The 72,089-nt window shown below is 39.9% G+C and overlaps 1 protein-coding gene and 1 pseudogene across 1 annotated transcript in view; one reads left to right on the top strand and one right to left on the bottom strand.

The window, feature by feature from the left end:
- Positions 1 to 25,417: 25,417 nt before the first annotated feature.
- Positions 25,418 to 52,327, top strand: LOC104221248 (squamosa promoter-binding-like protein 1; annotated as a pseudogene).
- Positions 52,328 to 72,035: 19,708 nt separating this feature from the next.
- Positions 72,036 to 72,089, bottom strand: part of LOC138878263 (uncharacterized) — a 5,517-nt gene continuing 5,463 nt past the window's right edge. The window contains exon 7 of the mRNA XM_070157931.1: positions 72,036 to 72,089. This exon is cut by the window's right edge and continues 132 nt beyond it. Within this exon, the coding sequence (XP_070014032.1) occupies positions 72,036 to 72,089 (54 nt within the window).

The raw sequence follows: 72,089 nt of genomic DNA, 5'->3' as shown, positions 1-72,089 counted from the left end.
TTTTCTTAAGATCTGAAATGTATTAGTCAAATGCGATATATGATCTCCTGATTGTTGAGATTTGACAAGAATATCATCTATGTAGACTTCCATAGTTTTTCCTAAATGTTCTTGGAACATTTTGGTCACCAATCTTTGATATGTGGCACCAGCGTTTTTGAAACCAAAGGGCATTACTTTATAACAGTAAGTCCCCCTGTCTGTTATAAATGAAGTTTTTTCTTCATCTAGGGGATCCATTTTGATCTGATGTACCCTGAATACGCATCTAAAAAGCTTAACAATTCATGTCCTGCAGTAGCATCAATCAATTGATCTATATGTGGTAATGGAAAAGAATCTTTAGGACATGCTTTGTTAAGGTCGGTGTAATCTACACAAACTCGCCATTTGCCATTCTTTTTCGGTACTACCACAGTATTGGCTAACCAATTAGGATACTTTACCTCGCGGATAGACCCAATTTTTAATAGTTTTTGAACCTTATCTTGAATCACCTGATTTTTGAAACTCCCTTGCTTTCTCTTCTTTTACTTGACTGGCGGATACGGTGGATCTTCATTTAACTTGTGAGTCATTACTTCCGGTGGTATTCCTGTCATATTAGAATGGGACCAGGCGAAACAATCCACGTTAGTTTTTAAAAATTCATTTAACTTACCTTTCGTGTAGTGGCTTAAGTTGGCCCTAATGTAGACTTTCCTTTCAGGCCATTGTGCAAATAACTCTACAACCTCCAGTTCTTCAATTGTTATTTTGATATTTTCATTTTCTTCTGGTTCTTGAATGGAATCGGGCCTTGAGTCCACATCTGTCCGTCCTTGTTCAGTTGAGGCTTGTGCCGTGATATCCTCAACTGGATTCTGTAATTTCTACTTTCTTCGTTTTTCGTACTTGAATCTGCTATAGAATTGATGCTCCTGGAAGTGTATTGATCCCCATGGATTTGACGTATTCCCCATGGTGATGGGAATTTAATAACTTGATGTAAGGTAGATGGAACAACATCCATCTCGTGGATCCACGGTCTCCCGAAAATCATATTGTAAGCCATTTCCATCTCTACCACTTGAAATTTCGTATCTTTGACCACTCCTTCTGCGAATGTTGTAAGTGTTACCTCCCATTTTGTCATAACGCTTGAATTGTCGAAGCCAGACAAAGTATGTGCCTTAGGTACTAGCTTATCTTCAACTTGCATCTCTCTTAGTACTCTTAGCAAAATAATGTTCACAGAACTACATGAATCAATCAAAACTCGTTTCATATTAGTATCATGTACAAGTAGAGAGATTACTAGTGCATCGTTGTGTGGAGTTAACACGCTGTCCGCATCTGCATCATCAAATATAATACTTTCTTCCTCCAGAACATGTCAGACCCGTTTCTCGTGGGTAATTGTAAGTTTAGAAACTTTATTGGCCGCCGTATATGTTACGCCATTGATTTCCTCGCCCCCGCTTATAACATTAATGGTCCTTTTAGGAGAAGGAGGTTTAGGGGGCTCCTGCCTATTCTTCATGTATGCTTGCTTACCTTTTTCACTAAGTAATTCAGTAACATACCCTTATTTCAATAGATGGCCGACTTCTCCTTGTAACAATCTACAATCTGCTGTTTTATGACCATGATCATTGTGAAATTCGTACCAGTGGTCAGGATTACGTCTATTTGGATTTGATCTCATTTCTTTTGGCCACCGCATCTTATCACCTATGCTTCTTAATACGGCTACTAACTCTGAAATGCTGACATTAAAATTGTAACCGCCAAATCTTGGCTTCAAGTTTCTATCATCATCTCACGTCTCTCGCGTGTTTCGATCGTTTCCAAACCTCGATGATGAGCCTGACTCTCTATTCCTTGATCTATGATCATACCTTGAATTGTCCTGCTTTTATCGTGAGTCTTTCCCTGCTGGGCCCATATATGGTTCGTATCTATTTTTACTAGACCTTTTTCGGTTTCTGCACGTCTTGAACTCACCCTCTCCTCTTTTTGAGACCGGGAGATAGTATCTTCTTCTATTCTTAGCTTCGTACTGTATCAGTTGTAAACATCATTCCAGGTTGTTGCTGGAAATTCTCGCAGACTTTCCTTGAGTCATCTCGTGGCTTTTGAGCTTTTCTCATTCAAATTACTGGCGAAAGCCATAGCTGCCCAGTTATCAGGTACGTGTGGTAGCGTCATTCTTTCACGCTGGAACCTATACACGAACTCTCTAAGCAACTCTGAATTTCCTTGCTTGATTTTGAAAATATCTTCCATTCTTTTTTCGACTTTTTGAGCTCCCGAATGCGCTTTGATAAATGAATCTGCAAGCTCAGCAAAAGAATTTATATAATTTTTGGGTAAGAGAGAATACCATGTCAATGCTCCCTTGGTGAGTGTTTCACCAAATTTCTTGACCAATACTAATTCGATTTCTTGTTTGGTTAAATCGTTGCCTTTCACTCCAGTTGTGAATGCATTCACGTGGTCTCGTGGATCATTTGTGCCATCATACTTTGGAATATCGGGCATCTTGAACTTCTTTGGTATTGACACCGGAGAAGCACTAGGCTTCCATGGTTGTTGTGAGTATTTATTCATGTCTATTCCTTTGATTACAGGTGGTACTCCAGGTATTTGTTCTATGCGATCGCTTTGTTCCTTGAGCTGGTTTTGCAGGGTTAGAACTAAACTTTGTAAATAAGAATTAACTATGTTACCTGGTTCGCCATCACGAGACTCGCTTGGAGTTCCACCAGTGCCTGAATGAACGAGCCCAGAACGTGGGTTTTTTCAAAGTATTCCGATTCGGAGTTGGCGTTGGTAGCGCAACTAGCAACTGGCTGGTAAAAGCCCGGAAAGCATTACTAACTTGTTGAGCAATTAGATTCTTCAGAGCATCATCGAGTGCTTGCTCGTTCGCAACTCCAGTATTTTGATTTGCCTCAAATACGTTTTGGTTCGCAATCTCGTTTTTTGTTTCAAAGCCATCTAGAGTTCCTTCTCGTGACTGACGTTGTGAATCACGTGGTGAGGGAAGTGGGGTCTTGTCACCCGCATCATTCTCCTGATGTTGAGGATATTGTTGGTTGTTGTTGTTGTTATTCGACATGATAAGTTTTTTGATGAAAGAATTGATTAAGAAAGTAAACGATTATTAGATTCCCGATAACATAACCAATTTATTTAACCAAAAATAGGGATTTCGGTCAAAGCTTATGTTAGAAGAACTCGGGTTACTGATAATCAAATAGAAGTAAGAATAATTGAGAAGTAATAGCTGAACGCAAAGTAAAGCAATGTATTCCAATAGTATTTCGTGTCCTTACAAATGATCAATCTTCTCCTTTTATAGCTATTTCTAAGTAATACGCTTTGTTTTTACCATAATAGTGCCATTATTGATAATTAATGGCATTTATTGTAACGATACAATTAGTAATCATATTTGATTTAATACAGATTCCTTAACATTTTTCGTATTTAATGCCCAGTAGTACGTATCTATACCTTATTTACTATCAGATTCATTCCCTTCCATCATAAAGAGGTTCGAGCGTCTATCTCTCTTGCTTTTTCCTGAATATCTACCCATGCCTGTTAAAGCTCGTTCCTCTTTGATTATTCTTCGTCACCTATCCTCGTTTGACTGGTCCACGTATCATGACGTGTCATCTTATAATAAATTCCATATATAAGCTTAATTTTTTCCAATACAGTTATATACGCGTATATATGTATGTATATAGAATATGGGAAAAGATTACGGTGTTATATACGCACCACCACCTGATCAGCTGGTATATGTTGATGATTTTGCCCAGAGTGGCCGAGATGATTGGGATTCCCTCAGAGGCCTGATGATATTATGAAATATGTACCTATGCACGACATGACATTCATACGTTTACGCATAATACAATGTGTATGTTTTTATTTTCTGTATAATTCATTGGGGCCGTTTTCTCGTGCCTATACCCCTTTACCTCTAAGTCTCTCATTTGCACTTCTCTTTGACTTGATGTCAGATCAATGATGTGGATGCCTTACAATGCTGGCCTTTTACCAGATCATTGCTTCATATATAATCATTTAAGTGACTTGTTTTACATTCCTAGAAATGTGCACTTGCTAGCAATTTAGTTCACTAGCCAATCTAGGTAGCAGTTCTCCACATTCCAAGTGCTTTTTGCACCTAGCAAAGTCTTGTAATTTAAGTTAATGTACTCCTACTTGTCAAACTAATTAATTAATATGATGATTCATTTATGAGAAAGAAGCTAGATTTGCTACATAAATATGAAATAGAAATCTTTGGAACAAAGATTGCGCTCATACCATGCCCATAGAATTCAAATATTCAGGTAAAGCTTCTATATAGATTGAAAAATCTAATACTGCTACCTTGAAACAGAACTCTGATTTGCCCTTGTGTTTTCCATTTAGCATGTTATTTTCTTTGAAAACACATCTTGATTCTAATAAATGGTGAAAGAAATAAAGGGACATAGCCATTAATGTTTACTAAAATGTTGGACTATATACAATGTTATTATTTGGACAGGTATATATAATCAGTTTGACGAGCCCTTATAGTAGATGAGATTGGTATTCAGCGAATGATCGGTAAGATTTCACCCCATTCAGAATGCAGCCGAGTCTATGAGTCATCGTGTCATAGTTTTGCTACAGACTTATGGGTAGGCCGGTACCCTGCCCCATTTTAATCTTAGAGGCTTTGTAGACAAAGGTTCATTTTGTACAGTATGTCAGAGGCCTTGCCGACCCATATGTATTTATGTTTTAAGAATGATAGTTTATTAATATATTTTTCCACTTACAATTGTATATTACATGTTGTGGCCATGTTGGCCCATAATAGTTACAAAAGGGAAAAAATGAGGTACAGAGTGGTTCGCCTGGGCCAGTGCGTAACCGAGTGCCAGCTAGGCCTCCCAAGGTTGGGGCGTGACACTTCACTCACTTCGGACAAAATTGGTCATCATTTTCTTTACCCGACAACTCTTTCATCCTTCCCGGGTAAAGAGAGACAGTTGTTGATACCCAATTTTTCCCTCATATTTTTATAAAGGTTATATATCTTTTTAAAATATCCTTCCTACATCATCATCAATTTACAAGAGTCATAAAAGTATTTCCTATAATTTTCCACAATTTTCAAGGTTTTAAAATCGATTTTATTGCATTTAAATTACTTGATATGTATTAATTATCCCTCTAAATTATTTTGTGATGACCTAATCATCCAAATTTATTATTTGTATCCATATATATGTTTTATAATATTTTACCTCATTTTCATATAATTATATTTGTATTTGTATTTTTAGCTATTTACGTAATTTTACAGTAATAGCCTTAATTTTTTTTGACAAATCCACTAGGCAATGTGCCTAGGGCTAATTTTTATAGTTATCTAAAACAAGAATACAATATCATGCAGTGAAATAACAGGTGCGAAATAAGCTTTTGAAAATACATATTCCCTATTATCACTTTTGAGTATTGTACTCAATAGTGATATTAAATGATGTATTCTAAATAAGCTTAATAAAAATACATTAAGGACGAGGCAGAAAAACCCTTCAAAATTGAAGCCCATGGAAGTTCTTCGCGTTTTGTACAAATCTCCATTTCCTTTTTGTATTACAGACCATGAACTTTGTATACGGTCAAAATCGGGCTTGCCCTTTTTGTGCGTTTGATCGAAGTTGGAGCATGATTAGTCGAGGATCGGCTTCGATTTATATCAAACTATGGTGCAGAGTTAGGTTGTCAAGATCGTGACCCTGAGACCGATTAAGATCGAGACCGACCAAGATCAAGACCGACCAAGATCGAGACCGAATGAGATGGAGATTGAGGGTAGCTGTGACGACCCAATCAGTTGTCTCATGAGTTACCGCTCTGTTACCCCCATTTCTGCTTTTTTATGCTTCGTTATCCGTGTTTTATGGTATCGGGTTGGCCGGATCGAGTCCGGAATGAGTTTGGTGAAGTTTGAGACACTTAGTCTTTTTTAAGGGAGTTTAAGTTGGAAAAGTCAACTGGATGTTGACTTACGTGTTATAGGGCTCGGATGTGAGTTCTGATGGTTCGGTTAGCTTCGGGAGGTGATTTATGACTTAGTAGTATGATCGGAATGGGTTTTGGAGGTACGAAATAGAATTAGGCTTGAATTGGCGAAGTTGATATTTTGGCGATTTCCGGTTGACAGGTGAGATTTTGATATAGGGGTCGGAATGGAATTCCGAGAGTTGCAATATCTCCGCCGTTTCATTTGGGATGTGTGTGTAAATTTTCAGGTCATTCGGACGTGGTTTGGTTGGGTTTTTGATCAAAAGCGTATTTCGGAAGATTTTAGAAACTTAGGCTTGAATCCAAGGTGTTTTAATTGATTTGATGTTGTTTGAGATGATTTGATGATTGGAACAAGTTTGAATAAGGTATTGGGTTATGTTTGTACTTTTGGTTGAGGTCTCGGGGTGATTTCGGATGGTTAACGGAGAAGTTGGAAAATTATTGCAACTACTGAAGCTTTGCTGCTTCTGGTATTTCCGCACATGCGGATTGCAGACGGCAGGTGCAGTGCCGCACGTGCGAGAGAGGAACCACAGAAGAGGATTTTGAGAATTTTCCAGGGACCGCAGATGCGGTGGGGGACCGCACCTGCGGAGTCGTAGGTGTGGAAGACTGAGTGCAGAAGCGGCTTGGGCTTTTAAGTGAAGGACCGCAGAAGCGGCGATTTGACCGCATATGCGGTACCGCAAAAGCGGTGGGATGGTCGCAGATACGAAAATCCCAGGACAGAAGGTATATATTGCTTTCTTCGCGAATTTTTGCAAAAAAACTCCATTTTTGAAGACGGGAAAGAGGCTAAGGCATAGGATCTCAAGAGGAATCAAAGGATATCGGTTGGGTAAGTTTGCTAAGCTTAATTACTTGGGTTAAGATCATTTTTCCACTGTTTAATCATGGTTTTAGTGGAGATGAAGGGCTAAAAATGGAGGATTAGGGCTTGAGTTTAAGAGACCTTTAAATGAGGATTTGAGGGGTCATTTGGACTCCGATTTTTGTGTTCTTGATATGTATAGACTCGTGGGGAGATAAGGATTTCGTTGATGTAATTTTTATCGAGTTTCGAGACATGGGCCCGGGGGTCGGGTTTAGCCAATTTCGAGACTTTTGGTATTTTTTGATAGTTTTCGCTTGGGCTTCCTTCCCTTAGCATATTTTGACGTCGTGATTCTGATTTTGAATAGATTCGACGTAAGTGGAGACCGATTCGAGGGGCAAATGCATCGCGGAGTAGTATTTTCATCGGTTTGAGGTACGTAACCATTATAAATCTGGAACTGAGGGTACAAAACCCCGGTATTTGACTTGTTTTGGTAAATGCAGTGACGCACATGCTAGGTGACAAGCGTGTGGGTATGCATCTGTAGGGATTGTGACTTGGTCCGTCCCGTAGCGACTATTAAGCCACATATTTGATTTGGAAATATTATGTTATTCCGTATTTTTGGATATTATTATTGTATTATGGGTTGTATGCCATGTTTGGGGACTTGTGCCGACATGTAGCAACCCTTAGGGGCATTTTGACTATTTTCCTCACTCTAATTGCTAGAAACAAGTCCTCAGTCATGTTTTACCTACTTAAATATTTAAAACTGGTTTTATCTTTCCACTTCTAATTGTGAGGACTGCTTGGGCTGAGTTCCCTAATTTCTATTGATGTGCCCGAGAGGCTGTGAGGTTAATGACTGAGAGAGGTTGAGAACCTAATAGTGAGGAAATGATATGTATATATTATGGATCGGGCTACACGCCACAACGATACTTATATGGATCGAGTTGCACGCCGCAACGATATATATATTGGATCGGGCTACATGCCGCAGCGATATATATATATTGGATCGGGCTGCGCGCTGCAACAATATGACAATTGGGTTGTAGGATCCCCTCCGGAGTCTGTACAACTCCATTGAGCGTAGTCGACTATAAATTAGGGGTCGGGCTGCACGCTGCAGCGGTTACTATAATTTCTATTATTATGAGATACTAATGAGCCGAGTGCTGAGAGTGAGTACTGTGTGACGAGAGTCAAGTCACGAGTGACTGAGAGGCTGCCCGAGGGGCCATATTCTGAGTGATTCCTTGCCCGAGAGGCCTTGTTATGATGTTTTCACTAATTTCACTCTTCTTTTAAATAAGCCTCTGTTTGATATACCAACTAAGTATTTGATTCCAAATGTTTAAACTACAAATATGATTTTATAACGAAAACTGATTTTAAACTGTAATGATGACCTGATATTTTGTTGATTATCCAATTATGTATTTTTGAACTACTCGTCACTCCTTTTAGTCCTTATTTACTCTAGTTACTTACTGAGTTGGCGTACTCACATTACTCCCTGCACCTTGCATGCAGATCCAGGTGCCCGAGCGGCCGAGTGAGGGCTTTCAGCTATTTCAGTATTTGACGGAGACTTCGAGGTAGCTGCATGGCATCTGCAGCCATGTTCTCTCCCTCCTATCTTATTATTTTTCTGCATTTCCTAGACTATTGATGTATTAGGTATTCAGATTTGTATTAGAGGCTATAGACTCGTAACACCAGATTGTTGGGGCTGTGTAGTTTATTATTATTTAGACTTCCGCATATTTTCTGTCGTTTTAAACGTTTATTATGAAATCAATATTTAAAACCTGTGTTGAAAATGGTTTATTACTAAATGAAATGGGTTGTGGTTAGTTGATTGGTTGGCTTTCATAGTAATGTAATAGGCGCCATCACGACCGGTACTTGGGGTCGTGACAGTAGCGTACTAGATCGAGTAATGAAAAGGCGAAATATACGCAATCGGGCAAGGATCACGGTGAAGATCCCGACATGTATCAAGAAAAGGCCGATTAATTAGCCAATTATTAGATTATTACTGTATTTAGACATGTACTAAGAGTACGATCATTTGTAAAAGGGGCATCAGGCACATACATAAAGCAATATACTCTATTTTTCTCTCAATACTCTATTACTTTGTTCATATTTTCCAGTGAGATACTTGCTTGGTTTGTTGCTTGGTTACCGTGCTCTTATATCAACTAGACATTCACTTGATTCGAGGGCAACCTAGCTCAAGGATTAAAGCCATACATTTTATTTGGTTTGCTTTAGTTATACTTACAACTAATTTCATTATCAATTTACGTTTTCTCTCAATTTGTGCTAAGTACCTCACGTATCCTTAAAACCACAGTATAAATTCAATTGTTATCCGTTTTTAGGGTAAACAGTTTGGCGCCCACCGTGGGGCTTGGATAATAGTGATTGCCTGGTAAAACTTTTAGTAACACACACTATTTTACGCTTGTTCTTTGAAGTGTCTTTGATTAAAGGATTGAAAGATGTCAAACTCCCAATCAACACCCCAGCACATTAACAATGATATCGGCCACTTAGGCAAAAATGAGAATGTTGCACTAGGAAAGGTTGCACCCCCTGCTAGCCTCAAAGGAGTTCCAACGACAGACCCAATCGACGTCAGTTCACATATAGCCATCAATGAAAATGTGGTCTTTGATCCCGAAAGCAGCATTCGATGGGATACCCGATCAGCTACTCAAAATACGCGTGGAGGTGAAGATGGAAGGGTTAGCCTGCATGTAATCTTCAAAATGTTGCAGGCCCAGCAGGCAGCAATAGCTCAGCTCCAAAATCAGAACCACACGCCGAGCAGGGTCGAACTCGTGCTGTCCCAAGAAATTGTACACAGAATCAAATCGACTTCGAGAAATCGAATGAGAAGGAATCAGAGACAAATCCAGCTATCCTAAAAATGCTCAAAGAGTTGATGAAGTGGATCGAGATAGGAGAAAAGAAGATCGAGGAAAATGATAAGAAGGTGGAAACCTATAACGGGTCAACCAAATCCCGGGGGCACCTCCAATATTGAAAGGACTAGATTCTAAAAGTTTTTTGCAAAAACCCTTCGCCCCAAGTGCGGCTCCGAAGCCAATCCCCAAGAAGTTCCGTATGCCCGAGATTCCTAAGTATAACGGGACAACTGATCCAAATGAACATGTCACCTTGTATATATGCATCATCAAAGGAAATGACTTGGAAGATGACAAAATTGAATTTATATTGCTGAAGAAATTCGGGGAGGCTCTATCAAAGGGTGCCATGATATGGTATCATAATTTACCACCCAACTCTATTGATTCGTTTGTTATGCTTGCAGATTCCTTTGTAAAGGCGCACGCTGGAGCCATTAAGGTTGCAACAATAAAGTTGGTCCTATTCAAGGTAAGGCAGAAAGATAACGAGATGTTCAGGGAATTCGTATCTCGGTTCCAAACGGAAAGAATGGATTTGCCACTGGTCACCGACCATTGGGTTGTTCAGGCCTTCACTCAAGGTCTCAATGATCAATTTTATAGCTTTATAGTAATTGAAGCAGAATTTGATCGAATACTCAGTTGTCACTTGGGCTGATGTACACAATCGGTATCAGTCGAACATTAGGGTCGAAGATAATAGACTAGGGGCTACTTCCGAGTTCGTTTATCCTATCAGTCCCAAAGATAAAATCAAGAGGGATATTGACCGAGAACTAAGGTCAAATAGGGATCAATATCAATAGTATAACGGAGGCTGTAGAGGTAGCGGATCTGGGCGAAACTTTGCACGGAATGAGAGGAGAAATGGTCGAGGTCAAAGTTAACGGGGACTTGGTACTGAGAAGGTCATACTAAACATCTGAAATACAAATGAAGATTCCTTTGTAAAGGCGCACGCCGGAGCCATTAAAGTTGCAACAAGAAAGTCGGACATATTCAAGGTAAGGCAGAAAGATAAAGCGATGTTCAGGGAATTCGTCTCTCGGTTCCAAATAGAGAAAATAGATTTGCCATCGGTCACTGACGATTGGGCTGTTCAGGCCTTCACTCAAGGTCTCAACGATCGGAGTTCCATAGCTTTACAGCAGTTAAAGCAGAATTTTATCAAATACCTAGCTGTCACTTGGGCTGACGTACACAATTGGTATCAGTCAAACATCAGGGTCGATGATAAACGACTAGGGGCTCCATCCGGGTCCGTTTATGCTATCAGACCCACGGATAAAATCAAGAGGGATATTGACCGAGAACCAAGGTCAAATAGGGATCGATATCAACCTTATAACGGAGGCCGTAGAGGCAGCGGATTTGGGCAAAACTTTGCACGGAATGAGAGGAGAAATGATCGAGGTCAAAGTTCACGGGGACTTGGTACTGAGGAAAGTCACATTAAACAACCGAAATCCAAATGAAGGTACGACCCCATTTAAATTCTTTCTATTTTTTGACTAACATGAAGGTTATCAACAAGGAGCGGCACAAAACTTTAGGTCTTAAAGCATGCATTGCACTCTTTTTCCCTTGAGCCGTTTTTGTCCCAATTGGGTTTTTTTGCAAGGTTTTTAATGAGGCAACAACGGATCGTGCTAACTTAGCACCGAAGGCCGACCACGAATCGGTGTCAAAGACAACATTTAATAGTATCCCAAGCTCCCTACGATCAACCTCGAATACTGAAGGGCATTGCCTCTGGATGTCAACTTTGTTTCGAGGAAATTACTTCATAATGATAGGGCGTCGATAGGGCCAAACGGTCGAACGAGTCGTGCCCACATAGGTTGTTCGAGCCCTGGCTCAAAACATGTACGCATGTGTAATCATTTCTCACAAAAATAAAGAGAAGTATTTTCTCCTCGCAATTATCTCATGTCTTGGAAAAAGTTTTTCTACTTTACAATTCCATACTTTCAATCTATTATGGAAATGAGCTTAAGGGCCGATTGTAATCGGAATTTGGGTAATCACTCCAACACTCGGGGACTACCGTCCAAAAAATAAACTTGAACAGATCGAACTATTGAGCGTCAAGGGCATAAGACCTATTAGGCAACCCTCGAATTTTAAAGGCCACAACCATACCCACTCGGGGACTATTATCTTATGCAAGCCTGGATAACTCGGGAGAGTGAGCTTATTGGGATACACCCAAACTAAAAGGCTACGGCGAATTTAAAATGGCTCGGAGAGGTCTGAAACCCGTAACAAAATGGCCTCGAAAAAGACACAAAAGAAAACAAAAATACAAAGGCATAAGGGCTACTTTTTCTTTGAGTTTGAGCAAGTCCTCACTCGACTACAAAGCCCAAGGCTACTTTAATCTGAGTTCGAACAAATCCTCACTCGGGGACTATCTATCGAGCCCAAGGGCCACCGTATCTCGAGTTCGAGCAAGTTCTCACTCGATCATAAGGCCTAAGGGCTACTTTTACTTCGAGTTAGAGCACGTCCTCACTCGACTACAAATCCCAAGGGTTACTTTAACTCGAGTTCGAACAAATCCTCACTCGGGGACTATCTATCGAGCCCAAGGGCCACCATATCTCGAGTTCAAGCAAGTACTCACTCAACTACAATGCCCAAGGGCTACCTAACCCAATTCGAACAAATTCTCACTCGGGTACTATCTATCGAATCCAAGGGCCAACGTATCTTGAGTTTAAGCAAGTCCTCACTCGACTACAAAGCCTAAGGGCTACCTTAACCCGAGTTCGAACAAATTCTTACTCGGGGACTATCTATCGAGCCCAAGGGCCACCGTATATCGAGTTCTAGCAAGTCCTCACTCGACCATCAAGACCAAGGGCTACTTTATCTCGATTTCGAGCAAATCCTCACTCAACTGTTAAGCCTAAGGGCAACTCTAATTAAAGTTCGAACATTCACTTCGGGATTACAAATCGGAAACGGTCAAGGGCAGTACTTACTATCGGTCCTTACCCTCTCAAATCATGAACCTTCGAATACAACTTCATAACTTTATGCTAAGGCATTTTGACCCTTATATAAATTAACAAAACGACAACAAATTCAAAAGCCAAGGAAAGGAAAAAGTCTTATATATTTATCGAACTCTTTTTCCAAGGGCAACACGACCCGATGGAAGTTCTTTACAAAAGGCCTAAGCAGCCTCTACAGAAATACAAAAACTATTTAAATACCTAAGTGGCCTGGTCATCTCCATCTCTAAGAGTGGCATATATTCCCTCGGGATCTTTCGTATTTTTGGATTCGCTCAAGCTTTTGAATTCGTCATCACCGTCGAGATAAGCTACATTCTTGGCCTCTGCTTCAAGCTTCTTAGCATTCTCAATCTCGGTTGAAAGATCGAAGCCCCGAGCGTGGATCTCTTCGAGAGTCTCCCTTCGAGACTAGCATTTGGCGTACTCGGCGACCCAATTTGTTCGAACCTGAGCAGTCTCGGCGACCTTCTTTGCTCGGACTTGAGCAGCTTCAGCATCGGCCCGGTAAATAGCCACCACTGCATCAACATTGGCCTTGGTCGCTTCGAACTCCGATTTGGCCACTACGAGCTTTGTGACCAGCTTCTCCCAATCAGAATTGCAGAACCTAACTGAGGCTGGAGCTCCTCTATTTTCTTGGCTTGTACCAAGGTTTTTTTGTTTATATTTCAAAGCTGAACTTTAGTCGAGGCCAGCTAGGCCCGGGCAGTCTCCTTTTTTAGGTCAAGTGATCCATGTTCTTTTTCCATTCTTCAGCCTTAGTCTTTATAGTCTCTACCTCTTCACAAAACTGCCCGATTATGTCAATCTTTTATTGGACCTGCGGGTTCAGATCATTAGTAACTATGCCCGATTCGTCTTCAGTAACTTCAAAGATTCTATTGACCTGCTTGACCAGATCAACATGCTCTTTTTGGGCCACCTCTAAATTAGCTCGAAGGCTCTTAACCTCCATTTCTCTTTGATCACTAAGAAGTTTGAAGGCATCCTTCTTATCGGTAAACCCCGGATCCCGGCCTAATACTGGCTTAACTCCTCTTGGGATCGGAGGAAGGCCTTATGGTAAAGCACCGAATCCTGCAAAACACGGAAAAGGAAATTGTATAAAAAAGCATAAGTATAGAAATTGAAATTGTCAAAGGTATCTAAGGATACCCGAATCAACGCCTATTGAACTTCATTGAACAGGCATGGCATATCCACTTCGTCCATCTTAGCTTGGTCCTCTTCGGTTACCAAACACCAAAAGGAGCTAGCCACCCCTACGAGAGCAGAAAGGACCCGAGCATCCTCCGGGACCGAGATGACAATTGATCACTTGCGCCCAGGATCAACACTTGGAGCTGGAAACTGATTGGTCAACTTAAGGCTCGAGGAAGCCTCACTCGAGCTCTTCTTTGGTATCTCTAAGTCACCCAAACCGGTGGCATCTTCCACTCCAATGAAATAGCCACTGAAAGGGTCTTCTACACTATGGACCCCTTCATCATGGCAAGTTTCTACCGCCTGAGCATCCTTAATCATCGACTCAGTGAATGAAGGAAACGGGGAGAGTCTCCGATTTCTATCACCCCAGGTAAATGTTTTGGGGCACCGCCTTCATCTCGGGGAACCTCGAGCCCGATTCCTGTATCAGCACCAGTCGTCTCCTTGATAGCTTCCTCACCTCGAGGCAAAGCAAGTTCGACCTTTTTTGGCTCGGGAACTTTGACTAAGGTTTCCTCGAGATCATCTGGTCGCGACGGTATGTTATCAGCTCCCATCAGTTCAGGAGTTCCTCGAACATCGACACCGGCTCGCACACGCGCTACCAGCTCAGTTCTTTCTTTCTTCTTCTTCGTCTTCAGGCTCTTCCCTTGGCCGTTGGACTGACTCCAAAGTTAAAGGGATGACGTTCCCCTTGGGTTTACGGGTTGTCTTCTTTTTGGGCTTCTACCCCTCAGAGTTCTTGGAAGTCGAAGCCCTCTTCCTCTTCTTCTCCCCTACCGGCTTCGAAACAGATAATGGGGGAGGGATTTCTTCATCACCAGAAGGGGGCCTCATCATTACCTCCTTCCCGACACCCACAAAATAAGAAAAATGATTAAGTTCGAAAAAATATTCAAACAGTGGTCAAATCATTAAGTCATGAAGAAAAATTTGCCATGGCTACTAGCCTCCCATCGACCCTTCGCTAAATCGTTCCATGCGCGCTCAACATGTGTCGACTGTGATATTAAGCTCCTGACCCAGTCCTTGAGATTGGGAACCACACCCGACATCTAGGCAACGACTGCATCAAGTAAAACACTGATCAGAAAAGGTGAAAAAACGAAGGCAATAAGCATAAATTAAGGACAAAATTATACTTACGCTTCATATTCCATTTCTCAAAAAATGGCATACTCTCGGCCGGGATCAAATCCGAGGTTTTCACTCGAATAAATCGGCTCATCCAGCCCTGGTCTTTGTCCTCATCTATGCTTAAGAAAGGTGCCCTGGTGGCCCGACGTTGAAGCTTTATTAGTCCTCCTCGATAGAGCCGGGGGCTATAGAGGCGGATGAGATGGTCAAGGGTAAAAGGAAGCCCCTCAACTTTGCTTGTGAAGAAATGAAGTAGTATCACTATCCTCTAGAAATAAGGATGAATCTAACCGAGGGTTACCTCGTATTTCTTGCAGAAGTCTATGATAATCGGATCCAAAGTACCCAACATGAAAGGGTAAGTATAAACACTTAAGAACCCTTCCATATGAGTGGTGATTGATTCTTCTAGAGCAAGAACCACCACGTGTTTCTCACCCCAGTTAAAACATTTTTTAACTTGGGAGAGGAGGTTATCAAGTATCGAGCATATGTACCTGGATACCCAGCTCGCATCGACCCGAAACCGAAGAGGTCTTTTCAACCTTAAAGTTGGAATCGAGGACACACCCTCCAAAAAAAAAAACTCTTCAAGGCATGGCTCCACTATCGGTTCCTCGCTGGCCGCCCGTGACGATAAAGCAGCCTCCTTTTGTGGAACGGTTTTTTAAGTCTTAGCCATTTTTACTTTTATGAGTAGAATGGAAACTGAGAAGAAGCACTTGGTTTGGTGATAGAACAAGCAAAGAAACACAAAGCTTTGAGGAAGGCAAAGGATTGTGGAGATTAGAGTGAAGAAGATGCGAAAGTAAAGTTTGAAAAAGGAGGAGGATATTTATAATGACTCAATGATGATTCAAAGACGGTAATGGCCGACCATCGACTAACGTACATTAAATGCCTGGGAAATTGTACCGACGAGATGTTTCAGTCACCTCTGTTGCTTACGTCATGGTGAAGATTGAGGGCTCAAATTGTTTCTTGTCATTACTCTCCAAAAAACAAGGGGACTATCTGTATACGGTCAAAATCGGACTTGCCCTTTTTGTGCGATTGATTGAAGTTGGATCATGACTAGTCGAGGATCAGCTTCGATTTATATCAAACTATGGTGCAGAGTTAGGTTGTCAAGGTCGAGAACTTGAGACCGATTAAGATCGAGACCGACCAAAATCGAGACCGACCAAGATCAAGACCGAATGAGATGGAGATCGAGGGTAATGTACTAGGTCGAGTAATGGAAAGGCAAAATATCCACAATCGGGCGAGGATCACGGTGCAGATCCCAGCACGTATCAAGAAGAGGCCGATTAATTAGCCAATTATGGGATTTTTTACTGTATTTAGAATTGTACCAAGAATAGGACTCCCCTACTATATAAAGGGGTCTGATCACTTGTAAAAGGGGCATCAAGCACATACATAAAGCAATATACTCTCTTTTTCTCTCAATACTCTATTACTTTGTTCATATTTTCTTGTGAGATACTTGTTTGGTTTGTTGCTCGGTTACTGTGCTCTTATATCAACTAAACATTCACTTGATTCGAGTGCAACCTATCTTAAGGATCAAAGCTATACATTTCATTTGGTTTGCTTTATTTATACTTACAGTTAATTTCATCATCAATTTACGTTTTCTCTCAATTTGTGCTAAGTACATTACGTATCCTTAAAATCACAGTATAAATTTGATTGTTATCTATTTTTAGGGTAAGCAGTTTTATGCCCACCGTGGGGCTTAGGATAATAGTGATTGCATGGTACAAATTTTAGTAACACACACTATTTTAAGCTTGTTCTTTGAAGTGTCTTTGATTATAGGATTGAAAGATGTCAAACTCCCAATCAACAACCCAGCATATTAACAATGATATCGGCCACTACGGTAAACAAACTTGAATCTACAAAGTTATGTTATTTTCCTTGTTGCCTTGATGAATTATATTCCAATGTTGTTGTTGTATTTTCTCTTGCCCAAGCTAGGTTCTCTTGTTATATCTTCTCTTCCTCTTGCAATTCTAATCTTCCATGCCAGCTGCCACTCAGTATGCCCTATATTTGCAGGTTTGAGCACGTTGTAATGTATCTATCGCATCTCTCTTTGCCACTACCCATTGCTTCCTTTTTCCTGTTGCTTTTCCTACCTCTGTCGAAGCCTGTAGGGAGGTGTAACATGTCCCCATTCATACTTTGTTCCTCTACTTCCCCCTCTTTATTTGTTGATTCCTCTTCATCAATGACACTCTCTGGGAGTTCACCATCCTCTTAACCTTCTTCAACTTGATCGCACCATAATTTACTTCCTACTGAGCTGCAACCTATCATTCTCTTTAAAGCCAACATCTCCAAAAATTCTAGTTACCCTTTGAGCAGTTGTTTCCTTTTGTACACCTTCAGCTGCTGCATTCCCATTCTCATTAGGATTAGCATTATTCCCTTTCTTCGATTTTGTAATCCCAGGTAAACTAGGTTTAAACACAGCTGCTGCAGGATTCAAACTCCCAGTTGCCTTAGGATTATGTATAGGTCTCTTTTGTTCATTACCTTCTTCTATTAACACCAATTGATTATTATTATTCCTCTCACCTTCTTCAACCTCCAAAATAGCAAACTTGTTAGTTGTCTGAACCTGCTGAACTACACCATCAATTGGCACGATTTTTTTGCCAGTTTTTTCTTGTTCCTGACTTTGCTTGACTTTGTTTTGAACACGATTGACCCTCACTTCTTTCCACTGTTCTCCTACATTACCAACCACTTTTCCACTCATAAGCACCATCAATGGTCCAATATCTTTGCCTTTCTCTTGGACCGTATCCTTTGGAGCCTGCTATTTATCATTCTTGTTTTCCATTAATTTGGATGCATTCTCCAGCACTCAAGCATATCATGGCCTTGCAATTTGCAGTCTTTACAGTATTTATGTAAAACATCATATCGAATCTTCACCCATTCAGTCCTTATTCCTCCTATAGCTTCATTCTCTATGTCCATACGTACCTTCTTTGGTAAGACAAATAAAATATCAACAAGCACCTTAACTCTTGCACAACTAGGTCGAGTTTTATTTATATTAGCCATATCAAAATACAAAGGCTTCACCACAGCTGAAGCTAGAGAAAACAAACATTCCTTGATAAAGTAAGTAGGTAGCAAACCTGGAAAGGATATCCACGCCATTGCTATCGGAGTTTCTTCCCCGACCTTAATTTTACATCATAAATGAGTGATCGCAATTGATATTCATATCCATACTTATCTTTGACATAATATGCATTCCTAGACGTGAAGTTTATGAAATCTTCCGATAATGTTAACCTAATTAAAATATGCCTATCTCTGAGAAATCCAATCTCACCCTTGATTCGACATTGGGTTGGAACAGTGCAACGAATTTCATTCAGATCTAGCCATCCATATGAAAATTTCCCTATAACTGCATACTGTAATCCTTCGATCACATTCATACGCTCCACTTCTGCTTTTATAAATTTGACAAGGGATTGTCCATGGAGGAACGTAACTGTTTTGACTAATATAGGTTCAACAGTAGCAGCCTTTGCTGGCAGTGTACTATTAATCGCATCTGGTTTCAAAATTTTAGTGTAATCTAACGGTTGGGCAATGGTATTTGTAGTATTAATTGATGAGGTGATCGTGGGGGGGGGGGGGGGGGCTGACCATCCATTGAAGAGGGCTGGCTGCTGGCCAAAGTGGCTATGGACGAGCTCAAAGTGAAGATCCCCTGTTTTGCGCACTATTGAGCATTGTTCATGTGAATTTCGAAGTCTTTACTTTCAGTAATAGCCATATGTTGTGCATAATTATATTTTATAACATTGTTTGTGCCCAAATAGTATTTTTATATTTTTATAATATTAAACTATTATTTTTAAGCATCTTACTACATAAATAATTTTTTTATTATTTGTTAATTATTTCACGTAAATTATTTTTAATAATTTTCGTATATTTAGTTTGTATCCCAATTTGGAGCCAATTTCGAACTCAATCCATCAGCCCACATGCCAAGCCAGCCCAATAACCCCAAAGCCCAAATCAAACGACCCTCTCTAAAGAACCCGGTCGTGACCCGTTTAAATGACCGCCCCGCTTCCCTTTGATCATGACCGTTGATCTCAAATGATCAACGACCCACAACAAATCCCCACCTTTCCTTATATCCCAAACCCTAAAGACCATTCCCCTCATTCTTCCGCCCTCAAAAACTCTCGAACCTTCTTCCTCACAAACCCTAGCAGCCACCTTCCTCAATCTTCTCCAAATCCGGTCAAGTAATGGATTCCCTCGACGATCTACTTACCTTTTATGGATTATCTCGTTGTTCTTATAAGACTATAGCATTAGATAGTACTTGCCCCAATTTTAGCAAGTACCAATCTCCCAAATCGAGTGCCATCGCCTTCAAACTTCGAGATTTAGACTATGTTTCGTCTATATACATTCACTATCAAGCTATATGGGTTCGATTAAGTAAGATTTTCAACCATCTATGCTCTCTTTTTGAACTCGGGTTTACTCAATTTTCTCCTAAATTGATTTTAAATGATTTTGCATGTTTCTCTTTCCTTATTTATGTTTGATTAACTATATTTCCTTATTTTGTGTGCTGATTTTGCTACTATATAAACCTCTCCCCTAATTGCCCAAGACAGACCTTAATCACTGAAAATCACTATTATTTTTTTATTCTCACTTGTCTTATACTACTCTGAGGTTTAATCTCTTGGCCGGGTGAAAGCCAAGTCCACCGGAATTCGATTATCGAATATTTCTCAGTGTGAGCACTGCCTGGGGTTCATTTGAAACCCTTCAAAACTCTGACGCACTGAGATTACTGGGTTATACTATTCGTTTTGCTATTGACATTGGAGTATTGCTGAAATTATTCTTGTTTATTTGTTCATTAATTTGTAACTAGTAAGTACCTATGACCCTTGCAATTTCATCCTCTTTTTGTTTAAATTCCTGCTCTGAATATCTCTGTCTCTGATATTTTTATGAACCAACATGCTATTGTATGCTCTGAAGCTCTCCTTGATTCTCTATAACTTTTAGTAATCGAATTTACCTGTTTGTTACCTTGATTCTGTTTTCTTAAGCCTGTTTACTTTAATGTATATATTAGAATGCTTATTACTGTTGCTTATTCTGAGTTTAGCTTTTGCCTTGGTCTGTATTCTTGTGATTAGTCGAGTCATGCCCAGAACATGTTCTAATACTTGTTGAGTCATTCATGTGCAACTTAATATTTTTCTATAGTTAATCCTAATCATGTTATTAGCACAAACATGCTTTCCCTGATACTTGAACTAATATGTGTTCCCTGCCTTGTCCTGTATCTTTGTGATAAATCAATGCATAGGTTTCAGATCTTGTTAAGTTATTCATGTACAACCTGCTAAGTGCATGATGTTGTACTGATTAGTTAAGGCTTGTTTCCATGCCATTTAAGTTCTAATGTATGGTTTGACTTATGCAATCCTGTGTTCTTCAGTATTGTTTGAGACCTTAGGTTAAACCTTATAACTAGCCTCTCCTCTCATCTATGGCCAACTAGTATCAAGTTCAATACTAGCCTATTTGCTTCTGAAAATTGATATGTCTCTTATATCGTGACTACGTTTAGCATGTTAGAGCTTTCCTTGCTTCATTAGGAAATTTCTTGATCATGGGTTTGTTCTGTTAAGTTGTTCCTTCCATTGGATTTTTTCATGATGGATACTTTCATGTGATGGTTATGCTTTGTTTGTTTCTTGTGTAGTTCTTCTAGACCTTCATCTAAGGTTCCCTAGGTCAATTCCGAATCATGCTTCATTTTACAACTCTTGGGAATGGTTTACTACCCTATGGTGGTCAATCATATCACTCTTAAACTTTGTTTCTAGAATTATAAGCATAAACTTGCCTCATACATGCCTTGTTTCCTGGCCTCCAGCCTGGGCCTCCCTGCGTCCATTCCTTACGGGGTTTGTGCCTACTTCCGTGTTTAGAGCATTGTGAGAGCTGATGTCAATTGGCTCTACGTTTGGCACTCCCTCAGGGTTTACAGGTGGTACATCGATCCCTATGCCGCTGTTTTCTCCAAGTCCTTCACTGTCATGAGCAGATGCATTTTGGGTGCTAGACATATTTTGGCCTGAAATCAAAAAATCTTTGACAAGAAAAAGTGTGAAGAATAACGTATGTTATAAAAAAACTAGCACTAAAATAATCACTATTATCTTTAGCCCCACGGTGGGCGTCAAATTGTTTACCTCAAAAAATGTGAGTAACAATTAAAGATAGTTTGTAGTTTTAAAGATATGTGATATATTTTAATACTAGTGATTAAACAAGTAATATTGAGCTTAAGTAAGAAGAAATAATGAACCAAATCAATGTTGTCAATACAGTATGGGCCTCAAGCTCGTCTATCCAGGAACCTCGAGGTCAGCTAAGACCAAAAAAGTATGAACAATAAAGTAAAGGCAAAAGCTGAAGAGTAATTGCTGAGCACGTTAAACAAGAAAAGAATAAGAATATTCTATTGTTGTGAATGATCTAATCCCTTACAAAATGATTGGGGTCCCCTTTATATAGGAGGAGAAAACCCCAATATAGTGCCTTGCTCATAAAGTTAAAGAATCCTATTGGTACAGGTGTATAACGGTCTAGTACGGACCTGTACTATTTTGTATAGCCGTTATCCTATAATTAATGCCCAGATCCACATATCCTTGAGAAATTTCCGTTCTTTCTTGATTGACTTCGAGATTATGCTATCCTTGATGCAGGACGCGTAAGGCCTTTGATCAGCTTTCTCGAGGTGGGTGTCCCTTAGCCGGATCTCCCCCATACCTCGAGTCTCCTGGACTCGAGCCTATAGCCCGATTTAAGACTCCAAAATCATACTCCTCGATTTTGACTGTATACAGATCGTCCCTGCATTTCTGAGAATGAAATGATATGAAATGATTCGAGCCTCGATTTTCCCGAGTCCCTAGCAATGATGTTATGCTCATGACGTAGGCGTTTGCAGAGATCGAAACGTCCAGTCGGTTCATCTCCCCAAAAGTATTGAATGCGTCGTCGGTCTATTTCCCCAAAAGTATTGAATGCGCCATCAGTTTCGTCGTTGTCTCTCAATAAATAAGGGGTTACTTGGATGAACAAACTATACTCATTCCTTCTTCATCAACTTTTAGTCATTTCCCTTCTCTATCTCTTCCTCTAATCCCCTATCTTTATGGTTCATATCTGTGACTACAAGGTCATATGACAGCAATTTTACCAGTTACGCCATGACTCCCTTTTTTCAAAGTTTGACCCCACTAAATGGGGTTATACTGGGTGGTTGTTGTTGTTGGCTTGAGACAACGAGAGAGGGGCACTGAAATCTTCCCATATCAGAAAATATGCGAACTTTATACTGCTGCTTATCTCTCTTAACTTCAACCTGGTGTGGCACTTCGTTCCCTTTGCTTTCCGTGGAATGAGGTGGCGCTATCATCTACTAACTTTTGCACCCCGCACCGGTACAATATCTCAAGAAGTGGCTTCACAATAGTTGTGCTGACAAGACCCATACTCGCCAAGTTTTTCACCATGCCACAATTTCCTCTGAAGATCGAGATGGAGTCTCTGAGGAGGAGGTTCCCGAAGATGTAACTCTCGAAGATATGCCCCCTAAAGTAGATTAGGTTCTTGGCTTTTTGTTTTTGCTTCTTTGTTTCTGTGTAAGGGCCCCTCGTGGGTTTTGCAAACATTTTTTGTCAATATAAGAATTTCTTCATTTTATCTTCGATTAGTGTGGAATTCTATTCTGCCTTTGTTTATGAAAAATTCGAGTGTATAACTCTAATGATTAGTCCGAATATTGGACTCGAAACATAATAAACCCTTAGGTTTTAATCGACTAACACCTCTTAAGGTTCCTTGTTAATCCTCGAGCTAATCTTAGATTGATTCGATGCAAGCTCAAGACACTGGGGCTCCTGAGTCCGAGTTGAGTGTGAACAAGGTCTTGGATTTGAAATAAATTTACCTCTTTTAGGCTTCATAGATGGCCCCCAAGTGAGAATTTTCTCGAACTCGGGTAGCCCTTGGGCTTAATAATTGAATGAGTATTTGCTCGAACTCAAAATAAAGTTAGCCCTTAGGCTGCACAGGTAGTCCCCGAGTGAGAATTATCTCGAGCTCGGGTAGCCCTTGGTCTTAGTAATCGAGTGAGTATTTGCTCGAACTCGGAATGAAATTATCCCTTAAGTTGCACAAGAAATACCCGAGTGAGAATTCTCTCGAGCTTGGGTAGTCCTTGGGCTTAGTAATCGAGTGAGTATTTTCTCGAACTCGAAATGAAATTAGCCTTTAGGCTGCACAGGTAGTCCCCGAGTGAGAATTCTCTCGAGCTTGAGTAGCCCTTGGGCTTAGTAATCGAGTGGGTATTTTACCGAACTGGACTTGTAGGTTGTTCTTAATGATTTTCAACAAATTAATTTCTGATGCCTTGGTCCTGATTCCAATATCATGACATAAGCGGTTGAAATGATTAAAAAGTCACTTTTTGTATGATTCCCAAAACCATTAATTGAAGGCGGCTAACGGTCGGCCTTTTGGCTTCTTTAGCACGCTTTATAAATAGATAGATCCCACAACCTTACAAACTTTATTCCCATATTGCTTTCAAATCTCATTTAACCCTTTCTAATTTCCTTGAGCTCTCCCTTCTCTTTTCTAACAATATTTTTCATCATCTTCTCGATCGACCAAAGGTAAACTGGTAGTGCCTCCTAGTATCGAGGAGTGTATTCCCCCGCCATGTGAAACAGATGATTTTAAAATTGAGAGACCTGTCTCAACACCAGGCCGATGTGAGCCCATGTCTCGGTATGTTTGTCTGGTGACCGAGGCCGAGCTCAAACAAGTAAAGGGGGATTGCAAATAGAAAAATAAAGAAGTAGTGGTTCCTTCCTCCGAGAAGGACATTACCACGTATAAAGCGGGGTACCTGAGCGTATACACTTACCCATTTATGTTGGGCCAACAATTTCGGCTCAGGGCCCTATAGATCCAGTTAGTCTTGACTTTTGCCAACGATACCAAGTGACGTTTGGCCAGAACTACCCCTCCTTCTGGCGAATCATTTACTTAATCAGGTTCTTCTCCATCCAAATCGAGGGGATGTCCTTCACCCTCGATCATTTGATCTGATTGTATAGTCCCCGACTTTATGGGGGGGGGGGGCTTAATAAAGTTTCAATGCCGATCCTAAAAATCTTTATTTGTTAGTATCGATGAGTACAAGGACCATGGGTGGATAAGCCAGTTTGTCCGAGTCAAAACCTCCGATCTCATTCTTGCAGATTGGATGTCGTTCTTTGAGGAGTGGAACATGAAGCGTGAGTATACCCTGCTTTCTTTTCTTTTCTTGACTTTATATTTTCCTTTGTCCTAAACTCTTTATGTTGATGTAGCCTCCACTTGGTTTCCCGGTGGGTCCCGGACCTCGACGGTTGGGTCCGAAAGCTGGCCTCTGCCTCCCCTTACTCGGAGCGTTGCTGGCGAGACTTGTCCAAGGGTCGATGGGAGGCAAAAACCCATGGTGAGTTCTTCGTTTGTTTTTTAATATTTCTGTTACGGGACGCTGATCTGGATTTTACGTAGGTCTCAAGGACGCCGTTGAATTGAGGTTGGCTCCAGCTGGTGAAGTGGAGGCTTTGAAACCTCCCAAAGAAAGAAAAAGAAGAAGGGAGACATCTAAAAATCCCCCGAAGCCAAAGAAGAGCGTGGCTCGAAAGCCCAAGGCCGACACGGCGGCCTTATCTTTGAAAGCGGCCCAACGTCTTCAGGAATAAGAGGAAGAATAAGATGATGATTGCCTGTTGGTAAACCACAAAAGAAAGAATGCCGATGTTTCGAAGCCTATTGAGCCAGTAGCGGTCGATGAGGCCCACTTTAGAGATGAAGAGATCTCCGAAGGGAGTTCAAACAAAGTCCTCGAACCATTGTCTAGAAAGAAGGCACCTCGTTTAGGGGATCATTCCGAGGGCGGGGCCAAACGTCCTAACCTCGAGCCTCTCCAAATAAAAGAAAATGCCCCGAGCGGATTACTCGGGGTGATCAACGTGGATGATTCTCCCCTTGGCCCCGAGTTCTCCGAGAGGCAAATCCCGGAGGCTGTGAATATGAGATCTTCTGGAGCGCAAGTAAACCATGAAGGGCATGACATCTTTCAAGGATGCCTCACAGGGCTTGAAGACGGCCCCGACCCAGATGCTTTCTTCATTTTTGAACAAGTAAGTTTTCTGCTTTTTATGGTTGCGCCATTGTTTTAGCTATTCTGAATGTTCTTTCCTCCCTCTTTATAAAGGCTGCGGTGCTCCATAAAAGGGTATTTTCCAAGTCCTGAGACAATCTTGCACGGTGCGAGTCCGAGCTTAAGAAGACTTTGGAGGAGAGGGACGCCATCAAAGCCTTATATGCTAAAAAAGAGTTGGAGATCCACAATCTTTTAGCTGAGTTGACGCGGGTGTGCCAAGATTGAGCCAAGTATGTTGAGAAGGTAAGACAGTTACCGAGAGTTTGTTATGCACTCATTTTATTTGTGGCTAACATCGTTTATTTCGAAGTTCAGTCAGAAAGCCGATGTGGAGTTGCAACTTCGGGAGGAGCTTAAGATAAAAGAAGTCGATGCCCTAGGGTTGAGGCGAGGTATGGATGATCTCGCTTCTGAGAAGGAAATTTTAAAAGAGCAGTTAGCTTCATTTGAACACCAGCTTCGAGGCACGAAAGAGGAGATTCTAGCTGGGGCCTTGAAATCGAGAAGCTTAAAATCAGATCTGTTGCTGAGCTGGCCAAGGCCAAATCTGATGTTGCGGCAATTATGGCTTCGTATCGAGCTGATACCGAGGCAGCTAATGCTTGGGCAAGGGATATCTCTTCTATGGCGGAGGTTAAATTAGCAAGTGCCCTTGACCATGCTAGATGACAATCCCGGAGGATGACCCTCGAGGAAATATATGCTTGCGGCTTCGACCTTTCGACCGATATTGAAGTGGAGAAGGATTTGGAAGAAGTGGCAGCCGCTCTACTTACCGATGAGGTTGATTCATCCAGTGCCGACGAGGATGGGGCTCCCCAAGATGCGACTCCTAAAGATGCAGCTGCTAAGGGCGTGGCCCCAAAGTAGTTTTTAGGTTACTTTTTTTTGTTTCCTTGTAAGCCTTCCTTGTGTAAATATCATCTTTTGGAAATGCGAGGAGGACTCTTATCTCGTCTTTGGCTAGTGCTGGTTTTAACATGGCTTATATTCAACATCGCCTTTATTTATGGAAAACTTCATTTGAATGACCGGTCCGAGGGTTGGTTCGGGGTATTACAAACCCTTAGATCTTTATAATAATTTTTGAGCTGAGTTAAATCAACTCGTTGTTGGCTCGGGATTTTGTGAACCTCGAGTCCGAATCGAAATGAAAGCGGAGTCTTTATCGTCCATTATGCTCTCATATATCGGCCCTTAGGCTCTTACATATCGTCCATTATGCTCTTATATATCGGCCCTTAGGCTCTTATATATCGGTACTTAGTATATCGACCCTTAGGCTCTTAAGTTGGGCTGATTCGGCCTCTTAGAATGGCTAGATAATTTTTCCCTCATTTTGTCTTAAAAGACCTAGTGGAAATTATGCGTTAGCACGTGTTTTTTGCACGCAATAGGTTTTTTCAAAGGTTCAACATATCGGAACCTTATTAATGATTTGTTTGTGTAAACATAATCAAATACCTTTTGAGGTGTTTCCAAGGGCCGATGTTACCGAAACCCTTGTAATTTTTGAGGGATGAATTTATCGAAGCCCTTTGTATTTTGCTTTTGCCGAGGGTAGCCTGATTTAACCGATTTTTACAAAGTGTTTGCAGGCCTTTTAATTTATAGCGAAAGTTGAACGTCTCCGAGCCGCATTATTTAGCTGTAGCCTTTATATGATCGTAGTCTTTTATTTGGCCGTAGCCTTTATATGACCGTAGTCTTTAGTATGGTCGTAGCCTTTAGGTATGCCACTTGGACTTGTTCCCCGATAAGTTTCCGAATTTGTTCGAGAAATTAAACCCCGAGAATATTGGCCTTGGCCTTTGTTTCGAAGGGATGCTTCTTTGAGGTCTTATTAATTCGAATTTCGAGTGCCTCTTTGAGGTCTTATTAATTCGAACTTCGATGGCAGTCCCCGAGTACTTGGGGTGCTTCTATGTTTTAGCTTTTAAGCTGTTTCCTGTAGGATTCTAAGTGTAGAGCTTGTATGAGACACAAAATATTTTTGATGTAACCTGAGTGTTTCTTCAAATAGTCGATACATGCGTACATGTTTAGCTGTCAGGGCTCGACTATTCTATATGGACACGGCTCGTTTGACTGTTTGGCCCATTACAAAGTTTTCCTATCGAGGCCCATTTAGACATGAAATATTTTCCCCAAAAATGTAATATCCGAGGGTGATGCCCCCCAGTATTCGAGGTTGATTGAAAAGAAGCCTTGGATACTTGTTGGCCATTCCTCCGGTAGCATATAGGTGTTGCCTCGTTAAAAACCTTGGTAAAACCCATTTGGGACAAAATCCGAGCTAAGGGAAAAAGAGTGCAACATATGCTCTATAACCTATGACCTTCGTGTAGGAAGGGGCGTTCTCGAGAGCACGAGCCTTTGAGAGCATCCATTGTTCCGAGCCTGTAAGTTCCTTTACCAATGACTCCGAGGTCTTGATGTCCGTGACCATGATATCTCCGAGGACTTTGGCCTGATTTGACGCTACGAAGGCCAAGAAGCTTAGTTGCTCCAACTCCAAAGGAATGCCTTTCTGGAATGAGCTTCGTGTCGTATTACCCCGAAACGTTGACTATTTCCTGCAAATGAATTAAAGTGGTCCTCTGCGCACAAGGGATTTAACCAGTCTTCACTGTCATGAGCAGGTGCATTTTGGGTGCAAGACATATTTTAGCCTGAAATCAAAAAATCTTTGACAAGAAAAAGTGTGAAGAATGATGTGTGTTATCAGAAAACTACTACTAAAATAATCACTATTATCTTTAGCTCCACGGTGGGCACCAAACTGTTTAACTCAAAAAATATGAGTAATAATTAAAGATAGTTTGTGGTTTTAAATGTATGTGATATATTTTAATACTAGTGATTAAACAAGTAATATTGAGCTTAAGTAAGAAGTAATAATGAACCAAATCAATGTTTTCCATATAGTATGGGCCTCGAGCTCGTCTATCCAGGAACCTCGAGGTCATCTAAGACCAAAAAGTATGAATAGAGCAAAGGCAATAAAGCTGAAGAGTAATTGTTGAGCATGTTAAACTATAAAAGAATAAGAATGTTCTATTGTTGTGAATGATCTAATCCCTTACAAAATGATTGGGGTCCCTTTTATATAGGACGGGAAAACCCCAATATAGTACCTTGCTCATAAAGTTAAAGAATCCTATTGGTACAGGTGTATAACGGTCTAGTACGGACCTGTACTATTTCATACAACCCTTATCCTATAATTAATGCCTAGATCCACGTGTCCTTGAGAAATTCCCGCTCTTTCTTGATTGACTTTGAGATTATGCTATCCTTGATGCAACCGTGTTAGGCCTTTGATCAGCTTCCTCGAGGTAGGTGTCCCTTAGCCGGATCTCCCCCATACCTTGAGTCTCCCAGACTCGATCCTATAGCCCGATTTACGATTCCAAAATCATACTCCTCGATTTTGACCGTATACAGATAACTTGTAAACAAACAATTGGGAATTAATAAAAAAGGGGCGGGGCATTCTAATATTTGCATGAAAGGGTAGATAACATGCTTATAGGGTCTACGTGCTTTATTTGCTATTTTGTTTAACTTGCTCTACTTTTGTACACTAATAGAAATCATGTCTATAGGAACCACACACACCTCACCTAATTTGCATAATACTCACTATCTCAAACATGTTAGTAATTGCTATACTTGATTTCTATGTTATTACTATGCATTTAGGCAGCATGCTTATAGAATGTATAAAGTATGCTTTGTCAACCTAGATACCATGCCTATATGACTTCAAATAGTCAATTAGTCAATCGCTTCTATTACTTTTAGTGTGCTGCCCATTTAGATATCATGACTATAGGACAGTAATTTTTTAACCAACTACTTTTCTTGTCTTCATTACACTACCCCGCCTAGATGACATGCCTATAGGAGTAGAGTGTTATAAAATCAAAGAATAGTTGTTAATCGTTAGAAATCCTGCTTATAGGATGTTGTTACTCGCATAAGACGCCTATTTATAAAACCAACACTCATAATTCTGAGCTTGCAAACAGTTTACTTCCTCCTCGCCTAAGCCATTTAGAACAATACATATACAATGCTGGAATTCAGAATCACTTAGAAACCATGCCTAGTTTGTTTCGAATGTGAAGTCCTGTTTGTTTCGAATGTCACCTAGTTTTATCCTTTGAGCAACCTAAGTTGAGTCTAGAACCACCCATAATAGGTCCAAAGCCTCTTGGACCATAGGTATGGGACGTGTAGTGCACGCATAGGATATGGTTTAGAATTGAATTAGAGCGCCTTTAGGTACAACTTCAATATAGTAATTGGGTAGCAGGAGATGATAGTCTGTGCTCGCTGAATAATATGGGCAACCCCTACCTTGAGGGAGTTGCGAAGTATTATTTATCTTGCACGGGGGTGATCCTTTAGGGAAAAAAAGTAGGACCCTCCCCCCCTTTTCTTTATATGCTTGTTATATACACTTAGTCATTTAATATAAAGCAATGCGATTGTACACTTGTAATCTTTAAGATTTGTACTGATTGTTTATTCTTATGTGTTATAATGAGAGTCTTCAATTTTTATATTTTTCTTTGCTTATTTGATCACCTAGCTTAATTACATAATTCACATAGTTTAATATTCATCCGAGACCCACAATTGTGGACTTCGAAGAGTGTCTAATACTTTCCTTTTGAGGTAATCTGAACCCTTACCCGATCTTTGGTGGTGTTGACTATTCAAACAGAGTTATTTGTAAAATAGGTGCTCTAATGCACCTTAAAATCCTTAGGTGGTGACACTTCTCTTTTAATTCCATTTAAAAGAGTTATCACACGTCGAAACCCGCTTTCAACAGAAAACAGGATGCGACAATATGCATAGGGCCAAATATACCCTCCGTCCACCTATTGCACTAAAATTTCTCCCAACATTTTTTTTTCGGCTCAAGTCCACCCTTATGACTGACAATTCATTTCCAAAAAAACAAATAATTTTTCAATAATGATTTAGAACCTTCTCATTCGCCGAATTTAAAACACTTGTCCCCATTAAAACGACCCACCCATATGTACCTATTTTCGAAATAATCCGCCCCAAACCAAAAATCTAACAGAAAAAAAGGGAACCCCCACCCTCATGGAACTCTTCTTCTTTCTTTTCTAAGTGCCTCTTCTTCAAATTAGGGTTCTTCAAAGAAAGAAAAGTTGTGTCAATGGTTGCAATGAAACTTTTAGCTATCAATCAGTAGAGAATTACAAATTTGGACATAAATATACATCCACAAATCACTAAATACCCTCTAAAATTTTAGATCTGAATTTTTAACAAGCTTTGAAGCTTAGCTTGAATGGCGGGCAGTTTGTTCCTTGCGTTTTCGAGCAACTAAGATAGTAGATAAACTTGACATTTGCTTCAAATAATAACAATCAGCAAGTTCCAAGCAATAATTTCGAGTTTGAAAACCAAGCTCTCCCAACAACTATGACAATTTCAAGCCACAAATTTGACCCACCAAAGATCCTAATCACTAGAATGATCAAGGAAAGTTTTAAGCACTAAAACTTTTCAATTCAATAAGGGGACATCGATTCTCAATTTTACCAATGAACCCAGTTGCATTTTCAAATGCTCATACCATTGAAATTCGAAAACTCATAAACAAAGCATGAACTCAAGTGTATTTGATCAAATAGCGATACTATCTTTTTACTTAATTTTCTAATTTTTGTTTTGTTTTTGATTTGGTAATAAAAATTAGGCGCTTCAGGCCGAGTTAGTGCAGTTTGAGGCGGGTTAGTTTGAAAATGGGTACATATGGGTCAGTCTTTGTAATGGGAATAAGTGTTTTGGCCAATGAGAAGCTGCCACGTCATTATTAAATTAATAAATATTTTTTGGTGGAAATGGTTGTTAGTCATAAGGGTAGGCTTGAGCCGAAAATAAAACGTCGGGGGCAATTTTAGTACAATAGATGGACGGAGGATATATTTAGCCCTAAGTCTATAGTTCAGGGGTAATTTTGACCCTTTTTCAAAGTAATTTTTACATTAAATAAATTTTTAAAGTTTGGTAAAACAGGTTGTGAATAATGGAGTACCAAAACTGATTGATGCATGCTTGTACGTACCATATGTTAATTTGTCACCAAGTTCCATTTTGCAACAGGACGTATGTATTTTCACTAAAATGTATATTACTCCTCAATCCTTACACACACTCTCTAAAGAGCTGTGAAAATAAAAAAGGCAGTCTGCATTATTTTTGTTTTGTTTTCTACCGACAAAAATACATTTTCTTTTTCCTTGTTTATCATAATACCACTATATTCGGCGGCGATCTTGCGATCAAATCTCAGTAACGCTTCTATCGGCTTTTGTATAAATGGAAAAAAGCTTTTGGCTTTGTGAATTTTTAGAAATAGAAGGTGTTTGTTTGGTTGGGGAAATGTAGGTGGTGTAATTTTTGGGACATGTGGTTAGCTATTCTTTAGGTCCATGGATGTGTCAGTTTAATTAACAGCTGCTCTTCTTTGCCTTCTTCCTTTTAAATTTCAAGTGATGCTAATCTAAGCTAAAAGATTGCATCTTTTCTCTGTTTTTCAAAAAAAAAATATTCTTCTTTCAATGCAATTTGAGGTGTTTATTCAAAATGGAGGCTAAGTTTGGGGGAAAGTTTTGGCACTTGTATGGGAAAAGAAGTATGAAATGGATTTAAATGATTAGAAGTGGGCTGGTGATTTGTTTACAGCTGCTCCACTGAGTTCTGTGCCGTTTGATTGCCAGAGCAAACAACAGTTATCTACTGCTGGAGTAATCTCCAATACCTTATCATCTGGTTCTGATGAAATGGCATCGGGAACGGGAAGGAAGGAATTGGAGAAACGGAGGAGGTCCGTTGTGGTAAGTGAAGATGATGAGCTAATTGATGAAGTTGCATCGCTTAATTTGAAGCTTGGTGGGCAGCTGTATCCGATAATGTAAAGGGAGGAAGAGGAAAAATGGCAAGGCAAGAGTGGGAAGAAGAGTAAAGTTGCTGGGGCTTCTTCCAATCGTGCAATATGCCAAGTTGAGGATTGTCAAGCTGATTTGAGCAACGCTAAGGATTATCATCGACAACATAAAGTGTGTGATGTGCATTCTAAAGTAGCTAGAGCTTTGGTCGAAAATGTTATACAAAGGTTTTGTCAGTAGTGCAGCAGGTTAGGTTTCAACTGGACTTTCTTTGATTATGTTTAGCTGTAGGAGCCTATTTAGTATTTCTAGAATTACGACTTAGGGTTACCTTGACTCATTGAATTTTTTAACAACAAAAAATAGATGGTAGTTGGTAGCACTATCCCGTTGCATAACTGTTCTATGTTTGATGTAATGTGTCCTGATCAGTTAAACTTTAATTATCCAAATATGTGTTGTGTCTGTTGAAACTGATTGCGTTTTGGTTGTATTGATTACTTTTGGGAAGGTTTCATGTTTTGCAAGAGTTTGATGAGGGGAAGCGGAGTTGTCGTAGGCGTTTAGTAGGTCACAACAAACGGAGAAGGAATCCACATCCGGAAAATGTAGCTAATGGAGCCTCCATGAATTATGAGCGGGGTAGTAACTACTTATTAATTAGTCTGCTGAGGATACTAGTGAATATACACTGTAAGTGTCTAGCCAAACCACACTTAACTTTGCAGTGCATTTATTTCACCGCAGAGAATGCGTTCAGCCAAATTACTTTAGTTATTAGCGATATTGTAAGGAATCTTATAGATTGCATCAAGTGTGATGGTCAAAGTGCTATCATGCACATTCTGGTGCAAACACTATGATGAAATGATGCACATTATTTCTTTTCCTGTTCATAGTGACAACTTGATTGATACACTGAGTATTCCCTGATCACCAGTTGTATCTCTTACCCTCTGCATCTCTCTGTACTTGTAACTGTCTGTGGCTAATGCTTTATTGGCGGGAGACTTGTCCTTGTCTAATTACATTTTTTGTTTGATTAGTTTAAACATCTGAACTGTTCCTACGTCTAGTTTAAAAATCAGAACAGTTCTTACTTCCTAGTTTAGATGTTGCATGTTGCATTCAAGAAGGGATTAGCAACTCAATTTTAATGCATTGGGACATGAAAATAAAACATGTGTGCAAGTTATCTATAAATAAAGTACCTAGCGTAGTACAGCTGTGACCCATCTATCCAGTGTCAAGCCCACCCCTGACTGCCATTATTGTTGGAAAGTATTCCTGATTAGAACTATCCATAAAGAGGTGACTTCTTTTCTTAAAATTAGAATAATTGTGTTATGACATTATATACGGTCAAAACCGCGTTCGTCCATTGTTTGACCAATCAAGGTTGAAACATGGCAGGATAAAGCTCGAGCTCGGGTTGTATCAAACCAAGGCGCAAAATTAGATCGCCGAGCTCGTAACTCAGAGACCGAGCTGGACCGAGATCAAGCAAGATCGAGACCGAGCATGATCGAGGGAAACTTACCGAGCTAAATAACGAAAAGTCAAAATATCCGCAATCGGTCGAGGATCACGACTGAAATCTCGGCACGTATCAAGAAGAGGCCGATTAATAAGCAAATCATGAGATTTTTTTACCTTGTATAGAATTGTACCAAAAGTACAATACCCCAACTATATAAAGGGGAGTTCTGATCATTTGTAAGATACATTGTAACACGCAAAAAGAAGCAATATACTGATCATTTCTAGTTCTTATCATCTTGTTGTTCAATTCTAACTCTAGTTGAGACATTTCTTGGCTCGAGAGTGATCAAACTCAAAGGCTAAAGCTGTTCAATTTTGTGGTTTGCGTTTATTTCATTATCATTAATTTCAATATTAATCTTTCTTAATTTGTATCGAGTTATATCACGTATCCTTAAAATCGCGTACAAATTTAATTATTATCCAATTTTAAGGGTAAACAGACATCTTGTAGCGGAAGATCGTGGGTTAACTAGCACAGAATTAGACATAAAGTAAATAGAGAAGAAAAAAATAACACTAGGATTTAACGAAGTTCGGCTAAGCCTAATCATCGGGACAGAAGCAGAAATAGTTTTTCACTATGAATGAGAAGAATTGTACAATATAATGGTTCCTTAGTTACAACCCCTATATATATATTCCAAGAAGTTCCTAAATCAACAAGGCATGATTCCCCAAACCCACATGGAAAATGGTTTTCCCTAAATACAAGGACAATAGGTTTTCCAATCCCAAATCTATTAGAACAATGAGTTTCCCAAACCTATAGGGATAATGAATTTCCTAAAAACACAAGGAAAAAATTCAAGACACAAACAACACATATCAATCTGGAGACTTGGAATTTTTTTGAGGCTCATGCACAAGTAGATTGTAGGTCGATGTTAGTACTTGCTATGCATTCATTAAAGGGAGCTTCTGAACACTTATTTGTTTAGAGTATATGAAAGACATTATTTCTTATTCTTGCATGGTGGTATTGTATTAGTGGTCATGATTGTCTCCTCGTTTGGATGCTTTATCATGTCCAAGAATAACTTCCACCTGTGACTTGTTCGAAGTTAACCTGAATTAGAATTACAACTGAAAAAGAGAGGAATTATGTATATGTTTCCATTCAGATCTGCTGATCTGAAATCGGGAAAACCTATCTCATGAGAAGCTTTTGGATGAGAAAGTGAGCTTCTCTTTTAAGATCCATAAAATACAAACAAAGACAGAAAGACATAAAGACTTACTTCTGATACTGTTGCAATAGTTTTCTACTTTACTTACCTTTCTCAAATACCTTAGAACTCAAGACTCTTCTCATAAACCTTTAAAGAAAATGATGAAATATTACTTAATGAAGCTCCATTTTAGAAGAAAGGTTCTTTTGACCTTCCGAATTTGGTTTTAAATTAAGACATTGCCCAATTAACCTGCAATGAAAAGCATTTTACCTTCTCAATAAAAGAAAAAAAGAAGAAGAAAAATAAAGAGAAAAAGGGTTTCCCAGTTGAACCGGAGCAGAGGAATCAATAAGAACCGCAGTTAGTATCTAAAAGGGTTTCCCGATATCCTGAGTTAATACCGTTGGGAGGTTATTGGCGTATTGATGTGGACGATGTATGCATGGAACCTTTAACTGATGATAACCCTCTAATATTGAGCTTTGCATGATGCAGTTGGGATGTGTTGATTAGATTGGGGGTGTATTTTGAAAGTGAGTTTTAGTAAATCCCTACAAGCATTTAGGTCCTATAGAAATATTGCTAATACATGCAGCCACATAATTGTTGCCTTTACTTTTTTGAGATTTGTGTTTAAGTTTTGATGAGTTACTTCCTGGCTTCTCCTGTTTGGGTTAATGCAGCCAATAACGCAGATCAATCTGAAGATCAGGATCTACTATCCCATATGCTGAGAAACCTAGCTAGTCTGGCTAGTACAACTAATGAGAGGAATGTGCCTGGCTTGTTGTCTGCATCTCCGGATCGGTAAAACACAGGGACATCTGGGTGGTTTTGTATAAAGGTTTGGAACTGATTTAAACGTTTGGTATTGAACATGATCTATTCATCTTTTAACTGCCTTGATTTGCAGGACTCTCCTCAGCCAACTGGGCAATGCTTGAGTAAACCTGCACCAGAAGTGAGAGATAAGAGAATGGACACGAATGGTGTTGATTGTGAGATTCCACAAAATTGGTGTACCCCACAACCCGAGTATATGTACCACAGAAAAGAAAGCTTACCTAGCAATGCAAATATTTCAGCAACTTCACTTGCAGGGGTGAAACTAAGTAACATTGATTTGAATAACAACTATGACAATCCTCAAGATGGTATCAGAAAGCTGTATTATCCTGATGCTAAGCTGCATTATCCTGATGCAACTGTGAACCTAGGTAATGGGTCTCCTGGTTGTCCTCTATGGTTATGTCAAGAACCTCACAAGTCAAGCCCCACAAAGATAAGTGAGAATTCGGGTTCCACCTCAAACCATTCACCATCTAATTCCAGCGGAGAGGCTCAGGTATAGTTCTCTATAATTTTGATATGCATTTTGTTCAGTTGATCGTGCCATGGAAAAAACCTCTTTTAGAAATGCAGGGTAAGGCTGCGTACAATAGACCTTTGTGGTCCGACTTTTTCCCGTACCCTATGCTAACGGGAGTTTAGTGCACCGGACTGCCCATTTTGTTCAGTTGTAGGTCAGGGGGCGAGGAGCAAGGGCGGCAGAGGGTGTAAGGATTACATAAGGTTGATAATTTGATCCTGCAGCATAGGGACATTGACGGGTAAGTCGATGGAGTTGGGGAAAATTCTCCAGAAGAGGAGGATTAATATAGCAAGTGTCCAGGAGACTAGATGGGGGGTAGGAAGGCTCGAGATGTTAATGGGTATAAGCTCTTGTATTCGAGGGGTGTTGGAGGCAAGAACGGGGTAGGCATTTTAGTTGATAGGGACCTTAGGGAGTTAGTGGTGGATGTCAGGAGAGTGAATGATAGGCTGTTGATTATTAAGCTAGTGGTTAATGGGTTCACTTTTAATGTGATTAGTGCTTACGCGCCTCAATCGGGACTGAGCGAGGAGGTCAAAAGGCACTTCTGGGAGGATTTGGACGAAGTTGTGCGTGGTATCCCGCACTCCGAGAAGATTTTCATAGGGGTGACTTTAATGGTCATGTTGGGGAGACGAATAGGGGTTATGATGAGGTGCATGACGAGTTCTGTTTCGGGGCTAGGAATGAGGGTCGTACTTCGTTGTTGGAGTTTTCTAAAGCTTTTGACTTGGTGCTAGCTAACACGGGTTTTCAGATGAGGGAGGATCACCTGGTCACTTTCCGGAGTAGGGTTGCCACAACTCAGATTGATTATCTTCTCCTTAGAAAAGGTGATAGGGGCCTGCGTAAGGATTGCAAAGTTATCCCGACTGAGTGTCTACCGACACAACATAGGCTCCTAGTAATGGATTTGGAGGTCAAGAGAGTACGGAAGAAGAGAGCGGTGTATGGACAACCTAAGATCAAGTGGGAAGCCTTGATTAAGGTAAATGCTCAGGAGTTGGGGGAGACGCTGTTGGCTGTGGGGGCCTGGAGGATCAGTGGGGATGCGAGTAGTATGTGGACCATGACAACAAACTGCATTAAGGTAGTTGCTAGGGAGGTGTTAGGGGTCTCAAAGGGTTACTCGAAGGGACTGTTGGTAGAATGAGGAGGTCCAAGGAAAAGTCGAAGCTAAGAAAGTGGCGTATCTGAAGCTAGCAGGGTGCACGGATGAGGAAGAGCGGAGGTTGTATAGGGAGTGCTATAAGAAGGCAAGGAGAAAGGCGAAACTCGCGATTACGGTGGCCAAGACTGCAGCTTTTGAAAGATTGTATGCGCCATGGTGCATGTTATTTGCTGATAACATAGTACTGATTGACAAGACGCGAGGGGGTGTTAACGCTAGGTTGGAAGTTTGGAGACAGACGCTGGAATCTAAAGGTTTCAAGTTGAGTAGGTCAAAAACTGAATACTTGGAGTGAAAGTTCAGTGAGAAAAGGCATGAAGAAGAAGTAGAAGTAAAGATTGATACTCAAGTCATTCCCACAAGAGATAGTTTCAAGTATCTTGGGTCTATAATCCAAGGCAACGAGAAAATTGACGAGGATGTTACTCACCGCACTGGAGTGGGTTGGATGAGATGGAGGCTAACTTTGGGGGTTTGATGTGATAAGAATGTACCACGTAGACTTAAGGGCAAATTATACAGGGTGGTGGTTAGACCAGCTATGTTGTATGGAGCTGAGTGTTAGCCCGTCAAGAAGTCCCATGTCCAAAAGATGAGCGTACCAGAAATGAGGATGTTGAGATGGATGTGTGGTCATACCAGAAAAAATAAATTATTAGGGATAAGGTGGGAGTGGCATCCGTGGAAGCCAAGTTACGGGAATCAAGGTTGCATTGGTTTGGGTATGTGAAGAGGAGAGATATAGATGCCACGGTCAGGAGGTGTGGGAGGTTAACCATAGCGGGCTTGAGGAAGGGCGAGGATAGGCCTAAGAAGTATTGGGGAGAGGTGATTAGGCAGGACATGTCGGTGCTTCACCTAACCGAGGACATGACTAGCGATAGGAAGGTGTGGAGGTCGAGGATTAAGGTGGTGAGTTGACAGGTAGTTGCGAGTTTTGCATAGGTTCACCAGTAGTACTAGTAATATTCTTGCTGTGAGTTGAAAGTGACTTCCTTCTAGTTTGTTATTGTATCTGGTACTTTGTAACCACGTCCTTCGTTTTTGTAAATTGCTAGTAGGATTGTTGCTATCTGATTGTTACTATTTGATGCTACTTTTTCTCCCTTTTACTGGATATTGTTGCTCCCTGATGGTTATTACTTGATGCTACTTTTTCTCCTCTTTGCTTATCGCCTTTCTCCCCCCTCTTTCCTCCTCTTCTTCTCCCCTATTCTTTCTTTCCAGTTTTTCTTGAGCCGAGAGTCTATCAGAAATAGCCTCTCTACCTCTTCAGGTATGGGTAAGGTCTGTGCACTCACTACCCTTCCGAGATCCCACCTTGGGATTATACTGGGTATGATGTTGTTGTTGTTGTTGTTGGCTTGCATGCTTTTGTAGGACACTGCCAGAACTTTATTTCTTCTAAAAGTACATCAGATTTATTCCTCCTCCTTTAATGTATTTGCAGCTGCAACTTCTATGTTGTATTTTTTGTTGTTGGATCTTTTCCATGTTTTGTTTTCAATAGTTAGGAGCAGTTGTTCTATATGCTTATGAACAAAGAGTAATTGCAGCATTACTATTTTCATTAAAAGAGTAAGAGGGTGTTTGGATTGGCTTAAAAGCTGGTCAAACCAGCTTAAAAGCAATTTTTGGCTAGTTGTTGCATTTGGCAAATGTAAAAATAGCTTTTAAGCCAAGTGCTTTTAAGCTAAAAACAAGCCAAAAGCAATAAGTTGGGTGATTCCAACTTATTTTTTTCAGCTTAAAAGCTATTTAGCTTTGGTCAATTAATTTACTTATTACTACTTACATTTTTTTAAAAATTTTCAAATACCCTGGCCCTAGCTCTACTTTCTTTCTTCCAGCTCTCTTCCTATTGCTACTTCCTCTCCTTCATAAGAAGCACTTCTCGGCCATGGCCTGTAACTTTTTTCTCTTTGTATCTTGCAATACTATCATTGATTAGATCATGCCTCCCAAGGTTTTCCTTCGTCATAGAAATTTTATCCAGAAACTTGCATTCATTAAAGAAAAGTAGAACGATTATTTGTTTTTTTTCTTTTTTTTGGGGGGTGGGGGTGGGTATGCTACATGGTCAAAGTCAAATTCATGGGTCGTTCTAATCTTGGATACCTATGATCCCAAGCTTTTTTGAACGTTAAGGGGAAATCTGTGATGCAATTTTTGAACAAGTTTTTTTTTTCTCCAAAATATTTGAACGAACTTCATGTTGGGAGATTCTTTTCTTTCTTCAGGTTGCTTTTCAGTTAGATTACGAAAATGCAGCAAAACCTTTTACATAGCAGTTAACCCCAGATTCTTTTGCTAGTTTCCATTTTTACTGGTATATGTTATTTAAATTGAAGGAACACGTTAATCTAAACATATTAGATAGTGCGTAAATCGTAAAACGAGAACTTACTTGTTCTTCGTGAAGCGGAAGCGATAACGAATTGAACTGCGGCAGGAATCACTGGTCGGTAGTAGTTGTCACGGTGTGTTGGAGCAACTCTCTATTCCACAGTCTAAACCCTAACCGAAATTGAGAGAGAAGAGCATAGAAAAATACTGCAGAAAAGTATTTTTAATGTACACACTAAGTGTACTTATATAGAGAATATTAGGGTTAACTAATAACCCTATTGGGCCTTAAAGCACCCCTTATGGGTGGACCCAATTTTCCTACATCTCTCACTCACACATAATGGGAGTGCTCATCTAATATGAGAAACACATTCTCATCTCCTCAATCATTCATACAGGGAAGTAGACCGTGCGACCAGCATACTGTGAGAGCTAAGTGCTATATATCTGTTAGGAGTATATAGCCTCTCGTCGAGTGCAAACCTGCAAGTAGATCATAAAGTATGCAGTACCCTAGATCATGTAAATCACATTTGATATAGTCTCAAAATCTCATAGATCATTATTTCTTGTATTCACAATTATAACTCATAAGTTATAATTGGTGCACCAGTGAATACAAATAAATGAGATTCCATCAATGATCTTCCTCTTCTCACGATTCCCTTAACATTAGTATGACTGCTTTTCTAGTTATGCTCCGCTAGATCGAATCTGTGTCCATGGTCTTTTGGAAACACACTAAGATAACTAACATCACACTAAGTGTCAAGTATCTGATCAGAGTCTCTAAGGGTACAAAATCTTGAGCCATCATAAAGCTACAGGTCTCACACAACAATAAGTTGAGAATGGACTTATGTTAACCCAATTGGTCGACATTAGCACACATGGTATGAACATGTGCTACAACATTTTCTCCCTTTTCCCAAGGAGCATATGTCTTTATCTCATAAAGAATGCTGTACATATGATATTTAGACGCCATAAGTATCTAAATTTGAGTTCTTTGATCCACAATATCATTTTTAACTCACATCTGACTCACAAAGTAGACTAGGTGAACATTTTTCACCCTAATGACCTTATGTCATTGTTTAAGCGACATTCTAATTTTAAGCGAATAGCTCTCAAATTATCCTTATGATAATTTTGCTTAAAATCATGTCTCATCTCCTCACATCACTAAGATAAGGAGGCGGTTTCCTGTGTGAGAAGGCCAACCTCATGTCTACTCAACATACTTAAGAAATGAACAAAGAATGTACATAACATTCAACAATAAAAATATATATGTATGTAAATCAACTTTATTGATAATCAAAGAACATCAGTTTGAGAACACGGGAAAATAAATAACAAAATAAAGTATCTCAGAGTCTACGCAAGCCTTGAGACCTAGTGTGTCTCACAAATGCATCTCTAGACTGGTCAATGGATCTGCTAACATATCTTTTGTAGACACATACTTCACATTCAATACCTTGCGTCTAACCATGTCCCTCGCATAGTTATACTTGATATCTATATGTTTGGTTTTACAATGAAACTTTGGGTCCTTGGTGGAGGATATTGCACCCTCACTGTCACAGTAGACTAATACTGGTTCAGTATTTTCAGCAATATCCAACAAGTGCTCCAAGAACTTTTTCAACCAAACAGCTTCTTGTGTTGCTAATGCGAGAGCCACATATTCAGCTTCCATCGTAGATAGTGATACACATGATTGTTTCTTACTACTCCATGATATGGCCCCATCACTGAGTAAGAATGCATATCCTGAGGTAGACTTTCTCTCGTCTAGATCTCCTCCATGGTCAGCATCATTGTATCCAACTAATCGTAGATCCTTGCCGCCTTGATAACAAAGGGCATAATCAGCAGTTCCCTTCAGATATCTCATGATCCTCTTTACTGCTTGCCAATGTGCTAAACCTGGGTTGGTCTGATATCTACTTAACAAGCCAACTGTTTGACATATATCAGGTCTAGTGCACACCATAGCATACATTAGACTTCCGACTGTGCTCTTATAAGGAACTCGGCTCATTATTTGTCTCCTCAGGAGTCTTAGGACACATCTGACTTCCAAAGGTATGGCCTTTACTGATAGGAGTTTCAACTGGGCTACTATTTTGCATATTAAATCGTTCAAGAACTTTTCTAATGTAATTCTCTTGTGAGAGATACAATAGTTTCTTTGGACGATCTCTTGAAATCTTAACTCCAAGAATATATGCAGCTTCACCCAAATCTTTTATCTCAAATTGGGATGATAACCATGACTTTATCTCGGTTATAAACTCCTTATCATTTCCAGCTATAAGTATGTCATCTACATACAATGTTAAAATCACAAGCTTGTTTCTTGATCTCTTGGTATAAACGCAATGGTCTTCATCCATCATGGTAAAACCATTGGATACAAGAACATTTTGAAAGCATATATACCACTGCCTTGAAGATTGTTTGAGGCCATAAATAGACTTCAAAAGTCTACAAACCTTTTGTTCGTGGCCCTTTTCAATGAAACACTCAGGTTGTTCCATATAGATTTCTTCATCTAGTTCTCCATTGAGAAAGGCAGTCTTTACATCCATTTGATGTATTTCAAGATCCAGGCTTGCAACAATAGCTAGAACCAGGCGAATAGAGGTAAATCGTACAGCAGGCGAGAAAGTCTCTTCGTAGTCTATTCCTTTCTGTTGTGTATACCTTTTCGCCACCAGTCGAGCCTTAAATCTCTCAACTGTGCCATCAGCCTTGAGCTTAATTTTGAGAACCCATTTGCTCCCAATTGTTTTGCGTCTTTCAGGGAGGTCAACTAGTTCCCAAACTTTGTTGACTCTCATAGACTCCAATTCATCTTCAATTGTTTTTGTCCATTTATCCTTAGAAGGGAATGAGAGATCCTCTTTTATATTTTTAGGCTCATTTTCTTCTTGTAGGAGCATCATAAATAGTTCTTCGCCTTCAACATCAAATCGTCGGCAGGGAATCTTTTTACGAGAACCACGTTTTACTTGTGATTCATCATTGTTCCCATTTGGATCAATGTTGCTCCCACTCGGATCAAGATCATTCATCCTGCTCCCACTTGGAACAAGATCTGTGACCATCTCGCTCCCACTTGGAATAAGATCCATTTGGTCACTTCCACTAAAAGTAGAAGGATTACTCTCATTCGCATCTGATGATGAAGGAGGTCTTTGAGAGAAACTAATTCACCATCTTCTAAAATTCTCCCACTCGAATTAAGTGATCCTTGTACTTCTTGATCCATTATCTCAAATAAGGTTAGGTCTTGACCTACCTCTCCCTTCTTAGGGAACTTATCCTCTAAGAATGTGACATCGCGTGATTCAAATCAGTTACACTCCCATTGTCTTGCTGACCTATAAACACATAACCCTTTGAGGTTTCAGAGTATCTTATAAAGATACTTTTCTTTCCCCTCGGGCCCAATTTGCCATATTTGTGAGAGGAATCATGTGTATAGGCAGCACAACCCCAAGGTCTTAATACACTTAGGTCAGGTTGTCTTCCAGTCCATAACTCATATGGAGTGGTAGTAACTGATTTTGTTGGCACTCGGTTAAGTACAAAGGTAGCAGTAAGCAAAGCATCACCCCAGTAACTAATTGGGAGGTTAGCTTGTACCATCATTGACCTAACCATTTCTAGGAGCGTTTTGTTTCTTCTCTCCGCAACACCATTTTGTTGTGGAGTATTTGGGATAGTCAACTGATGAACTATTCCCTTTTCATCACATAAATTATTAAACTGAGTTGATAAATATTCACGACCACGATCAGTTTGAAGAGCTTTTATCTTCTTGTCTAATTGATTTTTCACTAAGCTCATATAGCTTTTGAAGCAACTTATTGCTTCTGATTTGTGGGAAATCTAATAAACATAACTGAAACGGGTAAAGTCATCAATAAATGTGATGAAATAATTTGCTCCATGCCTAGCCCTAACATTCATAGGCCCACAGATGGCCGAATGGACTAATTGCAAAGGATATTCGGCTCTAATCGCCTGACCAAAAGGTTTTCTTGCAGATTTTCCAGCTAGACAATTTTCACAAGTGGACAATTCCACATGTTCAATGCTGGAAAGCAAACCTTGTTTTGCTAACCTTTGCATTCTTTGTTGGCCAATATGACCAAGTCTAGTATGCCATATGTTTACATCACTATCATATTTATGTGAAGAAACAAACATAGAAAAACTATATTATTAAATGAATCATAATCCAAATCCATAATAATTAAACCTCCGGTCACATGACCAAAACCAAATAAAGTTGAACCAAAAGTCAACTTGGCAGAATTGTCATGACAAAACAAGTCAAATCCTAACTTAAGCAAAACTGAAACTGAAATAACATTCCGGCGAATTGTTGGTGCAAAGAGAACATCGTGTAGTATTAGGTCTCGACCACCACGTATGACTAACTTGCATGTACCGATCCCTTCAACAACAACTTTATTGTTGTTGCCTACATATATCCACTTTACTCCACGTGGAACTCGCCGAAATTCAACAAAGGCACTGCGTTCCTAGGCTATGTGGTCTGTTGCTCCTGAGTCTACAATCCACAAAGGATTAGATTCGGTTAGAAAAACAGAACTAGAAACACAAAGTTCACTAATTCAGACATTATGAAATACCTTTCTAGGAGGCTCAGAGCAATCTCTAGCATAGTGACCCTTCTTGTCACAATTATAGCATTTCACTTTAGCAACTTTCACAGGTTTGGGACGTCTGTTCTTGCCTTTTTCAGTCTTTGCTCTTTTAGTAGGCTGAACTTGAGGTGGCCCTCTCTTTTTTCCCCAGTTCATTTTCTTTGAATCACTCTTGGTTTTGGAGGTTGTTGCCATGTGCAACTCAGCTATTGGTTTTGCAGCCTCAAGTCGTTCCTCCTCTAACCCAAGGTGTCTCCGGACATCTTCTAGAGTTGTGATTCGCTCATTATGGGTCAAATGCATTTTCATATGATCCCAAGAACTAGGTATAGAGCGTATGACAACTTGAATTTGTTGTTCACCAGTCAACACATGACCAGCATCTTTCAACTCCCTGATCATATTTGTCATTTGACTCAGATGTGTTTTCATTGAATGTTCTGGGCGTTTCTTATATGAGTTAAATTTGATAAATAAGGATCTCAGCTTTGTAGTGGAACAGGTACCAAACCTTTCTCAAAACATTCCAAATATCCATAGCTCTTTGGTGATCCTTAAACTCCCTTAGAATGTCATCATCTAAGGTGCTCAACAACGTAATGCGAGCAATGAAGTTCTTTTTCTTCCAACTGTCATAGGCTTCACACTCACGCCTATGCTGAGCAGTGTTGCCTTCCTAAGGCTCATTCATGACATTGTTGATGGCCTCCAGAGCCTCTTGCTCCTCTAGCACATACTGGACTTTCAAGCTCCAGGTTTCATAATTGTCACCATTGAGTTTCAACCCTTTGTTGAGCTCAGCAACAATGTTTTTCGAAGCAATTCATTCTTTAACAAAATAAAAAATTAAAATGAGGATCATGAAAAAAAAACGCAAGGCACGATGTTCTACATACATACATATTATGACACTAAGCATCAATTGATTAAGTTAATAAACACATATATTAATTATGGAGTCGAAAGTTCACTATGTTCCCAATCATCGTCCAAGAATTAAAATATGATGAAAATTAACCTATTCAATTATCTAGCTAAGTGTCTTAATCACGTTTAAGACAACATAATTATCTATCATGATTTTACAATTCCACGTAGATTATAAGTTAACAAATAACTTATATTAGCATGTAAATAAAATTAATATCAAACTAATTAACATTTATTACATGCTATACAAATTCACGTAAATTTTACTTTAATGTTAAACTAATTAACATATTATACATGTTGAACAAATTAACAAGTATTGTTAATATTAAACTAATTAATATTTATTTCATGCTAAATAAATTAACATAAAGCATGTGTTAAACTAATTAACCAAAGTAATGTTAAAAAAATTAACATTTCAATTATGTTAAATAAATTAACATTTTAAAGCATGTTAAACAAATTAACAAATAAATATAATGTTAAACAAATTAACATTTTAAAGCATGTTAAAAAAATTAACAAATAAATTTAATGTTAAACAAATTAACATTACAAGCAATTGAGATAATAAAACAATTATAGTTTCATTAAAAGAATACAAATACTAAATTTATATTCTAAAAATTAAGTCCATATGACTAATTTTATAATCTGAAATTTATTAAAAAAAATTACAGAATTAAATTTAAAATTTTATTTAGGCCATTAGCCTACAATAAAATTAAACAAGGCATATAAAAGTGAGCCTTTAGCCGATGACATGTAATTTATAAAAAACAGAACTTTAAGTAATTTTGTAAAAATCTGGAATTTACTTACAAAACTCTTTCCATTAGCCCATCTAGAAAATTAAAGAGAATGTTACAATGGGCCTTTAGCCCAAAGTTGATGTCTGCCAACTTTAAAGAAAAATGTAGCCCGATTAGCTACTTAAGCCCAACAGCTTTTGTAGCCCTACATATTTCCTTTTAATAAGACTACTAGTGTAAAAGAAAATTGATATGACAATAGAGAAAGAAACATAATAAGCTTCTTCTTCCTTTAACAAATTACCGCCGTCAGCTTCTTCTTTCCTTTTTTTTTTTTTTTTAACTCATATTTCTCTAGGGTTTTTAGAAAGAGAGAAGACTAATTTCTCTTCTTCCTCTTTGCCATTTCGCCGCTGCCACCATTACAGCTATCTTAAATAAAGTGAAACCTTTGTTTCTTCTTCTTCTTTTCTTTGTCATGGCCATGAGAGCACAAAGATCTCTTCCTTTTTTTTTAATGAAGAAATTAGTCTATGCTATTAGCATTTAAAAGAAAGAGAAACTACTCCTTTGCCATGGATCGGCCGCCACCGTTAATGGAGCACAAAGCTCCATCAACGGAGTACGTTAGTACCTTCTGTTCGCGGCGACTGAGTGTCGCTTCTCAATGGAGATCGACAATGGCCGATATTGGTGTTTAAGCAGCGACCGGTAGTTTTGTTCTTGAAAACTGATTTCCTTAATGCTAGATTAAGAACAAATAATATAAATACTGATTCTCAACTTTATTCTAAATCAGTGTTTAAATTAATTTGTTATCTCTATTTGTACGGTGTAGATAAAAAAACACAGTTCAAGATTCACACAGAAAATCAGAACAGTTCTATAATTTTCGGACCAGAAAATCAGCCGCCTATGGCTCTGATACCAACGAAGGAACATGTTAATCTAAAACATATTAGATAGCGTGTAAATTGTAAAACGAGAACTTACTTGTTCTTCGTGAAGCGGAAGCAAAAATGAATTGAACCGCGGTTGGAATCATTGGTCGGTGGTAGTTGTCACGGTGTGTTGGAGCCATTCCTATTCCACAAATATTATTTTTAATGTAGACACTAAGTCTACTTATATAGAGAATATCAAGATTAACTAATAATCCTATTGGGCCTTAAAGCGTCCCTTATGGGTGGACTCAATTTTCCTACATAAATAAATAATTTGTACTTATTGAAAATAATCATAGCTAATTAATTTGGAACATAAACTGAGTTGATACATAAATTAATTTTGTATTTTAATCACTTCAAAATTGATATCTTGCAATGATCAACTCTTTTGGGTTAACAATTTTAAGGGCATTTAAGTTATTTAACAAAAAAAGTGTCTATCAGCACTTTTGCTTAAAAGCTAATTTTTTTTCAGCTAATCCAAACGGGCTCTAAATGCAGCATTATCATTGTTTGTGCTTTCAGGTTTTGCAACCCCCTCCTTTGTTGAACTTTTTGTTGGCTGGATGACACTAAAATCATCTTTTTCAAGAAATAGCAGAAAGCGACATCCCACTTGCATCGGTTTCTGTTTGAATAGGTGCACTGCAAGGTTCTTTCAGATTTAAGAGAATAAAAATATATGAGAAAAAGAGCATTTTGTCCATCCAGCAAAGCAGTGGCATGCCAGCAAACATGACATGGTCTACCTGCAGCACATTGAATCATAGATCATACATAGATATCTAGCTTGAAAGTGGTCTCTTAGTTGCAATCAGTTTTAAATCTACACTAGCAATCAACTTCATGTTGCACCAACAGCTAGGCGTGCATGCGCTCATTTGTTGACTACGGCCCCTTTTTCAATCTTTACTGTCGCAGCCATTGTCTGTAACAGAAAGTGCTCATAGTCACCCGTTGAGACTTACAAATGCTCCATCATTTTACACCATTCATTTTCATCCTACATAACTCAAGGTTCTCTATGCAGTAAAAGTCAGTCCCTTGAAGAAAATTTGGTTCATCTGTATCTTGATACTAGATGAGGGGTATATATATTGGACAGTTGGCTGTTATCCTTTTTAGTGGTAGCTATAGATGCAGAAAAGAAATGTTCCATGAGTTAGATTCTGAATACTTGATAGTCACATGGAAAAAAGATGATTTGCCTCTTACTATACCTCTTGGCTAATTTTCAGAGCCGCACAGATCGAATTGTCTTTAAACTCTTTGGGAAAGATCCGACTGATTTTCCTACAACCTTGCGAAAACAGGTACTTTAGTACTCTTGCTATAATATAGCATGCAGTTACAACTTTCTATATTTTTCTTTCATCTCAACATGCAACCGAATATTATATCTTTCTGAACAATTTGCAGATTCTGGATTGGTTAGCACACAGCCCTACAGATATTGAAAGCTACATTAGACCTGGATTCATCATATTGACAATATATCTTCGGATGGATAAATCCAGATGGGAGGAGGTAACTTATTTTTATTTTCAGAATGTGTTCCATTATTTTTGTGGGAAGAAGAAATGCAGCTACTTACAAATAAATAAAGATATTAGCCTGAGTTAGTTATTTTCATGTTTAAGGTAGCACTGCCATGGCCATAGGCTCTTGGCTATGCAGGCACACCGACTGCCTTCCACTTAAACTCTATCTATATAATATAATGAATTACAAATATAAATTTATAGTAAATTTGCACCTATTCCCACAAGGGAACAGTAAGTTCACTGGAAGTCAACAGCCACTGACTTGGATTCCTGGATCCACCTCTGGTCACAGCATACATAGGTAACCTCAAATGAAACTTAAAAATTAAGAATGTGATGTTGGATTGCCATCAGGGACTGTTTCTTCTTATCTGCTACTGATTGTATTACCCACAAACTGTTCTTTAGCTAGTTCATGCTGTTAATGTTTTGGACTAATAAATATATCACCTAATAGTTCTCTTTTTGCAGCTTTATTGTGATCTTAGATCTGGTTTGACAAAACTTCTCAATGCATCCACCGATTCATTTTGGAAAACTGGATGGGTTTATACTAGAGTGCAGCATCGTGTGGCATTTATATTTAATGGTATATTATGAGTCCTTTGTCATGTTCTTGCTTGGCATTTATATTTAATGGTATATTATGAGTCCTTTGTCATGTTCTTGCTTGGTTTTTGTTCTGTTATTATGTTGCTATCTTCAATTAATAGCTATGCCTCAGACAGGAAAACTGAGTGTGTTTGTTTTCTACTACAGGGCAGGTTGTTCTGGATACTCCCTTGCCATTTAAAAGTCATAGAAACTGTAGGATATCAATCATCAAACCACTTGCAACTTCTGGCTCCGAGGGAGTTCAGTTTTTGGTAAAAGGCTTTAACCTATCTCGACCAATTACAAGGTACTTAGCAGACATTGAAATTGTCATCCTAGCTAATTAGACCATCTTTAGCTAATGAACTTATTCTGTGTGATATCCACGTCCCCATAGGTTACTATGTGCCATGGAAGGGAAATATCTTGTGCAAGGTAGTTGTGCTGATATGATGGGAGAAGGTGATTCTTATATGGAGCATGAAGTGATCCAGTCCCTTGGCTTTCCTTGTATTATGCCAAATATTACTGGCAGGGGGTTCATCGAGGTGCAATTATTTTTCTTTTCCTTAGTCCCTATAACTGTTAATGTATCTTCGTGTCTCCCCTTTTGAGCCGTGGTTTACGTTGGATGGAGTTCGATGCCTCCTTATTTACTGCTTTGCCGAAAAACTTAGTTTTATGCTCTGCATCATTTACTGAAGAAATTCAAGGTAAGGATCTGCTTCTGGTTCTTATTATGTGGCAAAGGAAGTGTAGACATGGATTGATGAACACTCATTTATGTTTCGTTTTTAATTTTAATGAATAATCTTCTTATTTGTAACTCATATAACTTGGAAATTATCATATCATCTTTACAGGAAATTGTTGGGACCCCTCATTATATACCATGTGTTACTTTTCATGTGATGAATACTCATTTAGATGAGTTTAATTGAGTGAAGTAAAACCTTTACACCAATTGCTACTTCTCCTTAAAGGGATGTCTGCTAGTCTTTATTCTGTTCTGAAATGTAGGTTGCATGCTTTGGCTAGGTTGAAGACCATGGTCTTTGCAGCAGCTTCTTCCCTTTTATAGTTGCAGAGAAAGACGTTTGTTCCGAAATTCGTACCCTGGAGAGCATTATTGAGGCTGCTGAAACAGCTGATGGTTTCCTGGGAGCAACTGAAGAGTTACAAGCTAGGGGACCAAGCTTTGGACTTTATACATGAGATGGGTTGGCTGCTTCATCGAAGTCACTTGCAATTTAGACTTGGTTCTGGTTCCAACTTGATTCTCTTCCCTTTTGAACGGTTCAAGCAGCTTATTGAGTTCTCTGTTGACCATGCCTGGTGTGCTTTTGTGGAAAAACTGTTAAGTATTTTCTTCAACGGCATTGTAGATGTAGGACAACACTCATCACTGGACATAGCTTTGCGGGAGCTTGGGGTCCTTCACAGAGCTGTAAGGGGAAACAGAAGGTCCATGGTAGAAATGCTGTTGAGATACTGTCATCACAGAGTACTTGATAAATCAGGGGTAGAAAAGAAACAAGGTCATGGTGGCTACTTATTTAGACCTGATTCGGATGGTCCTGGGGATTTGACTCCACTTCATATAGTTGCTAGTCAGGACGGATGCGAGAGTCTTTTGGAGGCATTAACTGACGATCCAGGACAGGTATATCTTCATGTATTATGTGCTTTTTCCTGTAGTTATGTTGATAATTGACAGTCCCATTAACTTAGAGAGGAGAAAAAGTATATGTTGAGAAAAGTGAAAATGAATTATGGCCTTCTCTTAGACTTTTACTTTCTGAAGTAAAATTTGTTTCTCTAACCAGCATCAATTGTCAAATGATAGTTTTGTCCGTTTGATGACTAAATTGGAGGCACTGATATATGTACAAGGAGTCAATGTTTGTGGCACATAACTGCTGTTCTTTTTATCTTTTTGTTTCCCTATTTTTCAAGGTATTGAGTATTGTTTCCTTCTGATTGGAATTGAAGCATGGAGAAGTGCCCGTGACAGTACTGGATTGGCACCCAATGATTAGGCATCCCTGCGAGGTCATTACTCCTACATTCATGTCATCCAGAAGAAAATTAATGAGAATTCATGTGGTGGACATGTTGTTGTCAATATCCCTGGTACTTCGTTGAATAGCAGCTTCAAACATAAACTAGAAGACAATCAAAAGTTGGTAAAAGTTGTGAGCTTACAAACCGAGAAGCCTTTAAGCTCACCAATTCAAAGACATTGCAGACAGTGCGAGCAGAAATTCCCATATGGAAACATAGGAAAAACAAGAGTTGCAATATACAGGCTGGCAATGCTCTCAATGGTAGCCGTTGCTGCCACATGCGTGTGTGTAGCTTTGCTGTTCAAAAGCTCACCAGAGGTTCTTTATGTGTTCAAACCGTTTAGGTGGGAGCAGCTGAAATATGGTTCCAGCTAATACTACTGTCATGGTTGTACAAGAGTGTAGAGATACCCATGATTTTTTCTTTTCTCCCCTTGTTCTTAATGGATGTAATACTCAAATGTATATTTATTTTCACTACTCCATTGGTAGGTAACATATGAGAGGAGCTCTTACTACAGTTGGTATTATTTTTTACGTGTGGATAGTTAGAATAGCAGTGACGACTGGGATTGTAGATTGCATCGGCCAGTTTGAGCCGAAGTATTTAAGTTCAATCATATAGAATTTTATGCAAACTGATTGCTGACAGCATTTCAGCAAACAAATTTTCTGCTTAATTTTTCCTTCCAATTCCAAGCTTGTCATCTTCGGCTTCTGCTAGTTTCCGACTCGAGAAAATTATAGCGTTAGCTTATTTTCCTGATCTGAAGATTTATAGAATCATTTTGGTTTGAGGTGCAAGGAAAATATCTACTCATTACTTATCAGTTGTTTGGTTATCATTTTTGTTTTTCGTCCATATCTATATGTAATATAAAGCCAATATGTCAGCGCGTAAGTGGCGCAAACTTGGGGCATTTGGGTTCTGAAACCCACGTCAGAATGCATATAAACTGATTTTTTTTTTTTTTTGGAGTGAAACCTAGAGCCCGTTTGGACTCCTATAGCAAACCTTTAATTTACACCTTATTTATTATAAATAAATATCATTTTATAAAATTATATTCTATAGCTACCTTTTAGGTTTTATAGCAAATTATCTATTTATGGTCACTTCCTACTGTTAAGCCATTAAATAAGCTGTGAAATATTTTTCTCTCATACTTTCTATTCTCTCTCTCCCAATAACACCGTATTGTATACAATTTTGTCAAAATCCACGTTCGCTCTCCACTATCTCTCTCCCAACTCAGTATCTTTCCCACGAATACAACCTCCATTATCAACTGATTCATCTCCATTCTCTCTCTCAATTTTCAACCACAACCACTTCAACAACCGCCCTACATGTACCCTTCTCCGCCGCGTCTCCTCTCCCTTTCTTCTCAATATCCAACCAGCCATTCAAATGATTACTTTGTTGGCCATGTTCTTTATGGAAACTCACACTCATCAACTCCTAATAACTTCATGGGATCAGCTTTACCTGATGGTAGTAACAACTACACTTGCATTGGTAAATACGTGTGTAATTTTATATATATACATCTAAATGCATCTAAATACTTTTGAAAACAAACAGTGAAAGTCACTGTAATAATTATTTATCAGTAAAATACAAATGAATACATGTATTTGAAATACATAACACATTCATAAGTACAACAGTGAAAGTCATGTAATACATCAAAATATATCTAAATACATCTAAATATATTTAAAAATTACGCATCAGAAAAAGGAGGGATTGAAAATCTAGAGATTGCTCTGTTTTGTAGTATTTTTCGGCTGCGAAATCTTTTCTATAACGTGAAATACAGATTCTGGGTGTTATAATTGAGTTAGTTGAGTTATATCAGGAGTCTATCGCGTTAATTGATTCATTTACCATTTTTAAACAGCTGAAAAGACCATTTTTATGCAGTTTACGTTACTGTATTCACGAATACAGCTCGCGAATACATTCGAATACAATCTTTGCTTAGCTGGATTCCCCTGTTTCACGCTGAGTTTTGCTATTATATTAATAAATACAGTAGCTTAAATACATCGAATACACTCTATAGCAGCTGAAAACATAGCTACAAGAAGTAATTTAATAAATGGTAGCTATAGCTAGCTAATAACCACTAAACAATAGTGGTTTGTGAAAATTTCTCTATTTTAAGTGATTTTAAGCCAAAATAGCTCTTAAGCCATTTAGTAGTGTTTGGATGAAGTAAAAAAAAAGAACTTTTAAGCACTTATTTTTAGGTTAAAATGACAAAAACAAGCCAAAAGGCAAAAGCTAGAATTCCTAACTTATTGGCTTATGCTTAAAAGTCACTTAAAAAAAGCTCATCCAAACGGGCTCCTAATATTTGAAAGAGAACATAGCAATTGAGAAACTACTTAGTCATGAAGACACATTTTTTAAGACATGAAATTATAGGAGAAAATGATTCTATGGGGGGGGGGGTTGCTTCGAGTTCCCCAAAGAAGCTTAGTTTCTCTTATCCAAACCAATCTCGCAAGATCTAATCAAAACAATAAATTAGATAGTAGAAATTAATCACCGAAATCTCATCTCCGTCTCTACCCATGATGCACACAGTGCAATCGAGTGTAAAAAGCTCTAAGAAATGAAGAATTTCGGAGAACAGTTAGGCTAGATAAGTGTATCAACCGAGATGTTAGCTAAGAGAAGAACAGTTTAAAGAAGAAGAAGAATATTATTTCATGAATTAGATCCAAATGTGTACAATGAGATCTTTATATGTAGCTAATTTGATGCCTTCTCTTTCCCGCCCATGTAACTAACTTCTAACAACAACTAACTTTCTAACTGCTTCTAACTAATTCCGGAATCTTCCAACTAACTGCCACGTCAACTCACCTTAGCTAAGTATGTACAAAATGAAGCTAATTACATCCATTACTACTAAACATTGCAACAATACCCCCTACAGAAGCACAGTCTTGTCCTCAAGACTGGAAGGAAGGAAATCGATGATGCAGCTCAGACACATATTCCCAAGTAGCTTGAGAGGCATCAATGCCTGTCCATTTGACCAGCACTTGTACTACAACTTTATAGCCTCTCTTCACCATCCTCCTAGCTAACACTTCCTCAGGTAATTGACAGTAAGGACTAAAGAGATGAAATACAGGAGGGTGATTGATGTTGGTAGGAACTTCATGGCATTTCTTCAATTGAGAGACATAGAAGGTAGGATGAATCAGAACATCAGCAGTAAGGAGCATTTTGTAGGCAACAGCTCCAATCTTACCATCAATAGGATAAGGGCCATAGTACTTAGCACCAAGTTTGTTAAATGGTCTAGTAGCAACAGACACCTGTCTATAGGGTTGTAGCTTAAGATAAACCCAGCCTTCCACTTCAAAGTTTCTGTCAGATATGTGTTTGTCAGCTACATCCCTCATTCTCTGTTGTGCTCTCAATAGATGGAACTTCAGAAGATGGATGATTGCCTCTCGAGCAGCCAAGGATCTATCAACCATTTCTGAAACAGCTTCACTAGCTAGATAGGCAAGATGAAGAGGTGGTTTATAGCCATATAAAACCTCATAGGGACTGCATTTGATAGCAGTACGGTAGGTAGTATTACACCACCCTTTAGCTAATGGTAGATACTTAGGCCAGTCCAGAGGGCTGTCAGAACAAAAACATCTCAGATAGGTCTCTAAAGTTCTGTTCAAAAATTCAATTTGGCTATTAGTTTGAGGGTGATATGTTGTTGATCTCTGCAGCTGAATACCTTGCATAGCAAACAATTCTTGCCAAAAGTTGTTGAGAAAGATTGGATCTTTATCACTGGTTATGGTAGCAAGCCACCCATGTAGTTTGAAAACATTGTCAAGAATGACTGAGCCACTGACTGGGCAGTATAGGGATGCTGTAGGATCATAAAATGACCATACTTGCTAAGTCTATCAACAACAACCAAAATGACATCCTTACCATGGGATCTAGGTGATCCTTCAATGAAATCTAAACAGATGTCAGTCCATACCCCATCAAGGACAGGTAATGGTTGTAGTAGGCCAAGAGAGGCAGTAACATCATACTTATGTCTTTGGCACACATCACATTTGTTGATGAAGTCTCTGATATCTGTAGCCATTGGCTTCCAATAGAATAAGGATTACAACCTTTTAAGGTAGAATCCATTCCAGAATACCCAGCTTGTGTTGTTGAATGACACAAGCTAGTGATAAGTATTCTGAGTTGTTGATAAGCACCAACCACCAGCCTACCCTTCCATCTTAGCTGGTCATTACACGAAGTAAATGACTTGAAAGGATGAGTTTGCAATTTGGCAATCAATTCTTGCAAATAAGTATCAAAAGTCCATGTAACTTTGATTTGATCATACATGGAGTCATTTGGAGACGTAAGGAAATAGCTAATAGTTCAGAGTCAGGTTTCATAGACAATGGATCAGAAGCCTTATTCTCAGCTCCCTTTTTTATGCTCAATAGAGAAATCAAAGGCCATAAGCTTGGAAATGCCAACTATTTGAAAGTCAATGTGAATTTGTTGTTCCAGCAAGTGCTTCAATGATTTTTGATTAGCCCTGACAATGAATGGTTTCCCTAAAAGGTAGTGTGACCATTTAGCAATAACAAATATGAGAGCTAAAAGCTCCCTGTTATAGACAGACATGGCTTGATGCCTGGGTGCTAGAGATCTACTGATATAAGCTATTGGATGCCCTTACTGCATCAACACAGCACCTATGCCCTTACCACTTGCATCAGTCTCAACCAAGAAAGGTTTTAAAAAATCTGGCATTGCCAGTACAGGAGCAAAAATCAAAGCTTGCTTCAACTTCTGAAAAGTTGCAGTAGCTTCAGAGGTCCAGACATAACCATCCTTCTTAAGTAAATTATGTAGTGATCTACATATAGTACCATAACCTTGTATGAACCTCCTATAATAGCCAGCAAGGCCTAAAAACCCTCTTAGTTGCTTAATATTATCAGGAATGGGCTATTGTTCAACTGCTGCAATCTATTTGGGAGCTTTAGCAACTCCTTCTTGACTAATAAAATATCCTAAATACTCCACTTTAGAGACCCCAAATGCACATTTAGACATCTTGGCATATAGCTGGTATTTCAGCATTAGTTCAAAAATAACATCCACATGCATTACATGATCAGCCATATATTTGTTGTATATTAATATATCATCAAAAAAGACTAACAATGTCCTCCTTAGTAAGGGTCTGAAGACTGAATTTATAAGGTTTTGGAAGGAAGATGGGGCATTGGTTAGCCCAAAGGGCATAACCAAAAACTTATAGTGGTCTTCATGAGTTTTAAAGGTTGTCTTGTGAGTGTCACCCTCAGCCATCCTCAACTGATGAGAACCTGCCCTGAGATCAATTTTAGAGGATACCACTACACCAGCTAATTCATCCAGTAGGTCCTCTATAATAGGTATAGAGAATTTATCTTTAATGGTCAGTTGATTCAACTCTCTATAGTCAATACACAGTCTCCAGCTCCCATCTTTTTTACCTACCAACACAACTAGTGAGGCATATGGGGCTAGTACTATGCTGTATAACCCCTGGTCTAACATCTCTTTTACCAACTTTTCTATGATATCCTTTTTAATTCCATGATATCTGTAAGGTTTTTTATTGATTAGATTTGCTCCTTCAACTAATGGAATTCTATGATCAAAAACACCTCTGTGAGGTGGCAAGGTACTAGGCGTAGCAAATATGCTAGCATATTGGTCAATTAAGCTAGCTAGTTCAGGAGCAATGAAATCACCTTGTGTAGATTGAATATTATGGCAATAAATCTCTTCATCTTCATTAGTAGCTATAGTTAACATAAAAAATTGAGTATTGTCCTCCCCAATCTTATTAACAGTTTTTGCCTTAGTTTATTTCAACTGATTAGTTGCTCCTATTAGAACATGTTTTTTACCCTGATACATGAACTCAATAGTTTTGTTCCTGAAGTCAAACAGTAACCTACCCAAATTATTCAACTACTGAACACCCAAGATAATATCCACATTACCCAAAGGCAATAATAAGAATTCAGAACCGAATGTAGTACCTTGCAGAAGCCATTGGAGATTCTTGCAAATTGAAGCTATCTGCACTCTCCTTCCATCAGCTACATTGACAGATTGAGCCATGATACTACTGGCCTTGCATCCTAGCTTCTTGGCCATATCTTGGTCAATAAAATTGTAGGTGCTTCATGTATCAATAAGGACATATAGAGGCCTTTTCTCATGTAAACCAATTACCCTAATGGTCTGATAACCTGTTACACCCGTGAAAGCTTGCAGTGAAATGGTCATGAGTTCCTCCAATTCTTCCACAACTCCCTGCAATGAATCCTTTATGGTTTAATCTACACCTATATCACCATCCACAACCTCCACCATATAAATCTGTCTATTGGAATTGCATTTATGCCCCCCTCCAACATACTTCTCATCACAAAAGAAACAAAGACCCTCTGCTCTTTTTTCATCCATTTCTACAGCCGTCAACCTTCTTCCTGGGATTTTATTAGGCCTAACCTGCTTTGAATCATTTGGTTTCTTGAATGTAGGTTGAAAAGTATTTGGTTTCTGTAGATTATGAAGTTTATAGTGGTTTGGAGTAGGTAATAGACCATTCTGAGAGGGTCTATATACAGCTTTCAATCCTTATGTTTTGGCTTGGGCTTCAAACACCTCTTCTTGTAACCTTGTAATCTTATAGGCTTTCATTAAGGTCCTTGGAGCTTGCACCTTTACTGCCTTATTGAGTTTAGGTTTCAATACTCCTAGAAAACAACTGATAATGTTCTCATTAGAGAGGTTCACACCAATTAGTAACCTATCAAATTCAGCTTGATACTCCTTCATACTACCAAACTGCACCAGATTTTTGAGAGACTCCATATGATCTTTAAATTCTTCCCCAAACCTTTCATTCAAAGCTATTACATACTCAGTCCAAGTAGGGTCAATTACTGAGTTCCTAGCTTTGATGTAAGCTCTATGCCAAGCAATTTCCTCACATTCTAAATGAATTGAAGTTACCTTGACCCTTTGATCAAAAGGAACTTCGTCCATAGCAAAGAATTGATCCATCTTATACAATTATGTTTTTAAATCATGTCCAAAAAATTTAGGAAATTTCAACCTAGAGTACCTAGTGATGAAATTACCCGTGGTTTGTTGATTAACATGATTGTCTCTGGCTCTCCTTTCAAATTCGATATCAGCAGGGCAATCTCTGTTATCTATGGAAGATTCAGCCCTAAAGATTTCAGTTCCATTTCCCTTATTGTTGAAGTTATTGATAGTAGCTTGCATCTCCATCAATTCCTTATCAGCTACTAGATTTTGCTGATTCATATTAGTCATCCTTTCCATAAGTTTCTGCAAGTGCAATTGAATCTGAACAAGTTTTTCCCTCATGTCTTCAGATTATTGGTCTTGACTTCTATTTCTGATCACCATCTCACTGTTTTTAGCCATGATTTATTGCCAAGGATCGAGCAGCTCAAATACCAATTGATGCACACAGTGCAATCGAGTGTAAACAACTCTAGGAAATAAAGAATTTCGAAGAACAGTTAGGCTCGATCAGGGTATTAACTGAGATGTTGGCTAAGAGAAGAACAATTTAGAGAAGAAGAAGAATGTTATTTCATGAATGAGATCCAAATGTGTTCAATGAGATCTTTATATGTAGCTAATTTGATACATTCTCTTTCCCGCCCATGTAACTAACTTCTAACATCAACTAGCTTCCTAACTACTTCTTACTAATTTCTGGAATTTTCCAACTAACTGCCACATCAACTCACCTTAGCTAAGTATGTAAAAAATGAAGCTAATTACATTCATTACTACTAAACATTGCAACAACCCATTTATTGTTCATAGAAACCCTAGTTCTTGAGTTCATGAACTAGTGATCAACTAATGTTTATCAACTCGATATAGCCCCCAAATATCAACCTTATACTTGTATTTGAATGAGGGGTTGAAATATTATCTATTTGGGTCAAGAACCCTAGCTTTTGACTTTGTAGTGATCATGAAGATTTGGGTGAATCATAAGGATTTGATCCATGGATGATATCAGAACTAACATTAAATGGTGTTAGGCATCCATAACTGTATCTTAAATGCTTACTTAGGGGTGTATTAATAGTGGAAAGCCCTTCTTTCTCTCTAGAACTCAACCCTAAATTTCAACAAAAAGCAACTCTCTTCGAATTGCCAATAAATAGCTGCCAGGGTTTGCCAATCATGTGGCATGATCTGCCAATGGTGCCTCCAGCCCTCACTTTCCCAACCCCATTGAAATTTGCCAACCGTTGGCCAGATAGACTGCTCTACATTCACACAACCATCACTTCAATCGCAGGTCAACTAATGTGGATGGTGCTCAGCCGATAAACTAAATTGAACTAGCAAGAAATTTCATAGTGACAATCATTTTCTGCATATCAATTGCCAAAAGCTACATAATTTTCATTTAATGTTGCTTCATGCTATCATGATATATTATTAAACTGTATACGGCAAAAATCAGAAGGTCCGATTTTGTGACCGTTGAGGCACATCGTAAATACCGCTCCTAGAATGCTCGAAATTCAGCTCGGGGCTCGACCCCGAGGGTCCTATATGCTCGAACTCAAGGCAGAGTAAATCGGCGGCTATGATGAACGAGTGCGAGATTCCCAAGGCACATGACTAAAGCTAGACAAATCTATTAGGCTAGTTCAGGCCCGTATCGTGGCATTAAATGGTTGTACCAGTCATATATCTTTGTAATAAATGCACTTGTACTATGTTGGGATTCTCACTGATATATAAAGGGGACCTTTGTCATTTTTGTAAGAGGACATATACCACTCACAACATTCAATACAAGAACATTCTCTCTGCTCTCTAACTTAAACATATTCTCTTGATTTCACTATTTATTGCTTACATTTATTGCGTTCTATTTATTGTTCTTCATTTATTGCTCATTATTTGTCAGAAAGAGCCTTCATCAAAGCTCTCAAAATTGTTATTCCTTCATTGGCTATCCACAGCTCAGTACTGAGCTCGACCTCGAGGCCCCATATAGCCAGGCTCGAGGCCCCGATTCTTAGCCATTCGGTTTGCTTGAACATATTATTTTCAAGTTCTTATCTTATTTCATAATCTCATACTAAGCATCTATCGCTTAACAACTAGCATAAAAATAGATCACGTATTTTTAGAACCACAAATCAAATCTAATTGTAATTACCGTTTTCGAGGTAAATAGTTTGGCGCCCACCATAGGGCTAAAAATAATAGTGATTGTTTTCTTGCTGGTTTACTACATAAAGCAAGTTATCTTTCACACTTTTTTTTGTCCAAAAATCTTTAATTTCAGGTCAAAATGTCTAACTCAGTAAATGCATATGAAAACAACGGTCTTGAAGACCATGGAGAGAATGGCGTAGCTATTCTAGGTATTGGTGTACCACCACGCAACCCTGAGGACGCACCAGAGCCAATCCCCGCGGATGTGGTCTTATGTGATACTTAACACGTCGATATAAGCTCCTACACTAACAGGACCGTATGACAAGGAGACCAACAAGAAACTCAGAAAACCCCAGCTCGGGAAGAACAAGAGGTTAGCCTTCACATTATTTTTGAAATGTTACAGGCACAACAGCTGGCGATTGCTCAACTGCAAAGCCATCAAAAAACTGCAAGCACAGTAGCACTTGAAACGGCTCCTCGAGACAAACAGGTACTGGAAAGATCGAGTAACGACGGGTCAGCAGTCAACCCCGCTATTATGAAGATGCTCGAGGACCTTACAAAGAGAATTGAATCGGGCGAAAAAATGATAGAAGCCAACGACAAGAAGGTAGAGACCTACAACTCCAGGGTCGATCAGATCCCGGGCGCACCCCCGACCTTGAAGTGTGTCGATTCGAAGAAATTCATACAAAAGCCATTCATGTCAAATACCACTCCAAAGCCTATCTCAAAGAAGTTTAGAATGTACGGCCTTACAAAGTATAATGGAACCTCAGACCCTAATGAGCACGTCACTGCTTACACTTGTGCGATGAAGGGCAACGACCTGAGGGGCGACAAGATCGAATCTGTCCTGTTAAAAAAGTTTGGGGAAACACTCTCGAAAGGGGCCATGATGCGGTATCACAACATAGCTCCGAATTCAATAGACTCATTTTCCATGCTGGCAGATTCTTTCATAAAGGCATATGTCGGTGCCATCAAGGTGGCTACAATGAAATCTGACGTCTTCAAAATAAAACAAAGGGAAAACGAGATGTTGTGGGAATTCATATCTCGCTTTTAAATGGAGCGAATGGAATAACCACTAGTCTCCGATCACTGGGCAGTGCAGGCCTTCACCCAAGGTTTGAATGAGCGAAGCTCGGTGGCTTCGAAGCAGCTGAAGCAGAATTTGGTTGAATATCCTGCCGTGACCTGGTTGGATATCCATAACTGATACCAATCAAAGATCAGGGTCGAGGACGACCAACTGGGAGCTCCCTCGGGCTCGGTATATCTAAGTAGACTCCTGACAAAGGAGCCAAAGCCAAACAAGGAAAGGCACCAACCGTACACCGAAGATAGGAGAAACGCCACAAGGTGTAACATACCCCGAAATAATTGAAGAACAAACCGAGGTCAGAACCCTCAGGGACTCGTGAGCAATGTCGAATTAAATAGGCACACAGGACCGACGGAGGCACCCCGTCTGTCGGAATACAACTTTAACATTAATGTTTCAGACATCGTATACGCCATCAGTAAAATCAGAGACACTAGGTGGCCAAGACTTGTACTATCAGATCCATCGCAGAGGAACCCCAACTTAGTGTGCGAATTTCACGGCACACATGGTCATAGGATCGAAGATTGCAGACAACTCCGAGAAGAAGTAGCCGGCTATTCAGCAAAGGGCACCTCCGAGAGTTCCTTAGCGACCGGGCCAAAAATCAGTTCTGGGAAAGAGAGGTGAATAGGAAAAATGAAGCAGATGAGCCGCAACATGTCATCCATACGATCATGGGAGGAGTGGACATCCCACTGGAACCCACTATCAGAAGAACAAAAATATCCATCACCAGAGAAAAGCGAACTCGAGGTTACATACCCGAGGACGCTCTCACATTTAGCGACGAAGACATCGAGACCTTGTCTTAGCCTCATAACCACGCATTGGTAATCTCTATTCTTGTGAATACATTTCAAATAGTGTACTTGTGGATCCAGGTAGCTCGACCAACATTATTAGGTCGAGGATGGTGGAGCAGCTCGAATTGTTTGACCAAATCGTGCTCGCCTCTCGAATCCTCAACGGATTTAACATGGCGAGCGAAACAACGAAAGGGGAAATCACCCTCCCGGTCAACGTGGCCGGCACGATCCAAAATGCCAAATTCCATGTCATCGAAGGATACATGAGGTACAACGCCTTGTTCGGAAGGCCATGGATACACTACATGAGAGCAGTACCATCAACCCTTTATCAAATGATGAAGTTTCCGACAAAGGATGGAGTAAAAACCGTGTATGGGGAATAACATGCAGCAAAGGAGATGCTCTCAGTGCACGATGTGGCACCGACATCAATGCCTTCAACATTGAAGGAGCCAAAGGATAATCAAATAGTGAAATAGCACTAACGGGACACATTCTCGGCTATATCCGAATAAAACAAGCAAAGGAAGGTGTCGTGTCCCCGGAGCAAACATTGAAGGCATATCGAGGCTCGAAGCACCATCGCCACTAAGGTATGACCATCTCCCTTTTTATTTACATATCACACTAACCTTTGCGCAGATGTTCGATCAAAATAGTTGAAGCGCCCTCCAGCTTGAAGACCTTAAGGTTTCAAAGCATACGTTGCACTCTTTTCCTTCGATCGGATTTTATCCCAAGAAGGGTTTTACCGACAAGGTTTTAAACGAGGCAACATCTATATGCTACCTAAAGAGAACCTAACAAGTATTCAAGGCTTCTCTTCAATCAACCTTGAATACTAGGGGGCATCCCCTCGGAAGATCGCCTTCTTGGAGAAGTCAAGATAAGTGAAAAAGGGTCTCGATAGGAAAATGATGTACCGAGCCAAACGGTCGAATGAATCGTGTCTGCATAGAATAATTGAGCCCTTGACGACAAAAACGTGTATACTTGTGCCAAGTAATCAAAGAATATTTCCTCCTCTATCAAAACGCTTTACGCTTCAAAGAAGCCTGGTGCTTTCACAAGAAATGCTCCAAACCCAAAAATTTCCGGAACACTCGGGGACTGGCATTAGGAACTCGACCTCTGGGTCAGAAAACTTCGAACTCATAAGCCCTCAATGAGGCAACACAAAGTTTATAAAAAGTGGCTCCAGAGCCAAAAAGACTTTTAATGTCTCGGGGACTGTCGCCGATAGTCACCCCATCGATTTGAAAAGTCGAGGCTATAAGACTCCATGCGGGCAACCCCGAGCTCATAAGGCCTTTATAAGGCAATACTAAATCTGTAAGACGTCAAGCAAGGCATGAATCATACTTGTACCAAGTAACCAAATCTCTAAGACCTCAAGCAAGGCATGAATCATACTTGTACCAAGTAACCAAGTCTATAAGACCTCAAGTAAGGCATGTTAAAATTTATAAGACCTTACAAAAGGCATAATCCCGATCTTAAAGTTAAGGCTATATATTCGAACTTGTAAGACCCATAAAAAGGCATACCCTCGATATAGACGCCGAAACTACTTCACTCGGGGACTGAGGCTCCGGCCAAACACGATGACTCCGATCACAAGGCTCCGGCCAAACTCACACAACTCAGGAAGGCTCGACTGTCGCTACAAAATCACAAGCCTTCAATTACTTCGACAAAACTTCGAAAAGAATCAGTTAATCAGGCTACCCTTGTTATAAGCAAAAGAGTTTCGATCATATCAGCTCCAAACAATGGGCTTCGAAACAACTCAGCTGTCGAGCGAAACCTCCCAAGGCGCTCATTTATTGCTACTTAATGGCTCACAATCGAGGTTCTTATCGAGCCGTCGAAGAGTCGAGCGAACACAAAAAGTCTTAAACGAGGGAAAATAAAGCCCACATAAGATGTCGTACCGACCCAATACGTAAGAGCCATTATCGCCAGATTTAAATCAAAGGTCGTACCGACCCAATGCGTAATAACCACTGTCGCCAACTTTAAATCAAAGGTCGTACCGACCCAATGCATAAGAGCCACTGTCTCCAGCTTTAAATCAAAGGTTGTACCGACCCAATGCGTAAGAGCCACTATTGTCGGCTTTAAATCAGAGGTCGTACCGACCCAATGCGTAAGAGGCTAAGGGCCAGCTTAAAATTCAAAAACATAAGGGTCAATGATCTCGAGTCAAAATTCGACTCAGAGACTGAGCCCGAAACAGTTAACTAAAAATGCCTAAGTGCAAACGTATAAGAGCCGTTGTCGCCAGCTTATGTCGAAGGTCGTACCGACCTTGCGCGTAAGAGCCCACGGGCCAGCCTAACAAAGCCTCAGGGTCGAATTATATACCTAAGGGTCATTACTCAAAGTCTAGTTCACCCAGCTAATCATCGACAAATATATAATTCAAAACAAAGGAAGACATACATAAGCAGAGGGAGATGCATGAAAGATGAAACCGAAAGGTTTTTCTTTTATACGCATACGCGAAAAAATACAAAAAGTTCCATTTGCAAAGTTCTCTAAGAACATTGTACAAAGAATCAAGAAGAAAAATCCTAGTCTATTTTACCCTCGAGGACTGCAGCCCCATCTCTGCTATCTTCGGCATCAGATACGAGAAATTTGGCATCGTATTCATCCGCCTTGGCCTGCGCTATCTCTTCCAAGAGATCAAAGCCCATATCGTGAATCTTTTCGAGGGTTTCCCTCCGAGATTTACATCGGGCATATTCATTGCTTCTTCTCTCTCGATCGGAAGCACCTCTCAACTTAGCTCGAGCATCGGCAACATCTTTTAGATAGATGGCCACTTTCCTGTCGACCTTAGCTTGAATTTCTTCAACTTTAGCCCGGGCATCCACAACCTCGGCCTTCACTGCCAAAAACTTAGATTTGAGCCTTGCAATGCTGCTCGTCTGAACTAAGCCGTTTTCACGTGAGTTCCGGAGCTACACCTCAAGGGTAGAAACCTTGACCAAGGCATTCTTCTTGGCCGCAACATGGGAATCTATCTGAGCCCTTAGCCTGTTACACTCAAACTTGTCCTAGCCAACCTCGCCCCGAAGGTGTTCCAAATCCTCTGTCTTGCCCTGCAACTGAGGTATCAAAATATTAATCTCTAAGGATAGAAGAAGAAGCATGCATTCCCTCCGAGCAAAGGTTACTTGTTTATTAAGGTGGCTTTCGTAGTTCACGCTTCGATTCGCTTCGTACTGCAGGTATACCAACTCATCTCCCCTTTTTATCACAAAGAAGCCTAAGGGATTTCTCCCCATCCAAGGCTTTCCTCAATCTAGCTTCACGGAGGAGCAACTCGGACTTGAGCTTGTCAAAGGCCTATGAAAAAAAAACTCAATAATAAAGTGGGAATACAAAACTGAAAAACAAATACAGTCGGTCAAAACTCACCACGAAACAGAGCCGTTGAGCCTCCTCAAAGGTCAAACGCGCATCTACTGGCCTGGTTTCGTCGGCCCCAACAGAACCGCTCCCAATAGAAACATGATCGTTTGGAACCTTGCTTGAGCCAGACGGCCCCTAGCCTCAAATACCCCTCGAAGTACCTTCGATGGGAAGAGAAGACGGTGGCACAAAATCCTTGTCACTCGAAGTACCTTCGACGGGAAGAGAAGACGATGGCAAAGGGGGAGCCATCTTTCCAAGGGCGGAAGCCTCGGATGTTGTAGGCTTAGTCGAGACATCTTCTCTGGGCCTCCGGGTAGGACTTGTCTCACTATAACCACCTTTGCCCTGTGAGGGTTCCTTCCATTTGATGTTACTCCTCAGTCCTGAAGCTGACGACCCCTCCTCCTCTCCGAGGGAGAACGATCTCACCTCAAGAAATTCTCCAACACCTGCGGTGACGAGGTTAGTACACACTAAGTACCCTCCAAAGAAAGAAAACCACACAGCACATACCGTGGTGTTTTGCCTCCCATCTACCCTTAGATAGATCTCTCCATCTACGCTGGTCATAGATCGAACGGGCTGCCAGCTTCCAAGCCCAATCGCCAGGTCGGGGACCTCGTATGGCATCCACGGGGTCGCTAAAAAAAGAAAAGGAAAGCGTCTTCACAGAATTTGTCCCCGTTATGAGCAAAAATGATAAAAACACAAGTGTACCACTTACGTGTGACATTCCATTTCTCAGGAAATGGCAAGAATTCCATGGGGATAACATCGACGGTCCTTACTCGGATAACTTGATTCATCCATCCTCGGTCCCCGACTTCTTCATCATCAACAACGAAGGGCCTAGTGGAGCGGCATCGCAAAGCTAGCAGGCCTCGGCAATGAAAGGGTCGGTACAATCTGATGAGGTAGCTAAGGGTGAACTCGAGCCCGACTTGTTTCGCAAAGAACCTTATCATCAGCACTGTCCTCCAGACCGACGGGTCAACCTATGCCAGGGTAGCCTGATATCTTCGATAGAAGTCAAGCATGACTCTATCAAGAGGACCCAACGTAAAGGGATACGTATACAAGTGTAGAAACCCCTCTATATGAGCCGTCATGTTCTCTTCCGGGGAGGGTACTTGCAGTACCACCTTTTCTCCCTGGTCGCAGCAAACTCAACCTCACACAACGGTAGGAAGAGCGGGCGCTAAGACTTTTACCCGAATAGTGGTATCGGGGTCAATTTCCACAGGGAGCTTGGAATGGAGTTGCGTATTTGTTCAGACTAGGAATGCATGTTTGCTCCTAATTGTACTTCTAACATTTTTTGGGGTTTTTGTTTAATAATTACTATTATCAACTACAAGTTTAAGCTAATTTATGCTGAAAGGATATGTTCTAAGTTGTGATTAATATAGAGAAAGGCATTAGGGTCGTGGCATCACCTAGGTGGTTAACTAATGGGTAGAGATTACTAATAATAGATTGACATATTTGGGATCAATGTTATAACCGTTGCACAATTGTACCCACTCTCACACCTCTCGGTAGGGAGAGCGAATTTGCCCAATTGACTCTCTCGAGACCAATTGGGTAGGCCAATTAGACCAAGCAACTTGGGTTCAAGTAGGGTGATTACTCTCTCGAGGTTTAACCCGTTAATTGGGACTACCATTTCTCATGGGTCCACCCAATTCCTTGTTGGGTCAATTTTGGGGTCATAGACTCTCTTTCTCAAGAAAAGTCAAGACCCACTAAGCTAGAATCAATGTTTGCAACCATCAATCCTTAATTAAACCATAAAATTAACCCAAATAACAAGCACCCAATATCAATCTATCATTAAGAAGCAACACCTATTAATTACCCACATTAGGGTTGAGCCACAACCCTAGCTAATGGGTTTAGCTAGACATAATTAAAGAAGAAGCTGAAGAAATAGAAGATGAAACAACCATATTAATTAATTACTAATGTTAAACTACAATAATCTATGATGAAACCCAGCTATAAATGCCCAAAATAGGCCAAAACATAAGTCTCACGAGTGCAGCAGCTATCAGATGTACCAAACATAACCTAAAAATGGTAAAATGTTCTATTTATAGTGGGCTGGAAAAATTGGACAAAAATACCCCTGCGGGGTTAGTGCGGACCGCATAAAGTTGGCATGCGGCCGCACTGGGTTGCTTGACCTCTGAATCTTGCTCTCTGAAGATGGTGATGCGGACCGCACAAAGTTGGAATGCGGCCGCATGAAGACTGGCGCGGACCGCACAAAATTGTTGTGCGGCCGCATGGAGAGGGACGCGGGCCGCATAAAGTGGGACGCGGCCGCGTGGTTTGCTTCTGGAATATGACACTCTCTGAACTTCTTGGACGCGACCGCATAGCAAGATTGTGCGGCCGCATGAGTGAGACGCGGACCGCATGAAGTAGGACGCGGCCGCATGAGTTTGACTTGTAGTTTCATAGTCTCTGAACTTCTATGGTGCGGCCGCATGACATGATGGTGCGGTCCGCACCAAGTTTTGAATGTCCTTACTTTAATGATCTTTGACACTTGATTAGGTTTCACTCCGATTTGAGCCGATCTTTGACGATTTGTCACTTTATAGCTCAAACCTGCAATCAAGCGCAATCTGTAAGCATTGTGGGACTATTTTGTAGCAAATTACACTCAAAGCGCAGGCAAGTATGGGTATAAAACATGTTAAAATCCTACTTATCAACTCCCCCAAACTTAAACCTTTGCTTGTCCTCAAGCAAACAAAATAAGACCCACCCCTCAAAGGCAACATCCAAGCAATTTCAGCTTATCCTAAAGTAACCTCAACAAGCATCAATTGGGACTAACAATTGCCCTCAATGCGAATGCATCATTAACACATTTAAACTTTGAAAACTTGTGGATCAAGTGTGACACAAGAGCATCAAGAGTTGACACATTTCATCAAAGAACTTTTCTCAATTACTTTGGTCATTGTGGAACCCAAACTCACACATCCTCAACTCTCCCTAAGTGAACTTCACCTTTTAGAGTATTGACAAACAAATCGAGGTTGATGGATTTTCACTCATCTCTCTCAAGGAAGAGGCCACAAGTCCGGCTCTAAGTACCATATGCTTGCCCCTTATGTAAGTATCCACTAATGTAGGTTCCCTTCAACTCAAAATCATGTAGGGCTTTTGTGGAGTCATTGTGAAGGCTTTTGGGTAAGGGTAGGACATATTTTTGTTCAAGTGGGTTCAATCTTCCCTTAAGCACTTCTTTTGATTCATTTTGGCACACTTTCTTGACTCATTTGAGTATTCACTTCTTTTTCAAGGGGTTAGAGAGACACATTGTCACCCTTTCTTATGCAATTCAACACATTTCTCCTTTTTCTACTTTTTCCACACCCTTTTTCACTTTTGTTTTCTTTGAATCCCCTTTCTGACCTTATTCAATTCGGTCTTTCTTTTTGTCTTATCTTTTCTTTCTTTTTCATTACTTTTCTTTTCTTTTGCTTTTGTACTTTTTACCACATTGTTTCCTTTCTTGTCTCCCCCCCCAAACTTAAACATTTGCCATCTAGTCAAGGGAAGATTTGGGTGCCAAGAGAGGGTATCATTAAGAACGGGTATAGGCTTGTAGCTTTGGTTCTTGAAAGAAGAAGGTTCAAGGCTCAAAAGGGTTAACTAGGGATCATTTCATTGGTAGGTCATGAAATTGTTCAATCTTAGCATTTTGGATCAAGGAGAGCCTACAATCACTTCTCAAGCCAAATTTCACCTAGGATTTCGCCTCAACAAACATTCGGGGCAAGTTCTAGACCATCGGCTCGGGACTTGGACTCGCAAATCGAATTCTCACCACACACACTCAAGGATTGCTAAAGATATAGAGTCGAGGGACCACAACGACCTTAGTTACGATTCAAGCGCACAATGGTCCAATATGACCACATGATGACTGTTTGGTCAACACAAGAGTCTCAAGGCAACGACTTTCACCATCCTGAGCACAACATTATGTCTTTGACCATGGGATCAAAGGCAAATGTGTTAGGCCTAAGTGAAGCTTTGCCTGAGGTACCTTTGACTGCAAAACTTGAAAATCAAAAAAGAAAAATCAAAAACGGACTCAAACCCTTAAGAAGGTTGTCACGCCATCTATCATTGGGAAGAGCCACCCGGTTCGCACAACACTATACCCTTGGAAAGAACCGTGTCATTAAGAAAACCAAGGGCTTATTGCAAATTCCAAAACAAAAAGGCTACGAGCCTACTATGAAGCTAAAAACGAAAACTTTTAACGAAAATAGAAAAACCGAATGAATATGTATAATAGGGGAGTAGAATATACAGCGGGGGGAATGGATATGTACATAAAGTAGAAAAGTAACTAGAATGAAAAGTTATATACAGGCCAACTATCAACTAGCAACATAAGCTAAGAGTCAAATAAATATGTACAGTCATCCCAAATGTATCAACCATCAAAATAGTAGGGCGCACCCCCACGAATAAAAGCTGGCATTGTCCCCAATGCCAACTACCAAAATAAGCATATAAACAGAGAAAGGATATAGAGTGGCTCCTCAAGCCTGATCCGTCGTCATGGGCTGATCAGTGGTCCCCTGGTCCTCTGTACTAGCGGGAACCTCTGACTGGTTCCCGGCCTGCTGCTGCTCTGTTGCTGGGATAGGGCCGGGTCATGGACCGGCTGAACATCTAGTGGAGAACTAGAAGTACCCTCTTAAACCTGTGCTACTTCTATCACAACACCCTCAGTGCTAGGAAGCTTCCTCTTCTTCCTTAGGTGCCTAGGCTCCTCCTCCTGTTGTGGCTCCGGTACAACTACTGCTGGTGGAGGTGCTGACTCATCAAAGAACAAGTCTAAAGGCAGCTGGTCTGCCTTTTAGCTTGTCAACCTTAGCTTGGATCACCTTCACCTCTTCCATAGATGCCCGGGATTTTCTCATCTTCTTGTGTTCTCTGGCAAGCTCCTTTAGAGCTTTGCCCTGTGCATCAACTGCCTTTGTCTAGGCAGTCTGAGTAGCCAAAATCTTCTCCTGGTTGGCTAGGAGTGTCTTCAATGTCTCCTCAATGGACTGAGGAATCTCAACGGTGGCTGGAACAGACTGGGCCGCAACTATGGTAGCCAAAGTGGACAACTTGGATGTCGAGACTGACATCCAGTTGTTCAAACTGGCTAATGTCTTTGCTAACTATTGGGCCGTGAAGGGGTTGGATTTGGAGGTGGGAACCACTGGGCCAGTTGAAGAACTGGGACCCGCAGAGGAGGATGAGATGTCTGGAATAGTAGTGGCAGCAAAAGTAGGTGGCTCAACAGAAGCCTCTACCGCAACAGGCTCCTCAGACTGGCCATTCGAGGCAGAGGTGGATGTTTTTCCCTTCTTATCCCCCTTCGAGTTGTCTGGCCCCTGAATACTAAACCATGAAAATGGGGACACCGACCGGACTCCAACATCGAATGGGTATTTCTTCACCTTTGCATCTTCAAAGTACATTGTGAGGGTGTTCAGGTAGAGGTAGTTTCTGTCCGTATCAATGCCAATGGATGTGATCACACTGTACATAACATTCCTCACATTAATGGGGAAACTTGCCATAATGGCGCAATGAGAACCGCTCGGGTGATTGGAATGGTTTGGTCATGGGACGAAGGGTCCAACCTGTTGCATACAAAAGTTAACTATCCTCTCGCCTCAAAATTGAGGTCCTTTCGCAGTATTTTATCCCCCACCTGAATCCACTCCGGAATAGTACCCGGCTGAGCTAAGAACTGTGCCACCCAAGGACGGTTTCCTCTTTCAACTCTAACTTCTCTCT

Source organism: Nicotiana sylvestris, chromosome 9 (genome assembly GCF_000393655.2).
Source record: "Nicotiana sylvestris chromosome 9, ASM39365v2, whole genome shotgun sequence".
Lineage (NCBI taxonomy): Eukaryota > Viridiplantae > Streptophyta > Magnoliopsida > Solanales > Solanaceae > Nicotiana > Nicotiana sylvestris.
The sequence above is the reverse complement of the archived record's forward strand: the minus strand, read 5'-3'. Positions and strand labels throughout refer to the sequence as shown.